General features: G+C 40.1%; 1 protein-coding gene across 1 annotated transcript; it reads left to right on the top strand.

Moving 5' to 3' along the window:
• Window positions 1-929: 929 nt before the first annotated feature.
• lepr (leptin receptor) lies at window positions 930-54,180 on the top strand. Its single transcript, XM_062998169.1, has 19 exons — window positions 930-949; window positions 7,280-7,332; window positions 8,131-8,331; window positions 11,897-12,020; window positions 14,029-14,204; window positions 15,143-15,288; window positions 18,840-18,981; window positions 33,660-33,929; window positions 34,109-34,217; window positions 34,312-34,517; window positions 36,318-36,469; window positions 41,828-41,981; window positions 43,930-44,012; window positions 45,486-45,696; window positions 46,885-47,088; window positions 47,338-47,415; window positions 48,646-48,736; window positions 52,445-52,520; window positions 53,166-54,180. The coding sequence occupies exons 1-19, from the start codon at window positions 930-932 to the stop codon at window positions 53,934-53,936; spliced, it is 3,267 nt and encodes a 1,088-aa protein (XP_062854239.1). The 3' UTR covers window positions 53,937-54,180.
• Window positions 54,181-72,089: the final 17,909 nt, after the last annotated feature.

Below are 72,089 nucleotides of genomic sequence, written 5' to 3' on the forward strand. Positions count from 1 at the left end.
ACAGGACGCTGCCCACCAATCAGCCATGTTATGGCTGTGTATATATACAGTTGTGACCTTATACAATCCAAGCGATTGAGGGTTAAGGGCCTTGCTTAAGGGCCCAACAGTGGCAACCTGGCAGTAGTGGGGCTTTCCAGTACCGTAATCATTGAGCTACCACTGCCCTATGCATTCATTCATTCATTTATATATATTACCTTCTTCATCCAGGCCACAGTTACAATGGGACCTCAAGGGGTGGCACAGTGGCTCGGTGGGTAGCATCGGTGCCTCAAAGCAAGAAGGTCCTGAGTTTGATTCCCTGGTGGAGCGGTCCAGGTGCTTTCTGTGTGGAGTTTGCATGTTCTCCTCCCACAGCGCAAAGATGTGTAAGTGAGGTGAATTGACATTGCACTTGAACTGATGAATCATGGGTAACCTGTACCTACCTGTCCTGTCATGAATGGAACCAAAGTAAAGAAGCTTCATCCTTTTAGAGCCGTTAGTGCCAAAAGTGTTCGTCACAAATCACAAAAACACACGCTCATTAAAAGTCGGACCAGTGAACAACACGCTGTTCCTGCCCTTCACCTGATCGAGTGAGCTTGGTTAATATTCAGAACTCTTGAGCGCGGGGTATTAGTGCTGTTCTCAGTTCGATAGGGGCGTCACACTTGTTTTGATGTGTGATGGACATGAATATTGAGCACCGGCGTGTTGTTGTTTTCTGATAGATATCTGTTCCGTATCATGCCAGATGGAGTTACGACAGGTTTGAGTGTTTTATGAGGCTTCGAGACTCTGTGAATACGACCAGAGGGTTTTTTTTTATGATTATTATTTAAGGCACATTTCTCGTAATAAACAGTGTGTTCCTTGTTCAGGAATTTCAGCCTCTGGTCGTTTTGTTCCGCTTTATGTTTGGATTGCAAAAGTAAGCGGCGAATATGACGTTACGCTTCGACAGGTTACACCTTGCAGATCTGCGTGTAGTATGAAATGCACGGAAACGACTTTGCCAAAAAAAATGGGTGTTGCCTGCCAAGTCTGCCTCGGGGCTCTCAGGCGAACAGTGTCGTGCTCTGTGGATCTAAAACGTTAGACAAAATACCGGAAACACCTCGTGTAGAAACACTGAGGTTTTGAAATCATTCATTTACCATCGTTAACAGCTCTTACAAAGGTTCAATGCATTTAGCTTGACCACTTCTTTTCACCTGCACATAGCAGGTTCATACGGAGATCCGTATCGTGCACAGAGTCACGCACCGATCTCCATTATTTTCCGTCTCTGTGCAATACTCTGTGATCAGCCAGCAGAGGTCGTAATTGCAGCACTGGGATGAGCCGATCATTTCCCGTATAGGCGACCGAGATTCGCTCTGGTGTGCTAGTGTGTTTTTCCGCTGTGCCCGAGCGCCCAAGAGCTTGCTGTGTAACATTTTAAGCAACACGAAGCAACTAACAGAGTTAAAATCAGGTCGGATAAACACTTTGTTGTGTTTATTGTTTCAGATGGAACAGCTTCAAAAGTCACGGCATTATCAAACTTTACAGAGTTGCCAAATGTCCAGAAAATCACCACAAAAGTAAACGATCGCATTTTGACATGTTGACAACTATGATATAGGTGAAGTTGGTGTAAAGAGGGGCGGCACGGTGGCTCGGTGGGTAGCACTGTCGCCTCACAGCAAGAAGGTCCTGGGCTTTCTGTGCGGAGTTTGCATGTTCTCCCCGTGTCTGCGTGGGTTGCCTCCCACAGTCCAAAAACATGCAGTCAGGTTAGTTGGAGACACTGAATTGCCCTATAGGTGAATGGGTGTGTGTGTGTGTGTCCGGCCTGCGATGGACTGGCGCCCCGTTCAGGGTGTTACTGTGTGCCTTGCGCCCATTGAAAAGCGATAAGCGATTTAGAAAGTGAGTGAGTGAGGAGTGAGTGGTGTAAGGAGCACAACAGCTGGACCTCTGAGCAATGAAGTAAACTAACATAGATTGATTGATCTATGTGTGAAAGGAGCTGAATGGGTTTAGGGTTCAAATGATCACAGACCTGCAAAGTAGATTTCCACTGTTCTCCATTCTCATTCATCCTGAGGGATGTTCACTCGTTCCTTCACAAACCGTTCAGGACTTGCACGACTGCCTCCAGAACCGTTTTAATCATCCTCGGAATGCTAACGGTGGCGTAATATATAAATCTTGTGAAGGTTGCCTGTTATTTACACCAAATCCCCCCGTTGTATAAGCCAGTGGTTGGTGAATGGCTTCCGGTTAATCAGACACTTCAGGAACACACTGTCCAAGAATTATGAAATTATGAAATAAAAACGTCCTGATTGGTCAAAAGTATGACGCAGAGATGTTCACAAGTCACAAAATATGAGTCTGAGTCGAGTCACGAGTCAATATAATCTACACAAAACATATATTGGAAATGTAGCTCAGAAATAAAGAAATAATCTGTAAGTTCAGATAAAAACAACAACAGTTTAGCGAGTGTATTTAGCCGTTTTACTTCGTGTCTTTACTTTCCTCCTCATTGTGTAAATGAATGTAATTTCTGTAACAAGAAGGTTCCAGTTAAAAGCTTCAACTGATACGTTTTGTTTTCATTACAGAACAAAAGCGCTCGATAAATCACGGCACAGCGGCCAAAATCCCAAACACAGCAAAAACCATCATAACCGCTGCTTACCTTAGCTTCTGTTCTTCCAGATGCTATTACATTTATAAGCGTGCGTCCCATTAGGAACAGAATCCGTTATTTTGTAAATGTGCTTATAATTAAAAACCTCCAAACTTTTCCCGGTGGTGAAGTAAAACAGGAAGTGGTTAGAAAGCCGATCGAGCGTTTCATTACCACGTCATCTGTGTGACGCAAACTGAATAAATGCAAATAACAGCATTTCTTACTAACAATTACAATCAGAAGCTCTGATTGGTTCAGAAAGCGTCTTACAACCATCAGCACCGATTCTGTAGGAGCGTTCCATTCACCCCAGTTGTTCCTGTGAAGTGCACTATGTAGGGTATTCCACCATTTTAAGTGAGATTTCGATCCAAAGGTAACGAAAATGTTGAAATAAAGTGAACTTCAGACTGTGTAGGGAGTAAGGAGCGACGCGTCATCACTACACCGGAAGCTGCTGGCCTAGCCGTTAGGAGGCGCCCGACAGTGCACTCTTAGTGTAGGTACCAAGCCCGGGTAACAGGAGGACTGTGTGAGGAAGGGCATCCGTTGTAAAAACTGTGCCAACTTAGTTATGTCGACCAAAAGGCTGAAAGAAAACTATCTGACAAGTGATGCTGCTGCGTGGGAGACAGGATGCACTTATGCAATAGAACCAATCAGATGTAGCACTTAGGTTACTGCGTGTCTAGTAGAACTGGCAGATACGCCCTGGGTAAACAGTTTTCTGCTCATGATGTGTTGGCACGTATAACTTGGCTCTCTCTCTTTACTCAGTATTTACACTGAAGTACCAACACCCTCAACAATCAGCCTGTTATGATGTTCTAAGATATAATTTTTATTATTATGCGTGTGGATAATAAAGCGGATAAAAAGCTCTATGTAACGACTAATAAATGTCATTTGGCTTGACGAACTTATTATTTATGTTATTTATTCTCCCAATTTATCGTAGTTAATCTGTCTTTCGCTGCTGGGGGATCGAGGAAGGTGTATTGCTGCTCACGCCTCCTGCGACCCGCGTGCAGCCCTTAACGGAACCCTTTTCACCTTCTGCACAGGCGCCTCTATCCACCAATCAGGGTCCATACACAGCGTTTGAAGACCCCACCCACTATAGTCCGGTCATCCCGCCCTCGCAGAAACGTGTCTGCTGCAGGCACGGCCAATTATGCCCGCTAGATGATCGAACAGAGGAGTTCAGGATCTCAGTGCTGGTGTGCTAGCGGAATATCCCGCTGTGCCCACTGTGGCTTGATGAACTTATAACAGTTCAAAGTTTCTGCTGAAGTAAATCACGCCAGCCCACCAGTGCTGTTCGAATCTCAGCACTGCTACCAGCCGGCCGGGCGCTCGCACAGACACGATTCTGAAAAAGAAACAGGGATTCCTCATAACCACTGCAGTTACAACCTCTGCTGGCTGATCGATGGTGCTACACAGAGACCGGGGATCAGTGCGTGACTCTCTGTGCACGATGCGGATCTCCATATGAACTCGTCTCGTGCAGGTCATAGAAGTCTGCATCAGTAGAGGAAGCAAAATGCAACTGTGTGAATGGACTAAATTGGTGTGTGTGTGGGGGGGGTTGCCCTACAGGTGAATGTGTGTGTATGATTGTGCGTCTGCCCTGCGATGGACTGGCGCCCCGTCCAGGGTGTTCCAGTGTGCCTTGCGCCCATTGAAAAGCTGGGATAGGCTCCAGCACCCCCCACAACCCTGATTGGATAAGCGGTTAAGAAAGTGAGTGAGTATGTGAGTAAATTGGGAGGAAAATAAAAGGCAAATGCATAAAGAAGGACGATGCTGTTCGGAATAGGGCATCTACACCAAGATAATCATCAAATTATAAGAAAATATACATGCATGCATTAACTTCATTTATTTCTGCCACCGGCGGGGGTTTGTTTACATCCCTGTTAGCCACAGAGTGGACTCAGCTATTAATCCTAACTCTGAAACAGTGGAATAAACACATCGTTCAGTATTTGTACCCCTCACAAAACGCTGCTGCTTATCTCAGTCTGAAAAGGAGCTGCTATATTTTATTTCTGTGTGTGAGGAATTAGAGAGCATAAAGAGAGAAAAAGAAAAGAGAAAGATTTTATTTATGCGCTTCAAGACTTCGATTAAAAACGATATGCCAAAAGCGTATGGTTTTGTAACGGGGCAGGTCGTGCCTCAGCCAAAATTGAAAATGAACCTGGTATGCAGGATGCTTAACCAAGGTAAAATAATACTGTTGCTGGAAAGCAACAAACAGAAAGGGCTGAGGGAAAAAAGCTGGCCAAAATAACAGAAACGAACGTCTGCAGCCTGCATATACCCGCATATACCGTAACATAGCTCATTTTAACAGCTGTGGCTTCAAAACGCAGCAGATCATATAATATTGTTCGATGCTAAAACCGCTATGGAACGCCGTGCAGATTAAGTAGTTAGCCATGTAGTGTCAGCATAACAGTGTTAACAGATGAGAGAGGTTTCCTCAATATGGTGAAAAAAATAAACAAAAACAGATGGAGGATGAAGAGAGGAGGACCAAATACAGACTAAAACACTTTATACTGCACGATCTGTCGAGCCACCACTGTTACAAACGACGACATTACGAACGCAGTAACGATCCGTGTACACAAGGACATGATTCCTCTATAGACACTTGAGAGAGAAGCTTTCAGAGCGATAACTCTGGATTCCAGGTTTGTCTTACGGGGTAAAAATACTTCGGGTCAGTCGATAAACCAACGTTATAAGTGACCTGGAAGTGGAGAGATTTAAAGTCGTCCAGTTTTAAACGTGGTTTTATTTGTTAAAGGGAGAGCCGAGGGTGATTGTATAATACTGTTTCACACGGCCTGATTCCATCATACGTATATTGTGTCATTTTGTGGGGCCGAGCAGCTTATAGTATCAAAACCTTCATTATATACATGCAATGCATGAGAAGGTCCGCCACTCCACCAACTGGCTCACTCAGCACCCAGTATGGATCCAGACGTTGGGCCCGCGCCGAAAAAGTGCAATGCCGGCTAATTTCCCAAGAGTAGATAAAGAGTGTCGGCATCTGTGCCAGTGGCAACCCGGACCTGATCAAGCCTGGCATTACAGTTTCAGAGAAAAAGATCAGGTGCCAATAGAGGACCCAGCAAAACATAGTGAAATACACATAATTTCACCTGAAATTAAGTAACACTTAACGAGGTTCAGGTGACAGCTAGTTAAGAGAAATCAAAAATAACGTAAATGGCATGGCAGACAGGCATGATACTGTAACCCGTGCCCTCCTGCTGATCTCCATGTACAGATTTAGTTTTTTTAAAGCGGAAAAATCAAACGTCTTCCACTTTTCTACAGTCACAAATGCTAGAGCAGGAGTTCCTTGGCACACAAGCTGTATAAATAAACATAAATGTCACTTAGCCTGTCACGATTCTGAAATGTAACTGGACTGTTGATAGAGGTTGATGGTTTCAGCCCTACCATCACCACACTGCCACTGAGATGCATGGGTTTGTGTTCTGTAAGTCTGTATTTTGTATTTAGTAAATGTTCCTTGAGTTTGGACGTGATATTTGATTCTCATACACTCGTATGCCTGGATAGAACCACAACACATGAACTCCAGCCCTGACCGACACGCTCTCTGACATTACTGGCCAGTTTTACATTCTGGACTTCAGGTCATGTTATATTAGCCGGCTAAATTTAGCCACAGGAATAACAAGCTCATGCAGCCCGTGTAAGATATCATGGACTGTCCTTATTTATGTTGGAACTAACAATGCTGCCTTAATATTTGGCCAAATTAAGGATCCTACTGATACGAATGTTCTTTTTTTCTTTTGATTGCTCCTGTATTGGTGAAACCAGCCTTGTTGTGACCCTGACCAGGATAAAGCGGATGATGAAAATGAATAAACAAATAAATATAATATTTTTATACAGCTTACAAATACACCGATCAGCCATAACATTAAAACCACCTCCTGGTTTCTACACTCACTGTCCATTTTATCAGCTCCACTTACCATATAGAAGCACTTTGTAGTTCTACAATTACTGACTGTAGTCCATCTGTTTCTCTACATGCTTTGTTAGCCCCCTTTCACCCTGTTCCCTGTTTGACCTACAGTTATGACAGTATACAGTCTAAGCAATTGAGGATTAAGGGCCTTGCTCAGGGGCCCAGCAGTGCCAACCTGGCAGCAGTAGGGTTTGAACCGGCAACTTTCTGATTACTGAACCGATACCTTAACCACTAGGCTACAGCTGCTCCTGTCCAACAAGCTCACAATCAGGTGTCCAGATACTTTTGACCACGTAGTGTAGTTCAGTGTGGGTGTGAGCACTGCTTCGCTCGAGCGGTTCGGATTAATGAACCATTTGAACCCTGCAGCATCCGAGTGAGTAAAGCTGTGACAGTCGAGTCACACTGATGAGCCTCAGCATCACAACCCCCCCCCCCCAAACGATATTAAAGATTTAGTCATTGATGGAGTCACACTGGATGTATTTCAGCACCAGGACCCCCCCTGGCATGATAATAAAGACTCATTGAGTCATTGTTCAAGTCATTTAACAGAAGCTTTTTCTTCTCTCTAGGATTCTTTACATGATGCTGCTGCTCATCCTGAGTCTCTTTGTTGCTCTGCACGGTAAGTGTGTGAAACATTTTAAAACCTTATTTTCTCCTTTATTAGCTCTATTTATGTTTATTTTAACTGGTCATGTTTAATTAGTTGTGTTTAGCGATTTACGTTCAAGTGCCTAACGTTTGATGGTTAATCTGCACTATGAGGCATCCTAGCAATCCTACGGCAATTCAGTTAGCAATCGCTTAGTCAAAACGTCCAAGATGTCGAAGTCTAAAGCAGCTGAAAACACGACTCGGGTAACTGAGCTTGGAAAACTAACAACCAATTCTGTGTGGGGTCAAAACTCGGACGAGAATTTTGTTATTTGAGGCAGAACATGAAGCCTCGCACCGTCGCTGGATGTTCCAGGTTCACATTCAACTATTCAACTATGTAGGGTTTGATGTTGTGATGACTCCAGCTGTACAGGTTTGCACCTCAGTGTTACGAAAGTGTGCACCGAAAAGAAGGATGCTACTGCGCTCTGATGGTGCTCAGGTGGTGCAGCGGTAATACACGCTAGCACACCAAAGCTCGCGACATGACCAGGCGCCTATACGGACGGTGATTCGCCCGTCTGAGGGTGGGAGAGCTGTAGGGATTCCCACCTGCACAGAGACGGGGGATAGTGGAGATCGGTGCTTGACTCTCCGTGCACGATGCGGATCTCCATCTGCAGCAGCAGAGGAAGCAAAATGTGACAGGGGAATTGGATACGACTAGATTAGGAGAAAATTGGAGCATTAACTTGCAAATACTGTAGCTTAATAGAAATAAAAACAGTGTGACAGAACTCACCTTTGAACGCTTCTCCCTCAGGTGCCTCTGCTCTGGTCTGGTCTGGTGTGTATCAGGACGCCCAGTGGAAGGCTCAGATGTGCTGTGATCTGGGTTCAGATGGTCTTGGGCATCCGGATGAGCCCAGCGAACCCAGAAATAGCTCCAGCGTTCAGTGTCGTGTCCAAAACTTCACAAACAGCCTGGAAACTAGCAGCGACCAGCAGTCAGAGCTGCTGTCTGGTAATGATGATTTTATATTTAAAGAATCGTATAAGTAATAAGTGCTCATTATTTAATTGTTATTTAATTTCTGCCTGGCTGATTCGACGTTAGTGTTGTGCAATTGATTTGCAACCCTGAAGATACCAGTCTGTGTGAAAACAACCGTGTGAAGCATGCTCAGAATCAATATCGGGTAAATCCTTGTTTCTACACTCACTGTCCATTTTATCAGCTCTATTTACCATATAGAAGCACTTTGTAGTTCTACAATTACTGACTGTAGTCCATCTGTTTCTCTACATGCTTTGTTACCCCCTTTCATGCTGTTCTTCAATGATCAGGACCCCCACAGAGCAGGTATTATTTAGGTGTATCATTCTGGTGTTGTGCTGGTATGAGTGGATCAGACACAGCGATGCTGCTGGAGTTTTTAAACACCTCACTGTTACTGCTGGACTGAGAATCGTCCACCAACCAAATATATCCAGCCGACAGCGCCCCGTGGGCAGCGTCCTGTGACCACTGATGAAGATCTAGAAGATGACCGACTCAAACAGCAGCAATAGATGAGCGATCGTCTCTGACTTTACATCTACAAGGTGGACCGACTAGGTAGGAGTGTCTAATAGAGTGGACAGTGAGTGGACACGGTATTCAAAAACTCCAGCAGCGCTGCTGTGTCTGATCCACTCGTACCAGCACAACACACACTAACACACCACCACCATGTCAGTGTCACTGCAGTGCTGAGAATCATCCACCACCTAAATAATACCTGCTCTGTGGTGGTCCTGTGGGGGTCCTGACCATTGAAGAACAGCATGAAAGGGGGTAACAAAGCATGTAGAGAAACAGATGGACTACAGTCAGTAATTGTAGAACTACAAAGTGCTTCTATATGGTAAGTGGAGCTAATAAAATGTAAGTGGGGGCATGTAGGTGCTGATGATATCTGTGGCGGTGTCTGCATCTCATCATTGGTATTATGCTGCACCTGGGAGAGCCCTTTAAATAGCGGTGGGTTGGGTTTTTGGTTGGTAGCTCATTGTTTTGGTATCGTATAGCTCCCAAACTAAACAGCGCGATTAGCTATAGAAACATTAGACACGACTGGTTGTGTCGTTTGAGCGTATTACGTAGTACTTTCTGCCTGGTCTGTTATGCATCAGTCGATAAAACGTTTAGCTGTATGATGGGATATATCAGGCCAGGCCGGGCTGGTGGGCGGTGAAAGCTGAGAGTGACGATTTAATTATTCAATCAATAAACCACGAGCTGTTACGCATGCTGATCACGTCACATCAATTCTTTACTTCATTCTGAGCTATAAAACAACGACTTTACAAGCACACAAATAATTAGCATAGAAATTACGAAGATTAGAGTTTTTTTAGCCATTTGCATTCATAGGGTGACGTAAAATGCAGTGTTTTACACAGATTAGTCTTTAAATTATCATGTTTTGAGCCTCTTTAACAGCTGACAAAATATCCTGAGTCTTATTCCATCTGCTTGATACTTAATGAACTAGTGTTATTGTTTGCCCTGCTCCCTCCTACCTACCTGATCAGCTCCTCAGTAGAGAGGATTCTAAGAAGACCTGAACTCATAAGGCAGATTATTTAGATGCTCTGCTTTACTTCACCGCAGTTTTAGCTCACTAAGCTAACACAGTTAGCACGCCAGCTAACGTCTCCCTCTATGTACCGAAAACGCTTAAACCACCCCTGACGCCCCAATTTACAAATAATAAACGACACTCGTATAATTACACCTTTATACAGATTAAACATCAACGATAATTTATTTACATTTATAAAGAACTCTGTTGGTTGCTCCGCATTGATTCGTCCACCACGTTTGTAGTTTTTTGTGAGAGAAGTCGTGCCGCACTGAATGCTGGGATTGCCCTCAGCGCTGAGGAGGCGTCGGACGCTCCCTCGTTATTCAGTCAGATCATCACTCAGAATCAAGGCGCCTCAGTAGAAGCTTTTTAAGGGATCTAAGAGTCTAGACACGCCCTCTTCTCGGGAGTGTAGGATGATGTAAAATGCGTCTTTGTAGATCTAAAGTTTGCTGCCACTTGTGGACCCTTGAGCAAGATCCTTAACCCCAAACCGCTTGGATTGTATTCGGTCAAAACGGTGATCAAATCCACAGTTTTGGATAAAAGTGTCTACTAAGTGTCGTAATTATAAACCTATAATATATATATAATAAGGATATAACAAGACAAGTCCTGAATATATTGAAATTGCAATTTGTCAGTCCATAAAACATCATCTGAACCTCAGCACTGAGGTCGCTGCCCCGATAAATCTTATTTTGGTCTGATTTAACGGCTCTCGCTGTGGTTTGGTGTATATATAAATATACACACTGATCAGCTCCACTTACCATATAGAAGCACTTTGTAGTTCTACAATTACTGACTGTAGCCCATCTGTTTCTTTCATGCTGTTCTTCAATGGTCAGGACCCCCACCGGACCACCACAGAGCAGGTATTATTTAGGTGGTGGATGATTCTCAGCACTGCAGTGACACTGACATGGTGGTGGTGTGTTAGTGTGTGTTGTGCTGGTATGAGTGGATCAGACACAGCAGCGCTGCTGGAGTTTTTAAATACCGTGTCCACTCACTGTCCACTCTATTAGACACTCCTACCTAGTCGGTCCACATTGTAGATGTAAAGTCAGAGACGATCGCTCATCTATTGCTGCTGTTTGAGTCGCTCATCTTCTAGACCTTCATCAGTGGTCACAGGACGCTGCCCACGGGGCGCTGTTGGCTGGATGTTTTTGGTTGGTGGACGATTCTCAGTCCAGCAGTGACGGTGAGGTGTTTAAAAACTCCAGCAGCGCTGCTGTGTCTGATCCACTCATACCAGCACAACACACACTAACACACCACCACCATGTCAGTGTCACTGCAGTGCTGAGAATCATCCACCACCTAAATAATACCTGCTCTGTGGGGGTCCTGACCATTGAAGAACAGCATGAAAGGGGCTAACAAAGCATGTAGAGAAACAGATGGACTACAGTCAGTAATTGTAGAACTACAAAGTGCTTCTATATGGTAAGTGGAGCTGATAAAATGGACAGTGAGTGTAGAAACAAGGAGGTGGTTTTAAAGTTATGGCTGATCAGTGTAAATTTATATATATATAACTTTTATTTGTTAAAGAATATCATCTTTATCTGAATCATAGTTTAGTGTTTCTGCTTGAATTTGATGTTTTTTATTTTTATGTCTACTATGTGTTCTTTGATCTGAGTGTGAACGCTTTGTGCATTTGAAAAAGTTAAAATTAAATTAAACCCTAAATCTGATGTTTGGAATTCAGCTGCGTATCTCATGAACCTTTGATGTGGTCGGGATCTGAGCAGAGTATTAAACACATAATCGTCCTGATCCGAGGTTTATTTATTCAAATATTTTCAAATATGTGCACAAACCCGACAGAGACCCTGTCTGTCTTTCACCAGGCCTAATTAAAACCGGTTTGTGCCTCCGGCCGCCCTAATGAATGACCGTGCTTATTAAAATGGATAACTAAATGCCGGCTGAATCTCTTTCCAGAAAACTGCTTGGACATCCGGTGCCGACTGGAAGACAAACAAGCGAATGTAATTTGTTATCTGAAGCACCACAGAGCAACAAACCTGCCCACCGGTGGACTGACCGTTAGCCTGTGGCCAGTGGGGTGAGTCTGATGTTCCTCTAAATGTGCTTTTACTGGCTGTTTAATGGCCAGACTGACGTCATCATGGGTTTGTGCTTAAAAGAAAAATCTCATTCGAGGGTTTATGTATGAATATTGTTTATAATGACAATTACTGACATGTTTTTACTCTTATTTTAAACTTTATCTTTTTTTATTTTAAATAAATCCCACCTTTGTCAACATATTTGTATTATTTTAATCACATCTCCAACATTATTACTGTTATTATTATTATTATTATTATTATTATTGCTGACATTTTTATTACTGATATTATTATTATTATTATTGCTGATATTATTATTATTATTATATTATTATTGCTGACATTATTATTATTATTGATATTATTATTATTATTATTATTAATATTATTGCTGATATTATTATTATTATAACTGATATTATTATTATTATTATTATTATTATTGCTGATATTATTATTATTATAACTGATATTAATATTTTTATTATTATTATTATTATTGGTGATATTATTATTATTATTACTGATATTATTATTATTATTATTATTATTATTATTATTGCTGATATTATTATTATATTATTATGATCATTATTATTATGATTACTAATATTATTAATATTATTATTATTGCTGATATTATTATTATTATTATTATTATTATTACTGCTGATATTATTATTATATTATTATTATTATTATTATTATTGCTGATATTATTATTATTATTATTATTGCTGATAATATATTATTATTATTATTATTATTATTATTACTGCTGATATTATATAATTTTTATTATTATTACTGCTGATATTATTATTATATTATTATTATTATTTCTATTACTGATATTATTATTATTTTTATTATTATTATTACTGATATGATTATCACTGATATTGTTATTATTACTAAAATAATTATTACTGATATTATTATTTTTATTATTATGATTACTGATATTATTAATATATTATTATTATTATTATTATTATTATTGCTGATATTATTATTATTATTATTATTGTTGATATATTATTATTATTATTATTATTATTACTGCTGATATTATTATTATATAATTTTTTATATTATTATTGCTGATATTATTATTATATTATTATTATTATTATTATTATTATTACTGATATTATTATTATTACTGCTGATATTATTATTATATAATTTTTATTATTATTACTGCTGATATTATTATTATTATATTATTATTATTATTATTATTATTATTACTGCTGATATTATTATTATATAATTTTTATTATTATTACTGCTGATATTATTATTATATTATCATTATTATTTCTATTACTGATATTATTATTATTATTATTATTATTATTACTGATATGATTATCGCTGATATTGTTATTATTACTAAAATTATTATTACTGATATTATTATTTTTATTATTATGATTACTGATATTATTAATATTATTATTATTGCTGATATTATTATTAATATTATTATTACTGCTGATATTATTATTATATTATTATTATTATTATTATTGCTAATATTATTATTATTATTATTATTGCTGATATATTATTATTATTATTATTATTATTATTATTATTACTGCTGATATTATTATTATATAATTTTTATTAATATTACTGCTGATATTATTATATTATTATTATTATTATTACTGATATTATTATTATTATTATTATTACTGATATGATTATCGCTGATATTGTTATTATTACTAATATTATTATTTTTATTATAACTGATATTATTATTATTATTATTATTATTATAATTGATATTATTATTATTATTATTATTATTGCTGATATGATTATCACTGATATTGTTATTATTACTGATATTATTATTATTATTATTATTACTGATATTATTATTTTTATTATAATTGATATTATTATTATTATAACCGATATTATTATTATAACTGATAATAGTATTGCTGATATTAATATTTGGTGATATTAATCTGTTTGTAGAAGGGAGCAGGATGAACTGAACAGCTCCTCTGTGGTACAGTGTACTGGGGACGATGACATCAGTTGTTCTGTCGCTCTTCGTCCCAGCGATGCTTCTGTCTCACTGTTCGTTGGTGGATTGTTGAACGGCGTCCGTCTGCAGTCACAGGAGATGCACATCAGCGTCGATCAGTTACGTAAGTGTTTCACTGAATTTTGGGGCTGCATTTTGAATTCTGTTTATTAGCAGCTGCTGGAATTCTATGCTTTTGGCTTCTTGTGTTTACTATGTAAACATTCCTGCTCATTGTCTCCCAATTTAGTCACATCCAATTACCGGATTCGTATTTCAGCCTCTAGTGCTGCGAACCTCCGATCCTGATCTTAGGAGAGCCACGACCATCGCACACCCCTCCCAGTTCCCCAATCCCTGTTTTATAGTGTAGGTTCATGGATCAACTGCACCAGTTATGAGTAGTCCCTTCCGGCATTCCCAAACCCACAGACGAGCCAATTACCGTCCATATAGGAACCTGAGTTTGAGATGTCAGCTCTGGTGTGCTGGCATGTTTGACCACTGTGCCACAAGAGCAGCCATGTGTAGGTATTTCTGCCAGACCCACTGCAAAACCCTTGGAACAATGTTTGTGGGCCGGGTTTAAATGTCCTACGTCAGTGCCTGACCTGACAGATACTCTATATGGGCACAAATTCCCACAGACAGTGAATGATTTTGAAATGGAATGTTTAACAAGCTTATGGAAAGGTGTTCTTTGATAAATGGTTGATAAATAAGTAAACATACATTATGCTTCATACTTTCTGATATTATTTTCTGTCACAATTTGTCTCTATTTTCTTATAAAGCAAACATTAAATGAACATATGTATATACAGTATATCAATTATTGGAAAACTTTTTAATCATGGCTATTAAGCTCCCTGAAATTACACAGGAATTATTTATAAATGCTTCGGGTTTCCTCAAATCCACACCCTACCACCCCTTCACACCACTGTTCCACCCCGATCCCGACTGTGATCTGGCTGAATTACAGGCCATTGATTAACATTTTCAGACCACTTGCTGTACCAGTAAAGCTCTGTGATATTTTGTAATTGAACTCTTTCACAGGGTTGCCAGCTCCTCTGTTTAATCTGCAGTATAACGTCACCACTGAGGGTGAAGTGATGATTACATGGAACGACTCACAAACCTGCAGACAGCCGTCGTGCTACCAGATCCGCTACTCATCCAACACCTCGCTCGAACACTGGGAGGTCAGTAACACCCCCGCGATGGTCATTTTATTTTTCTGTGCTGAGGGTACAACATTTACACCGGTCCTACATTTTCTTTAAAAGAATACGGCACTCCCAAAACTCCCAAAGTCAAACCAAGAGGTCAACCCCGTCAACCATATTCATACACTAAGCTGTACAGTTTAAACTCTATTTACACTTTCTATAGGTTCAATAGATGGATTTAAAAACTGTTTATCACAAATTTCAGGAGGGCCATTCCGCCGAATCTGTACCATTTCCATCCTCAGGACGTTATATGTATAAATGTAGATGAAAATTAACTTTAAAATGCATTTTTTTATTAAGCAAAGTGTCATGCACATTCATCTAATTGCAAACAAAAAATCTGTCAGAAATCCTTTTTTCCTGCATCGTTTGGTGACTCCACATCCCATCTATGTTTTTAATATTTATTTTCTATAATAAATGTAGAATAGTAGAATGTAGAATGTAGAATCCATGTTTCAGTCACGTCTCCAGGTTTTCACTCAGTCCTGTTACCCTGAGTAACACATTCATCCTTCTGATAATAAAAAATGTGGAAATATTCTCATCAGTCGGGTCACATTTTGAACAGAAATGTTCATCATCTGTATCTACTGAAGATCACGGGAAGAGCATTAGTAGGTTCTCCCTTTTCCCTCCTGTATGTTTGATAATATTGTAACTCCGACTGAGAAGATTCGTCTCCACGTTCATTCCTGTTACCTCCATTTATTCTCAATTGTTAATTGATTATTTTTATGATGACATTTTGTGATAAATTGCTAGACAGTGCTCAGTGTTCTGGTGCATTTAGCATGTTCTCCATGCTGCTATATTTCATGTTTTTACAAATTCAGTCCTGTTACTCATATACAGCTCATCTTCCACTCAGAAACCTTGTAAAAATAGATAATAATAAACAAAGGTTCCTGAGATTCGACCAAAACACATTCTGAGTAGTTAAGTGTGTGTGTGTTCAGTGTTGAACAAATATACAAAATGAAGTTTAATTTCATCCAGTTACTACACGCTAATGCCGCCTGTTTAGTGGAATGATCCAGGAGGTTTGAACATTCAGTAAATAAAAACACTCCTACATTATCCAAACCCACACACAACTGTACTAAATCCTCATGGTAATCCCCAAACTAATTACCTTATCTTATTAGCTTATCAACTAATTACTGTCTATAGAACAGAGGTAGGCAGTATACTGTATAAGTATAAAGTATACTGTACGAAATGTCAGAATACAGAAGACAAAGAAAACTCTTGAACTTGAACTGTTGAAAGTCAGAAAGTCATGCTGTTGCGTCAAACACACACAAATAAAATTATCGGCATTAAAAAAAACAAAACAGAACAACACCAAAAAATTCATGCAATAAGACAATGAACGTCATTTAAAAAGGTTTGCTGATCCGAAACGAGATTAAAAGTCGATAAACAAACAAAGGTCGTATACATAATCGCCGCCACAGATACAGGAACGCTCGGTATGCAAAACAGGCCGCTATACATCGTGAATGCAAACATCAAACACCAGAAAATATTTACATATATACCGTACATAACACACAGTGAGCTACAACCATCAGTACTGGGTTGACTTTGCATTGTCTGTGAAAACCTTGATTGAATGTTGTTCACCCGCTGATCCCTGGGATGAATCAGGATCCGCAGGCAGCGTGACGTTGATAAGCTGATCTGAAAGCAGTCGTGTGGTAGCCGGTATCACAAAGCCACAAAATTATCTCATGTGTAGAAAGAAAAATAAATATCAGTAAAGTTAACGTACACAGTCAGTCAAGAAATGAAAATGAGCGTGGCATTAGCGTGTAGTAACTGGTCCAGTAACTGGATCAAATTAAAGTTCATTTTTTATCTTTAAATCCAGTAACACACACTTAACTACTCAGAAGGTGTTTTGGTCGAGTCTCAGGCACCTTTGTTTCATTTCTACAAGGTTTCTAAGTGGAAGATGAGTGTATATAAGTAACAGGACTGAAATTAGTAAATACATGAAATATAGCAGCATGGTGAACATGCTAAAGCACCAAAACACTGAGCACAGTCTAGTGATTTTAAAATAAATAAATAACAACTAAGAAAACACGGAGGTAACAGGAATGAACGTGGAGACGAATCTTCTCAGTCAGAGTTACAATATTATCAAACATACAGGAGGAAAAAGGGAGAACCTTCTAATGTTCCTACCATGACCTTAGTAGACACAGATAATGAACATTTCTGTTCAAAATGTGACCTGACTGATGAGAATATTTCCACATTTTTTATTATCAGAAGGATGAAAATGTTACTCAGGGTAACAGGAAAATGTCTTATACAGCGGTACCTTGAAACTCTGGGAGTGGCGTCGAGTTCAAAAGGTATTTTGAGGTATTTTTTCCCATAAGGATGTTTGTGAAACCTGTTAATGCGTTCATGGATCCCGTGGAGCTGCTTATATTTTAGTCTAATGTAAAATAATTGTTATAATAATTAGTTGTTTTTGACACTTAAACACTGAAAATAACACAAATATAATATAAACACACTGAAATACAATTACAAACAGTTACACATCAATAAAAATAAAAGCTGCACTTTAGTTTTACTTCTTTATTGTTTTTTGACGCTTCTTAATGGTGGAGATGCTTGATCTTGGAATACCATATTCCCTTCAGCACCGGCGCATTCACATGAGAAGTGACAAAACCGCTTTTGCGCCGCTGTGCGGTTATTAAGGTGCACATTACTTAGCGTGACTTATTGTAGTAAAACAGTGAGGAATGTGATTAGTGGAGGAACTTATGAGCAGTAATAATGAAGAGAAGTTTAGTGCTCCTGTCTCCTTCTTTTACTACATTAAACCACGTTAAGCTTTATTTTCAACCAGAAGCGTTTTAGACTCTGGGAGAAGCTGATTCTGATTCTCACCATTTCTCAGAAGCTGGAGCTGTAACACAAGTTTAAAAGTGAAACGGAGGAAAATCCAGATAAACACTGTTGCCTGTTGGTGCATTAAAAAAATAGTGAGCAGCTCCTTAGTTTATGGTTCTAACACACCTTGAGTACTTAAATCTTAAGCAAATAAAGGCTTGTTATTGAGTTTCAATGGTTAATCATGTTGTAACTCAACTTTAGGTCCTACAGACTAGCAGTATGTTTTAAGATCAACAATGTTCTGATTTGTTTAACTGATGAAGAGTTAAAGTTTATTTAAAGGGTTAAATATTTATAAGTAAATATAAAATAATTATATATTAGTAAAATAACCTTAAAATTGTGAAAGGCGCTATCTAAACAAAACCTTAAAAAAACAACATATTATATTATATTATATAGTTAGAACACACTCGAGAACTTTGTAGGTCCCTAATAACATGCTAAATAGAATTTAGTATAGAACACAAATTAAAAAAGTGTTTTTTAAGCTTCACCTTATATAACATTTAAATTGTATGTTTACGAACTTTATCATTTTATTAAATCCTTTGGTTTTTATTGATTGGTTCGTTTTTTGGTGAATGTTCCTCTAGGTGTTTGAGGTCCAGGATCCGTGGGTGTCTCTCAGGGATCTCGGTTCTGGAGTCAGATATACAGTTCAGGTTCGCTGCCGGAGTCTCCATCACCCGGATCACTGGACTGACTGTAGTCACCCCCTATATCTCGCACTCGATGGTAAGAAAGCTGTAACCGAGCAGCATCACACTCCCCTCCTCAAAAAAATGTTTTATTTTGCTCACTTCCTGTTTGGTACCTTACTGGTTTGAAGTATTGGGATCATTCACCAACACTTTCTCTAGAGTTTATTACAATTTTGTATTTATTGTGTCCACGATTGGCTCCAAACCCACTGCGGACCTGATGAAGGATTAATAAATGTAAACATGTAAAAAAGTGCTGGGACCAGTGACCATACACTGATCAGCCATAACATTAAAACCACCTCCTTGTTTCTACACTCACTGTCCATTTTATCAGCTCCACTTACCATATAGTCCATCTGTTCCTCTACATACTTTTTTAGCCTGCTTTCACCCTGTTCTTTAATGGTCAGGACCCCCACAGGACCACCACAGAGCAGGTATTATTTAGGTCAGCCTTTCTCAACCGGGGTGCCGTCTGGCTTCGTCAGGGGTGCCGTCGAAAATATTCTGATAATGATTGGGCTCCGTGTCTGCCTCTCATCCATCCCTGCCAGAATAGGGCGACTGTGTGCATCATCCCAGGCTCAGGTTTTCCATTAAAAGTAAGTCACGTTTACCCCTCCCTCCCTAAATGACACCTTATGGTGTGTGTGCGCGTGTGTGTTAGCAGTCCGAGGGATGCAGAGTAAGTAAGTTTTTTAATACATTTTAGACTGGGGTGACTTGAGATTTTGCATACTTTTAAAGGGTGCCGTGACTGAAAAAAGGTTGAGAAACACTGATTTAGGTGGTGGATGATGCTCAGCACTGCAGTGACAGTGAGGTGTTTAAAAACTCCAGCAGCGCTGCTGTGTCTGATCCACTCATACCAGCACAACACACACTAACACACCACCACCATGTCAGTGTCACTGCAGTGCTGAGAATCATCCACCACCTAAATAATACCTGCTCTGTGGGGGTCCTGTGGGGGTCCTGACCATTGAAGAACAGGGTGAAAGTGTTATGAGGAGGGGAGGAAGGACCCAAGGATGCGGAGGTTTCACAAAAACAGGTTTATTAAACAAATGATAAAACACAAAATGCAATAAAAACAAGGAATAAGGAAAACAAATAGACTTCGGGGAATCCCGAAGGCAGCCGCTGACGTCATGGGCTAAAAAGGAAACAGAAAAACACAAATAACAAAAACGGGAATGGCGAGGCGCGAACCCTGGTCGCTTACCTCCTGGCTGGAAGCTTAAGCGCCCTGCCACAGCAAGGCTGAGAGCAATAACCGCTCCCAGCACAAAAGAGGCGAAGCGCGGGTTCGCGAGGTGGAGTTCCTCGAGACTGAAGGACGGAGAGGGAGGGAAACACGGGTTTTTAGAAGCCCGGGTGGCACGGTCGCCAGCAAGAATTGCTGGAAGGGGACTGCGTCATTTAAAGAGCGCAAGTTATTAGGAACGCGGCACTGTCACCAGCTGGCATGGCTGGGAGGGGGCCGCGTCCCTCTACAAGCACGAGGGAGAAAACGCAGCGGCGCTGTCACCAGCCGGAATGGCTGGGAAGGGGCCGCATTATAAAAGGAGCGCTCGGAGAAAAGGCAGCGGCGCTGTCACCAGCAGCCATTGCTGGGAAGGGGCCGCGCCATTCCGAAAACGCCAAAATGAAAAAGACAGCGCACGGACTCGAACCGGGGTTTCACCGGCCATAGCGCGGCTCCATACTAGTGAGCCAGACGCGCCGCGATAAACCTGGAACACCGGAGGCGCTTTTAAAGGGGCTGCGGTGGCTGGGTAGCAGCAGTAGCGTTAGCCGGTAGCTAACCGGCGAACGCGGAAAATACCGAGACCAAAACAACCGCAGCTCAAGGGCTGCACGCAGTCGCACCAAGATTTATTTAACCAAAAAAATCTAAACCTGCTTTACCTCGGCCTTACGACCTACCCACCCAACCGCTATACAGCACCTGGGGAACCGGCTAAGCCCTAGCCAAAGAAAAGAGGCTGGTGCGGTGCAGCCAAAAAGGAAATAAATGAACATAAAAGGGCACCGCAGTGCCAAATGAACTGAAAAAAAAAAAAGGCAAACAACCCGGAAAAAACAGAAGGTGCGACGCCTGCAGCTTAGCGCCATCCCCTTAAATAAGGGGGGCGCAGCTGTAGCGCGTTCGCCCTAACGAGCTGGCCAGGTATTTAAAGCCAGACTCGTTTCAGCTCTGTAAGGCCTGTGGCGTCAGGGAAAGGTGGTAAATTCCACTGACACCACAGAGCCTAACAGAAAGGGGGTAACAAAGCATGTAGAGAAACAGATGGACTACAGTCAGTAATTGTAGAACTACAAAGTGCTTCTATATGGTAAGTGGAGCTGATAAAATGGACAGTGAGTGTAGAAACAAGGAGGTGGTCTTAATGTTAAGGTTGATCGGTGACCGTATCTAACACTAGTATTGTTTGATCGCTGTCTCGTCTTACTAGAAGTGCTCAAGAATACCCAGAAGCACCGAGTCATCTGACTGCAGTGACCAAGAGAAATAAATAATTATTTCCATTTAATTTAATTCCAGGATGCTCCATTCATGACTGTTCCTTGAAATTTTACATTTATAAGAACACGGTGGTACAAAGTAATCTGTCTGTGTGATCGGCCTCCAGCTTCATGTTTCCCTGCATTATTTCTTACTTGCTTTTAATTCTAATTTAATCCTTAATTTAATTTTGACTCACTTGATTTTCACCTTTAAGAGAATCCTTGGCATGGGGCGAGGGGGGGGGGGCGTTCATGATTAATAAACATTTGCTGACTGGTAACTGTCATACAAGAGTAATGGCTCTGGATAAGAGCAGCTGCTATATGTTGTACATTATGTAATATAATATAATTCAATTTGGGCGGCGTGGTGGCACGGTGGGTAGCACTGTAGCCTCACAGCAACAGGATCCTAGGTTCGATCCCCAGGTGGGGCGGTCTGGGTCCTTTCCGGGTCCTTGGAGTTTGCGTGTTCTTTTTGTGTCTGTGTGGGTTTCCTCCGGGTGCTGCGGTTTCCTCCCACAGTCCAAAGACATGCAGTCAGGTTAACTGGAGCTACTATAGTCCCCTTAGGTATAAGTGTGTGTGTGTGTGTTTGTGCCCTGTGATGGACTGGCGACCTGTCTGGGGTGTTTCCAACCTTTCACATAGTAAATTGGACCCACCGCCACCCTGACTTTGGATAGAGCAGTGGTAAAACAGACAATGAATTAATAATTTAAAATAATATAAAACAATACAGTATAATGTAATATGATATAATATAATACAGTATAATATAATCTAATCTAAAATAATACAGTATAATATAATATAATATAATATAATAAATGTAATTTAATATAATATAAAATAATACAGTATAATATAATATAAAATAATATAAAATATTACAGTATAAAATAATATAATATAAAATAATACATTATAATATAATATAATATAAAATATTACAGTATAAAATAATATAATATAAAATAATACAGTATAATATAATATAATATAAAATATTACAGTATAAAATAATATAATATAAAATAATACAGTATAATATAATATAATATAATATAATATAATATAATACAGTATAATATAATATAATATAAAATAATACAGTATAACATTATTTAATATAAAATATTACAGTATAAAATAATACAGTATAATGTAATATAGTATAAAATTATGCAGTATAATATAATATAATATAAAATAATACAGTATAATATAATATAGTATAAAATAATACAGTATAATATAATTTAATATAAAATATTACAGTATAAAATAATATAATATAAAATAATACAGTATAATATAATATAATATAAAATAATACAGTATAATATAATATAATATAAAATAATACAGTATAATATAATATAATATAATATAATATAATATAATACAGTATAATATAATATAGTATAAAATAATACAGTATAATATAATATAATATAAAATAATACAGTATAATATAATATAGTATAAAATAATACAGTATAATATAATATAGTATAAAATAATGCAGTATAATATAATATAATATAAAATAATACAGTATAATATAATATAGTATAAAATAATACAGTATAATATAGTAGAATTTAAAATATTACAGTATAAAATAATATAATATAAAATAATACAGTATAAATTTATATAAAATAATATAATATAATATATATATATAATATTAATAACTGTAATAAATTATATATGATTTACTTTTAGTTTATTATAACTGTTTCTTTTTTAAATATTAAAAGTAATATAATCGATCAATGACAATCTGGGATTGTGGAACCTGACAGTTGTGTCATGATTTTTTTAAAATCAACTACGAGCGTTCACATCTATGATTTGCTTAAAATCATTTTACATTAAAGTAGTTATTTTTATTACAGTGTTTGTTGTTTACAGAGCAGAATGTCGATGTAGATGCTTTTATAATAATAGAACTCTGTGGAATCTGAAGGTCAGACTGGTAGAACCAAAAATGCACTTAATATTAAAAGTAATTGAGATCGTACAGATTAGAATTTTAAGTAGATGTGGTCGTACTTAAGAAAAAATTAGAACTTGTAGAGAGGATTTTTTAGATTAAAGGCAGCCAAGAGAACACACACACACACACACACATTTCACTCCAGTTCTGTCATCCACTTAGTGTCTTAATGTAGAAATTAATTTAAACTAAAACGTAATATGAAAATTTGAGATAAAAATGCATTTATAAATAAACACGAATTTATTCTCATTAAGATTACAAAACATGGCCTTTTATATTATATGAATTATACAATTATAAAACCAAACTAATCAAATTGGTTTTATTTGATCACAACTCCATTATTAATTTATCTTGTATGATAAAATACACACCACTAACTCAACGTCCTCTAAACTCATAATCTTTGAAACTCGATGGCCTTCGTTGAGAAATTTGTACCCTCAAACTCAACATTTCCCTTTAACTCAGCGTCTTCAGTTTCTTTAAAAAAAATATTTATTTAATTTAAAATTAACAATAACCTGTCGCTTTGTTTAGTGCTCGGTGTGAATCTGAGCTGTGGAATAAGCGTCAGATCCAGGGTTACAGCTCCACATGTATCTGTGTTTATCTGGATTCTCCTCCCTGTTTCACTTTTAAACTTGTGTTACAGCTCCAGCTTCTGAGAAATGGTGAGAATCAGAATCAGCTTCTCCCAGAGTCTAAAACGCTTCTGGTTGAAAATAAAGCTTAACGTGGTTTAATGTAGTAAAAGAAGGAGACAGGAGCACTAAACTTCTCTTCATTATTACTGCTCATAAGTTCCTCCACTAATCACATTCCTCACTCGCTGTTTTACTACAATAAGTCACGCTAAGTTTTGTGCACCGCCGTCACACTTCATAGGAAATAACGGCACAGTGAGAAAAGCAAAAGCGGTTTTGTCACTTCTCATGTGAATGCGCCGGTGCTGAAGGGAATACGGTATTCCAAGATCGAGCATCTCCAGCATTAAGAAGCATCAGGAAACAATAAAGAAGTAAAACTAAAGTGCAGCTTTTATTGTATTTTTATTGATGTGTAACTGTTTTTAATTGTATTTCAGTGTGTTTATATTATATTTGTGTTATTTTCAGTGTTTAAGTGTCAAAAACAACCTCATTATTTTACATGAGACTAAAATATCTGCAGCTCCACGGGACCATGGACGCATTAACAGGTTTCACAAACATCCTTATGGGAAAAAATACCTTAAAACTCAACGTCACTCCCAGAACCGACTGACGTCGAGTTTCAAGGTACCGCTGTATATACAGTGTATCACAAAAGTGAGTACACCCCTCACATTTCTGCAGATATTTAAGTATATCTTTTCATGGGACAACACTGACAAAATGACACTTTGACACAATGAAAAGTAGTCTGTGTGCAGCTTATATAACAGTGTAAATTTATTCTTCCCTCAAAATAACTCAATATACAGCCATTAATGTCTAAACCACCGGCAACAAAAGTGAGTACACCCCTAAGAGACTACACCCCTAAATGTCCAAATTGAGCACTGCTTGTCATTTTCCCTCCAAAATGTCATGTGATTTGTTAGTGTTACTAGGTCTCAGGTGTGCATAGGGAGCAGGTGTGTTCAATTTAGTAGTACAGCTCTCACACTCTCTCATACTGGTCACTGAAAGTTCCAACATGGCACCTCATGGCAAAGAACTCTCTGAGGATCTTAAAAGACGAATTGTTGCGCTACATGAAGATGGCCAAGGCTACAAGAAGATTGCCAACACCCTGAAACTGAGCTGCAGCACAGTGGCCAAGATCATCCAGCGTTTTAAAAGAGCAGGGTCCACTCAGAACAGACCTCGCGTTGGTCGTCCAAAGAAGCTGAGTGCACGTGCTCAGCGTCACATCCAACTGCTGTCTTTGAAAGATAGGCGCAGGAGTGCTGTCAGCATTGCTGCAGAGATTGAAAAGGTGGGGGGTCAGCCTGTCAGTGCTCAGACCATACGCCGCACACTACATCAAATTGGTCTGCATGGCTGTCACCCCAGAAGGAAGCCTCTTCTGAAGTCTCTACACAAGAAAGCCCGCAAACAGTTTGCTGAAGACATGTCAACAAAGGACATGGATTACTGGAACCATGTCCTATGGTCTGATGAGACCAAGATTAATTAGTTTGGTTCAGATGGTCTCAAGCATGTGTGGTGGCAATCAGGTGAGAAGTACAAAGATAAGTGTGTCATGCCTACAGTCAAGCATGGTGGTGGGAATGCCATGGTCTGGGGCTGCATGAGTGCAGCAGGTGTTGGGGAGTTACATTTCATTGAGGGACACATGAACTCCAATATGTACTGTGAAATACTGAAGCAGAGCATGATCCCCTCCCTCCGGAAACTGGGTCGCAGGGCAGTGTTCCAGCATGATAATGACCCCAAACACACCTCTAAGACGACCACTGCTTTATTGAAGAGGCTGAGGGTAAAGGTGATGGACTGGCCAAGCATGTCTCCAGACCTAAACCCAATAGAACATCTTTGGGGCATCCTCAAGCGGAAGGTGGAGGAGCGCAAAGTCTCGAATATCCGCCAGCTCCGTGATGTCGTCATGGAGGAGTGAAAAAGCATTCCAGTGGCAACCTGTGAAGCTCTGGTAAACTCCATGCCCAGGAGAGTTAAGGCAGTTCTGGGAAATAATGGTGGCCACACAAAATATTGACACTTCAGGAACTTTCACTAAGGGGTGTACTCACTTTTGTTGCCGGTGGTTTAGACATTAATGGCTGTATATTGAGTTATTTTGAGGGAGGAATAAATTAACACTGTTATATAAGCTGCACACAGACTACTTTTCATTGTGTCAAAGTGTCATTTTGTCAGTGTTGTCCCATGAAAAGATATACTTAAATATCTGCAGAAATGTGAGGGGTGTACTCACTTTTGTGATACACTGTATATGTATAACTTGTGTGTCTTTCAGGTCTGAAATATATCACACATGGTATTATAACGAGCCTACATATCATATTATCTGAATTATATCACTTTTAATATAGAACTTTGTAGTTTCTATGTTGTGTGTGTTTCAGATCTAAAATATATCACACGTTACTTTAACTGGCCTAAATATATCACTTTCTAAACCGCTTATCCAATTAGGGTTGTGGGGGGTGCTGGAGCCTATCCCAGCTTTTCAATGGGCGCAAGACACACCGTAACACCCTGGATGGGGCACCAGTCCATCGCAGGACAGACAGACACACACACACACACACACACACACACACACTTATTTACCTATAGGGCAATTTAGTGTCTCCAATCAACCTGACTGCATGTTTTTGGACTGTGGAAGGAAACCGGAGCTTCCGGAGGAAACCCACGCAGACACATTTACACGGGGAGAACATGCGAACTCCGCACAGAAAGGACCCAGACCGCCCCACCTGAGGATCAAACCCAGGACCTTCTTGCTGTGAGGAGACAGTGCTACCCACCGAGCCACCGTGCCGCCCTACATATATCATATTATACAAATGATAAACCTTTGACTATTATATATTATAAATCTTTTTAAATTGGTGTTGTATGATCACAACTCCATCATTAATTTATCTTGTATGATAAAAATATAAAATTCAGTGAACAAGATGTACTTCTTTATATTTTACACATTGAGTTTATGGTTACTCAGCCATGTGCAGTGCTGCGGTGATGTAAATAGTGAAACCCTGAAATTTAATGAGACTTTTGTACTCCGGTTACCTAACAGTCCATCAATGCCGTTGTCTGGATGGACAACTCGTTGCTTTGTTCAGCTTTTATCAACTTTTCTGATGGTCCATTCAGATCGGTTTAGAAACTAATGGACATTTTCTTTGTGCGGGGTTGCTGCGTTATCTGTAGAGTAGCTGGAAATTATTCACAAGTTCTTTATTTATTTATTTATTTATTTATTTATTATTTCGATTCGATTGTGCTCTTTTTCAGTTTGTTGGTTTGTTATTGTTTTGCAGTAAAAGCTTTAACTAATATTTTGTATTTGCGCTCAACATGACGTCACAAAAGTGGCTTAATGTTCCACAGCCGTGTGTGTGATGTGCGTATGTAAATCAGAGTTTCTAATATTTCTGTTACTCTTCTTTGTATATGCAAAAACGACGAAATTCCGAGTATTCGTAGAAGAATAATGTGCTTTAATGATTTAATGAAGTAAACCTCCACACAAAGGGGCAAAAACTCTGACTTACGTCATGCCAATTCACCCACCAGAACGCTTTTTCATTGTCGTTGGGCTAGCGTGTCCATATTCATATGGGAAAGCATATCACAATACATTTCATGTACCTAAAACAATATGGTCACTGGTAGCTCAGTGTTAAGGAACTGATTCAACCCCCACCCACATGTTGCCTAAGCTGGACCCATGAGCAAGACCCTAAACCCTAAACTTCTTCCACTGTATTCATCACAAATGTAAAATACTTGGCATAAAAGCGACCACTTAATGGCTCGGATGTAAATAAAGTAAAATAATTGACTTGCTGTAGTAAAAATACACATAATGAATGTACAAAATACGTACCCTGTACCTCCCAGTGACGGAGCTATGTTTTAGAACTTCTGTTACATTATTATTAAGGTTCTGTCATGAGCAAAGACGAAATTGGCTTCTGTAGCAGGACATTTCGTGTAAACCACATAAAATAGGAAGAATTACAGCTTTGGAGTGGCAGTGTCCAAATTCTGACCAAAAGAGATGCCGTAAGATGCAAGATGTTACGCCAACTGTTCTTGCAGTTTCACTATATTTGTTAGAATGCCTTTATTTGTCATATATGTACACGTGTACAGTACAACAGAATTCTTTCTTCCATATAGCTCAGCTTGTTTGGAATCTGGGGTCAGAGCGCCCCTGGAGCCGACAGCGTTAAGGGCCTTGCTCAGGGTGTCAACAGTGGCTTTATGGCAGAGCTGGGATTCGAACTCTCAACCTTTTTGTTGATAGCCCACTGCTCTACCCACTAGGCTCCCACTGTCCCATATTTTTGCCACAGACTATGAACCTCCTCTGTTCTGTGGCTCTGAGGTTTGGTGACAGTCGGTGTGATGCTTTCTGAGTTAGAGCGGTATATATATATATACAGTGTATCACAAAAGTGAGTACACCCCTCACATTTCTGCAAATATTTCATTATATATTTTCATGGGACAACACTATAGACATGAAACTTGGATATAACTTAGAGTAGTCAGTGTACAACTTGTATAGCAGTGTAGATTTACTGTCTTCTGAAAATAACTCAACACACAGCCATTAATGTCTAAATAGCTGCAACATAAGTGAGTACACCCCACAGTGAACATGTCCAAATTGTGCCCAAAGTGTCAATATTTTGTGTGACCACCATTATTATCCAGCACTGCCTTAACCCTCCTGGGCATGGAATTCACCAGAGCTGCACAGGTTGCTACTGGAATCCTCTTCCACTCCTCCATGATGACATCACGGAGCTGGTGGATGTTAGACACCTTGAACTCCTCCACCTTCCACTCGAGGATGCGCCACAGGTGCTCAATTGGGTTTAGTCCATCACCTTTACCTTCAGCTTCCTCAGCAAGGCAGTTGTCATCTTGGAGGTTGTGTTTGGGGTCGTTATCCTGTTGGAAAACTGCCATGAGGCCCAGTTTTCGAAGGGAGGGGATCATGCTCTGTTTCAGAATGTCACAGTACATGTTGGAATTCATGTTTCCCTCAATGAACTGCAGCTCCCCAGTGCCAGCAACACTCATGCAGCCCAAGACCATGATGCTACCACCACCATGCTTGACTGTAGGCAAGATACAGTTGTCTTGGTACTTCTCACCAGGGCGCCGCCACACATGCTGGACACCATCTGAGCCAAACAAGTTTATCTTGGTCTCTTCAGACCACAGGGCATTCCAGTAATCCATGTTCTTGGACTGCTTGTCTTCAGCAAACTGTTTGCTGGCTTTCTTGTGCGTCAGCTTCCTTCTGGGATGACGACCATGCAGACCGAGTTGATGCAGTGTGCGGCGTATGGTCTGAGCACTGACAGGCTGACCTCCCACATCTTCAACCTCTGCAGCAATGCTGGCAGCACTCATGTGTCTATTTTTTAAAGCCAACCTCTGGATATGACGCCGAACACGTGGACTCGACTTCTTTGGTCGACCCTGGCGAAGCCTGTTCCGATTGGAACCTGTCCTGGAAAACCGCTGTATGACCTTGGCCACCATGCTGTAGCTCAGTTTCAGGGTGTTAGCAATCTTCTTATAGCCCAGGCCATCTTTGTGGAGAGCAACAATTCTATTTCTCACATCCTCAGAGAGTTCTTTGCCATGAGGTGCCATGTTGAATATCCAGTGGCCAGTATGAGAGAATTGTACCCAAAACACCAAATTTACCAGCCCTGCTCCCCATTTACACCTGGGACCTTGACACATGACACCAGAGAGGAACAACGACACATTTGGGCACAATTTGGACATGTTCACTGTGGGGTGTACTCACTTATGTTGCCAGCTATTTAGACATTAATGGCTGTGTGTTGAGTTATTTTCAGAAGACAGTAAATCTACACTGCTATACAAGCTGTACACTGACTACTCTAAGTTATATCCAAGTTTCATGTCTATAGTGTTGTCCCATGAAAAGATATAATGAAATATTTGCAGAAATGTGAGGGGTGTACTCACTTTTGTGATACACTGTATATATATATATTAGGATTCCTTTGATATCACATTTGTGTAGGTGGAGTAAAAATCCAAAAATGTGAGTGATTTCGCATTATGCAGATTAGCTAAAGATTTAAGTGGGCAGACGTACATGGTTCTTGAGGAAATCAGTGGGAAACGAATTTTGTTTTACGTCATACTGGGTAGGATTATGTGGATGAGTGTGTATATTTTGTCATGCATTGTTTTTGTAAAGCACTTGAGTTTTATCTGTGAAAAGTGCTATATAAATACATTTTACTTACTTACTTAGGAGATACAGACCCTGAAGGCTGACGCTACTCTATAGCGCCAGCATCAGGCTAAGTAGCTGGATGGAGGGACGACTACCTTATAAACTGATCTCTCGTCTGTACGACTTAGGGTTTGGTCTGTGCGCTTCGTTTTGATCAGAGAGAAACAATAATAATATTAATATTAAATTACAGAAGGTGTTTAGTTGTTGCTATTAGTGGTGCAACCAGTTACTCTTTTTTTGTGGAAATAGAAGATGGATAATTGAAATAACTTAAATTATTATTGTTTTTTAATAAATACAGCCAAAAAGAAAATACAGCCAATCACACATGCGAGTTATTCTGTGAACGTTCCCTCTGATTTTTTATTATTTTTTATTTTTTTTAAGTGAGTACTCGTACCTCGGCGAGGAGACGCTGGATTACAACGCTTTTCTCAAATGCTCGTTAGGCTTAGTCACCATGGCAACCTTAATGGAAAGCTTAGTACATCTATAGATTATAGCGGATCATATGGTTCCAGGAAGATCGAGGAGCAAAACAAGAAAACTGCTCGCAAAATAGCCTCTAAATAGCGTACCTGATATGGTCAGCAGCGGTTTGTCCTTCGCTCTGATGCGTTTAGTTCGATGCTCTTGATTCCTGTTTGTGTAATTGATTTTATATATGATTCCTTTAATGGTTATCGTTATGTTGTTTGACCCTGAAGTAGCTTTAGAGAAATTATCTTTCCGAGACAGAATAAGCACATTTATATCTCATTATTAATAAGTGACACTATTCTAAACCTAATTCATTTTTATTGTTAGATGTCGTTCAACCCGTACGACTAAATACAACTAAATACCACAAGTATTCATCTCCTAAACATCTAGAACCTGAGCTGAGTTTATTGGCCATTCCGTCCCCAGGATATTAGAAGTATAAATGTAGATGAAAATTGTGTCCAGTACATTGATACAATTGTTAATTTATGTCAGACATAACATTAAAACCACCTTCTTGTTTCTACACTCACTGTCCATTTTATCAGCTCCGCTTACCATATAGAAGCACTTTGTAGTTCGACAATTACTGACTGTAGTCCATCATGCTTTTTTTAACCTGCTTTCATGCTGTTCTTCAATGGTCAGGACCCCCACAGGACCACCACAGTGCAGGTATTATTTAGGTGGTGGATGATTCTCAGCACTGCAGTGACACTGACATGGTGGTGGTGTGTTAGTGTGTGTTGTGCTGGTATGAGTGGATCAGACACAGCAGCGCTGCTGGAGTTTTTAAATACCGTGTCCACTCAGTGTCCACTCTATTAGACACTCCTACCTAGTCGGTCCACCGTGTAGATGTAAAGTCAGAGATGATCGCTCATCTATTGCTGCTGTTTGAGTCGGTCATCGTCTAGACCTTCATCAGTGGTCACAGGACGCTGCCCACAGGGCGCTGTTGGCTGGATGTTTTTGGTTGGTGGACTATTGAGGTATTTAATTTATGAGTGGATGTCTGATCCACTCATACCAGCACAACACACACTAACACACCAGCACCATGTCAGTGTCACTGCAGTGCTGAGAATGATCCACCACCTAAATAATACATGCTCTGTGGGGGTCCTGTGGGGTCCTGACCACTGAAGAACAGGGTAAAAGGAGGTAACAAAGTATGTAGAGAAACAGATGGACTACAGTCAGTAATTGTAGAACCACAAAGTGCTTCTGTATGTTTGATAATATTGTAACTGACTGAGAAGATTCGTCTCCACGTTCATTCCTGTTACCTTTATTAAAAGAACACTTTGTGATAAATCACTAGATTGTGCCCGGTGTTCTTGTGCTTTTAGCATGTTCTCCATGCCGCTATATTTCATGTGTAGACTAATTCTAGGTTAAACACTCAGGCCTGTTACTCATATACAGCTCATCTTCCACTTAGAAACCTTGTAGAAATGAAACAAAGGGCCTGAGATTCGACCAGAACACATTCACAACACATAATTTCCTTTCCATGTCTGTCGTTCAGTGAGTTCAAAGTTATGAAACATCATATCTCTGTCATTCCTCTTAATATAAACTCATTAATATTAATTCAGTCGTTATGTCTGTTTAAAAAATGACTCCATTAGGAATAAACACGCTATAACGACTCCATTAGCTTTATCGGCTAATGTTGCTCTGATTGATGAGCAGAAGAAAAGCCAGCGTTTACACCCACACAAATCAAACAGCAGCTCTCGAGGTCTTCAGTAGTGTTTGTTCAGTTCAAATGTTCTTAAAACTGACCTATAGGTCACTTATGGACTCCTTTACCTGGAGCAAATCGCTGAATGAGGTGCAGAGCCATATAAAGGAACCAGCACTATCAGTCATCTGCACTTTCAGGTGCCTCTGCTGGTCATTAGTGGCATGGCATGTGGGCATGGTACTGTAATGCGCACCCGTTACATCTCTTACTAGTAAACACAGTATTAATGTGTAATGTGAGAATCACAGAGTATCAATACTGACATTATAAAGGTCAAAGTGTGGTCAAAGGTCACTGACCCCATTTTAGGGTCTCTTTAAGGATCATTTTCTTATTGGTCATGGTCACTGTGGGTCCAGTTTCCTCGCAAATCACTAGGTGCGGTGCAAAAACACACCCCAAACAGGACAGGACGCTTATCCATTGCAAGGCCTTGGCCATCATCCGTCCTTCCCTTAGACATAGCCAATCATGTCAGTACTTAGGTGCCCGACTATCCATTAGCTTCATTCAATCATTCATTGCCTGTTTTACTACCACTTTGTCCTGGTCAGGGTTGCTGTGGGTGTGATCCATTGGGCAAAAGTCAGGAAACAACCTGGACAGGTTGCCAGTCCATCACAGGGCCACCTTGATTAAATCTTTGAATCTTAAATTCCAAATTAAATTAATAGTAATATATTGTATAATATAATAAATAAAGTGTCTGCCTGTCTATCTATTTTTCTTTCTGTCTATCGATCTGTCTGTCTGTCTATTTATTTGCTTATCTACCTATCAGTCTGTCTGTATGTCTTTCTATCTGTCTGTCTGTCTATTTAAATTTCTGTCTATCCATCTGTCTGTCTATTTATCTATGTCTATCTATCTGTCTGCCTGTCTAACTGTCTGTCTGTCTATCTGTCTGCCTGTCTAACTGTCTGTCTCTCTGTCTATCTAATAACCATTATTTATAATTCATTAACAGTGAGCTACATTCCGGCTGAGCTCTTCACCAGGCCCGGTGAGGACGTGACCGTGTACTGTGTGCTTCACAACCGCAGCTGGACGGCCAGCAGGGCCGTGTGGATGCTGAACGGTCAGCTGATTCCTGACAGCCACTACAGAGCGATCAATGAGCGGGTCAGCGCGGTCACTGTGAGGTCTAAAGAGCCTGGGTTCGATACTCTGATGTGCTGTTACCCGTGGGGGGAGAGATACAAGTGCAGCATCGCTTATGCCAAGGTCTATATAGAAGGTGAGTCCCAGTCCACGCTCTTTCTCCAAGGCCTTTAAAGCGTAACATGCTGCTGATCTGAGATTTAAACCTATGAGCTTTGGATCTCAGTGCTAGAGAGGAAGTGTGTTTTACCGCTGCTCCACACGAGTGCCCCAACATCCCTGGTCTCATTATTAATCAAGTGTTGATGTTTTCAGGACTATTTGAGGCCGATATAAGCTGTCAGACTGACCAGCATTTTAAAGCTGACTCCATGACCTGCAAATGGAATAAGAGCGCATGGGCGTTGGTTCGATTCCTCTACAGGTATGCGGATTCATTCCCTCTCTCGTGATATTTAAGCTAACTGATCGCATGGTGCTGAGAACGTGAACGTGATCGCCCTCGCCGTGTCTCTTAGACGTTATACAGGACTGTGTGAGGAGATGCAGCGTGAGGAGGAACCGAGCTCTGAAGTCGAGGAGTGCCCAGAAGGAGCCGGAGACTACCGGCAGTGCACCCTGCGGCGCCTGAGCCTCTTCTCCTGCTACAAGCTCTGGCTCGTGGTGGAGGGCGGGCACGGCAAAGTGAGGTCACTTCCTGTCTTTCTGTCGCCTGTCAACTATGGTGAGCGGTGTGAATCTTGAGCCTTTAACGTACAGACGGTCGACAAATTAAAGCCATCAGTACAGCTTCAGTGCTCGGAATATATTTGAGAGGTTCTAGAGCAGTGGGGGTGCGGCCCACTAGGGGGCACCAGTGGGTCAAGGGGGGAGGGTCTTGTTGCATTGGATTTAAAAGAGTTCAAAACAATTACAAGTGATGGGACGGGAAAATAAAAAGGCTTTTAGCATACAGGATAGGGTGACCATATTTTGGCTTTTAAAAAAGAGGACACTTGGCAGGATGGCAGCATGGGCCAGACGGACCTCTTCACTGGGGGGCAGTGTGTATAAAATAGGTTTAAATATTTGACAAATGCCCCAATAACCATGTAACTATGTTATTGAACAGACAACTGCTAAACAAATACCTTTATGGTCAGATACTTATTCCTTTTAATTCAGCGTTTGGCACTAAACAATAATATCAACAAATCAGTAGAGCTGTTTCACCAGAATGTGGCGCTATCACGGCGATAACCTCGACGATAACCTCTATGTTAGTACACACATTTGGAAACGTTCACGCTGTTTCAGAATCAGGGAAAGACTAGGCAGATGTGCCGCGGTCCATCCATCTGTAGCCGTTGCGATGCTTCTTGGTGTGAAATGCAAAAACTCCCTCTGCAGCAGTAACATCTTCTGTGTTACCTAGTTTTTACCTGACGATCTCTCTCCTTTAGCTGCACTTTTGTGTTTTGTTGTGTTTTGTTGAACTGGCACCTTTATTGGCATTCTGCTTTCCAACGATCCCGACCGAAAACGCAAAGAATAGCGCACGCAGACTACAAAAGCCGAATCCCAGACATTTTTGGTGATTTAGAAATCCTGACTGGATGCATGTCCGGGATAAAGAGGACGTATAACGGAAAGCTGACCAGCCCCTTCGCAGATGAAGACCTTCGAACCCGAGTTAACACAGCCAGGCTCGCGTTTAACACCCTGTGACCCGTCTGGAACTCTAAGGCACTGCGCAGCAAGATCCACATCTTCAACACCGACGTGAAGGCAGTCGTCCTGTACGGTCCGAGACGTGGCGAGTGACAAACACCATCACCAACAAGCTTCAGACCTTCAGTAACAGATGCCTGCGCCACATCCTCAACATCAAGTGTCCTAAAAAGATCTCCAACCCCGACCTGTGGGCAAGAACCAGCCAGAACTCCATCAGCTAGGACGTGAAGAAACGGAAGTGGGGTTGGATTGGCCGTATCCTACGCAAACCGGCCGGTAACGTCATAAGACAAGCCCTGGACTGGAACCTACAGGGGAAACGCAGAGTGGGGAGGCCAAAACAGACGTGGAGGAGATCAGTCCAGGGCGAGGCAAGGGACGCCGGCATGTCATGGACCGAGCTGAGGAGGGACGCACAGAACAGAGTCCGCTGGAGGGGTGTGGTTGCGGCCCTTTGCTCCACAAGGAGCACACACAGGCAAAATGAAAAAGATAGCCTACTAGTGTCTACAAGAATTAACTAATATTTGATTCGCCCAGCTCAGAAGTGCAAAAGCCAGTGGACCTCCTCAATGTAGGGGTCAAGCATCTAGTCCCGTACTGTTCTCCTGGTTTACTTGAGCAGTCCTTAGACACAAATGGCAGGAGCTTCAGTCATGCCACAGAGCACTGTAAGGTATTCATTGCTTAACTGTATCAAACAGGGAGGTTTTTTTCCTTTAATCTGTCACCGTCTGTACTAAATAATCTAATAAATGCAAACCAAAAGCATAAATATTTAAACATCAATTCTTTTTCATGTTTCCCTCAGTAAAACCGTCTCCACTGTCAGTCCTGGACGCAGTATCGTTCCCCAACAAAACCTTGATGGTGAGCTGGAGGCGCCCTTACCTGCCCGCGTACGATCTGCAGTACGAGCTGCGCCACGTTCCCGTCCGTGGTTCGGCCGACTCGCAGTGGAAGGTAAGAGAAGTTTTCGGCTTTGTGTCGAGGGTCGAACGCGCTCTGCTCAAGTTCGAAAGAACGAAAGATCTGAGTTAAAAATCTTCATTAATTTGAATTGTTGAGAGGAATGGCGCAGTGGGTAGCGCTGTAGCCTCACAGCAAGAAGGGTCTGGGTTTGATTCCCTGGCTCTGCGGCCAGGGTCCGTTCTTTGTGGAGTTTGTATGTTCTCCCTGTGTTTGCATGGGTTTCTTCCGGGTGCTCCAGTTTCCTCACAAAGTACAAAGACATGCAGTCAGGCTAACTGGAGATACTAAAACTGCCTCTTGGTGTGTATGTGTGTTTACCCTGTGATGGACTGGCGACCTATCCGGGGCGTTCCCTGGTATCTCACCCAATGAATTGAATCCACCGCAATCCTGACCAGCATAAAGCGAATGAATGGAAATGGTGTCCTGAGGGATCTCCTCCCTGACCTAGATCGGAGCGCCATGAGCTCCTGGACAGTCTGTGGAGCTACTTGTTGGATTCAGATGCACTGATACACTGATCTATGACATCCCAAAGGTTCCTGATTGGATTCAGGTCTGAGGGCCGGTCAATGACGTCAATGGCTTAATCATCCAGGAACGGCCTACTCACACTGTCCACATGGGTCGGGCATCGTCCAGAAGGAACCCAGGGCCACTGCACCAACATAAGGTCTGACCATGGCTATAAAGATTGCAGTTTGGTACTAGGGCTGGGCGATATATCGAGATTTTATAAAATATCGATATACTTTCATACGCGATATAAGATAAGACAATATCGCATATATCGATATAGATGTTGCGTTCCAGTTAGATCCGACAGTTCGTCTTTCTCTTCTCTCAGTTTGTCTCTGCACATGTTCACCTGCCCCGCCCCTCTCCCTCACTGAACACAACTCGCCCCTCCCCACCGCTTCACCAGTAAGTCCTGCAGGCAGCGATAGCATGGAGACGGATAAAGACACGACAGAAGCTATCGAAGAGGACCTCCTTACTAAAAAGAAAAATAATGACTCTTTTTGGAATTATTTGGAGACGGTTCGAATTCAAAGTATCAGATGAGCAGCAGAATAATGTATTCTGTAGAGAACGCCGAAAACAAGTCCAGACAAAAGGTTCCAGCTCCGTGTACCTTTGGTCATTTGTTTTCACTCCAAAGTTAAAAAACAAGAAAACGAGTCGTTATTCGTTTCAAAAACCAACACAAGCGCATGCACACGCTGACATGCACGTATTTACTTCGCATTAAGTGTTGAGAAAGTAATAATAACGTAACGGTGCGTCTCCTGTTGTTCTGACTCTTGTGTTTGTATATGTGATGTGCAGATATTTGCTCTATCTGTAAAAAACAAACATTATGGGGAGTGATTTCTGTACTGGATGTTGTACGTGGTTGTATATTGGATGATCGCCCGACGTCCGACACGTCATTTATTTATTTATCTTCTATTATAGTATTTTTTGTTGTCGGTTAATAAACAACCAAACATTATTAAATTGCATGAACTAACTCTGCAGTAAACAAGGAGCAAACAGCAATTAAACAACAAATAAAGCTGTTAAATAATAATAAAGTGCATGAAGAAGAACGCTGATTGAAATGCATTGTGTTGTAATAGTTACACAGTAACATGAACGATTAGTTCTGCCTGTATTACAGAACTGAGTTCTATACGTTAAAAAAAAATATTAATGTAAATGTTAATGTTGTGGCGACATATACATGAAATAATGTATAAAGTCCAAACATGTGGGGAAGGGGGGGGGGGGTTAACGAGGGGTTTACTTTAACGGGGTTTTACTTTTAATGTCACACAAGCTCAGCCGGAAACCGTCATTCCGACATCTTCCCTACACACTCGCTCCCTGCGCCCTATAGTACACTTAACATTCTTAAAGGGCCAGACAATATATTTGTAATTCACATTACACGACAGGAGATGCCTTAGATGCCTTTTTTTTTCTTAGAATAGCTCTTTTGTGTTTTTTTTTAAGGAAAAATTATTCTTGTGTGAAGCTTCCCCAGCATTCCCCCAATATTAATAAAAGTGCCTGTAAAAAAATTGGAACATGTAGCTTTGTCTCAGAAGTGTCTTTTTGTTATTACCTTATGGGATAAAAAAATATCGAGATATATATCGTATATCGCCGTTCAGCAAAAAATATCGAGATATTATTTTTGATCCATATCGCCCAGCCCTATTTGGTACCTACCAGCAGGCAGGGTGCTGTTGGCTATCACATGGAGGTTGGTGCCACCCCTCCCCAGACCATCACTGACCCGATGATGTTGCAGGCATTACAACATTCACCAGAATTTCAGAGACTTATCCTTTGATCTTTTCACCATGTTATGCATGGTAGATGGTGAAAGTGTTGAGCCACGACTTATCTTTGCTTTCAAAGTCACATCCCTTGGTGGATCCTCCTTTTATACCCAATCATGATTCCTTCACCAATTTACCTGCTCATTATGGAACGTTCCAAAACCTTTCATACTTATTTTACTCCCGGCCCAACTTTTTTTTGAGTGTCTTGCAGGCATCGAGTTTAAAATTTGTCCATGTTTACGAAATGGAATCAGGTTGGCCTTGGCCATCCAAAAGTGTCGAATTGCAAATTATATAAAAATATAAAATTAGTATAAAATTACGTAATTATAGAATGTACAGTTGTACACATCTGGGCTCCTCTGACTGAAAAGAGGTGAAAAGAAGTCAACAAAAAAGCAGGCGGCTCAATAATTAGCATTAGAGCCTGTCTGATAATGACAGTGCCAGAGGGTAATATGTTCTCACTTCAAAATGGGTACCAACACTCAAAACGGATCTAAAAATGAAGCTAATTTATCCCGACGAAGCAGCGAAAAGCTATAAAAAGCACCGTCATCTGACAATTTCCCCTCTTCTGAATGTTCCCCTCTTCTGAATGAGTAAAGCAGTGAAGGAGGAACTGTGAGAATCACAACAAGATCTAAAAGATCAAGAAAACTCTAAGATAAAAATGTTTGTATGCTGGTCAGAAGTCAGAGAACGAAATGGAACTGCAAATGGAACATGACACTCAGTGCGTGTAATCAAGGATGATTAATTACCCGAGGATAGAAAAATGAAAACTTGCCCTTTAATCTGAGACTGATCTGATGAGTCCAGCATTTAAATATTAGTCACCAGAGATGGACACACAGCGACTTCAGACTCGACTCGGACTCGTTTCAAATGACTCGGACTCGACTCGTGACTCTCAAAAAATGACTCGTGGACAACAAAAGTCAGCAACATTAGTTATGTGTGACAATTATAAATATATATATATATATATATATATATATATATATATATATGATCCGACATCATTCTGATCGTGTCATTTCTGCTCTCTAATAATAATAATAATAATAATAATAATAATAATAATAATAATAATAATAATAATAACGCTCCGTACGTCTTAACCCACAACGCACGCAATGTGTAAATGTTCCAGCCATCTTCCGGCGGAGTGATGAAGCGTCGCTCCCTACTTAAAATGGTGGAATACCCTACGTAGTGCACTTCACAGTAACAGATAATGTGAATGGAACGCTCCTACAGAAAACAAAACGTATCAGTTGAAGCTTTTAACTGGAACCTTCTTGTTACAGAAATTACATTCATTTACACAATGAGGAGGAAAGTAAAGACACGAAGTAAAACGGCTAAATACACTCGCTAATCTGTTGTTGTTTTTATCTGAATTTACAGATTATTTCTTTATTTCTACGCTACATTTATAATATATGATTTGTGTAGATTAGATTGACTCGGACTCGTATTTTGTGACTTGTGAACATCTCTGGTAGTCACTAGCATGAAGTCTGGCATAATGTAAGGTTTGGTGACAATGGGTGACTTGTGCATCTAAAATGCTAAGAGGTACATACATGTTTTCATCAGCTTGTTTTAGCCGAACGTTAGCCTTCAACGTACGGGCTGAGGCGGCACAACGTCTCCCTCTGTGTACCAAAAACTCTTAAACTCTCCCTGACGCCCCAATTTACAAATAAACGACATCAAACATTTTACTATTTTGTTGCATGTTTGTCTTTGAGTGCTATATAATAAAAATAATTATTAATCTTAGTATTATTATTATTAATATTATTATTACTATTATTGTCATCATTATTATATTATATTAATAATAATTATTATATTATTTAAATTATGATGATCATTATTATTCTTTTATTTACTTTTACTGTATTTATTATTATTATTTATTTTATAATCATCATCATTATTATTTTATTTTTAAAAGTAAGTTCTATTATTTATAAGTATTATTATATTTATTATTATTATTGTTGTTATAATGATTAATATTGTTACTATGTTGATAATTATGATATTATTGTTATTATTAGTATTATTTATATTGTTGTGATAATTGTGATTATTATTTGTATTATTATTATTATTATTACATTTATTATTTTTATAATTAAAATAATAATTATTATTATTATATTTATTATTACTTTATTATTAATAATATTATTATTATTATTATATTACTATATTATTATTATTATCATAATAATAATAATTATTATTATTACTATATTTATTATTATTATTACTATATTTATTATTATTATTATTATTATTATATTACTATATTGTTATTATTATTATTATTATCATAATAATAATAATAATAATTATTATTATTATTATTACTATATTTATTATTATTATTACTATATTTATTATTATTATTATTATTATTACTATATTTATTGTTATTATTATTATAAATGCTGCAAGGGTTTCTCCTTGTTTTTATTATTATTACCACAGTGGTAATCGTACGCTTGTCCTAAAATCTTTGGACCGTGTTGCAGCCGTCCAATTTTTCATTAATATTAAAGATATTTAGTTAAATAAGTGCAGCACACTAGCCCACAATTTGCGGGTTCGAATCTCAGCTCTGCTTTCAACCGGTCGGACGCTTACACAGACAATGACTGGCCTGTCCGAGGGAGGGAGTTCTGAGAGGGATTCCTCATAACTGCTGCAGTTACAACCTGCACAGAGACGGTGGATAATGGAGATCAGTGCGCAGTACGGATCTCCATGTGAACCCAAATTGTGCAGGTGAAAAGAAGTGGTTGGCTACTGCACACTTGTCGGAGGGGGCGTGTGTTAGTCACAGCTCTTTTAGGTCAGAATACAAGTAGATTGGGAGGAAATAGAATTGTACTGTTTTAATTGAATTAATTTTTCCTACGGTCCCAAATGTTTTCGAATTGAGGTTGTAATTCTGAATTTATAGTTTATAGATCTATGTTGATCTTCTATACAGGTGTTTGGTCCTATATTGGAACCACAGGCGAGCGTTCCGGTGGATGGCCCGTGTTCCCAGTACAAGGTCGCGGTTCGGTTCAGACGGTTGAATGGTTCGGGTTACTGGAGTGACTGGAGCGATGCTCGTACCTCCTCAGTTTACAGCAGTAAAGGTGAAGCTCTCATATATATAAACAGATGTGCTTTAACGTGACCTGGAATATACACCGATCAGCCATAACATATGGCGAATATAAATGAAACGCCAGACTCATCCTATTATGTGCACATTTACACATGCGTGAATGGGATTTTTTTTAATGCATTTTTTATTTTTTTATCTTTGTTTCTACTTGGTGTATCGCTGTCTAAACAAAACCAATTCAGCCTTTAACCAAAGCAGCACTTTCAACATAATTTAATGGTTTATGTGTAACATTTTAAACCAGTCAAGGGGTTTGATCATGCTGGGGTGATAGTAGGGTTGCCAACCGTCCCGTAAAATACGGAATCGTTCGTTATTTGGAAACTAAACATGGTGTTACGTATTGAACTGATACGGGACGAGCTTTGTTCCATATTTTTATCAATGGGAGAGAAATGCAGCAGAGACAGAGACAGGGTGATATTTATGAAACGGAAGGAAACTGCTGCTGTCGTGGGAATTAGAAAGCATTTGGTTATTATTTTAAGTATTGTTCACTTTTAATCTTAGTAACGCCGTGTGTGCGCAGGTTATATCAGCATAACAACCTGTTTATTGCACCACTGTTTGAGTAGCGCAGTGGGCAGAGCGCGTCGCACATGTTTTTCCGCCCTAGGTTCAAATCCGACTTAGGACCAAACTAAAGTAACGCAGGCAGGGCCGGCTCTGTATGGATTATGTAAAAATTTTGTTGCACTTTTGTTACATGATTACATGATGTTCTTTATGGATGTTGTTTTGCCTAAAACATGGTTCTGGTTTATTATTATAAAGAATAAAAATAATAAATGTTAAACAGCCGAATCAATGTTCCTATGACGGTGTGGTATATTTTTTATAGGTGCAACCCTAACCGCCTGGCGTGCGCCATCTAGTGGAATCAATTAAAACACTAGTTTCAATTTCCTGCAGGTAGTGCAGAAAAAAGATTCAATTAATGCGGTTTTAGGACCGTTTTGTAAATACTCAATGGGCCGTATGTGGCCCGCGGGCCGTAGTTTGCCCACCACTGATATAGAAGCACTTTGTAGTTCTACAATTACTGACTGTAGTCCATCTGTTTCTCTACATGCTTTGTTACCCCCCTTTCATGATGTTCTTCAATGGTCAGGACCCCCACAGGACCACCACAGAGCAGGTATTATTTAGGTGGTGGATGATTCTCAGCACTGCAGTGACATTGACATGGTGGTGGTGTGTTAGTGTGTGTTGTGCTGGTATGAGTGGATCAGACACAGCAGCGCTGATGGAGTTTTTAAACACCTCGCTGTCACTGCTGGACTGAGAATCGTCCACCAACCAAAAATATCCAGCCAACAGCGCCCCGTGGGCAGCGTCCTGTGACCACTGATGAAGGTCTAGAAGATGACCGACTCAAACAGCAGCAATAGATGAGCGATCGTCTCTGACTTTACATCTACAAGGTGGACCGACTAGGTAGGAGTGTCTAATAGAGTGGACAGTGAGTAGACACAGTATTTACAAACTCCAGCAGCGCTGCTGTGTCTGATCCACTCATACCAGCACAACACACACTAACACACCAGCACCATGTCAGTGTCACTGCAGTGCTGAGAATCATCCACCACCTAAATAATACCTGCTCTGTGGGGGTCCTGTGGGGGTCCTGACCATTGAAGAACAGAGTAAAAGGGGGGTAACAAAGCATGCAGAAAAACAGATGGACTACAGTCAGTAATTGTAGAACTACAAAGTGCTTCAATATGGTAAGTGGAGCTGATAAAATGGACAGTGAGTGTAGAAACAAGGAGGTGGTTTTAATGTTATGGCTGATCGATGTATGTGTTTATTATTAAAGACTGGTTAGTTTCTCTGGTACATGTACAGAAGTTCTGGTTGATACGTCACACCATCAGTACTTCATGAATAACAGAAACCGTTTTGTTTGATTTCAGCTCCAGAGTCGGGACCTGATTTCTGGAGAGTTATTCAAGAGGATCCTGCAAGAAATCAGGCTAATGTTACTCTGCTCTTTAAGGTAATACAGATTTATTTTATTACGCTCACGTCTTTCCCCGTGATAAAATCATAGCAGTAACGCACGATCTCGAGTGGCTTATTGCTTTTATAAAACGGCGGTCAACATAAAATATAATAAAATACAACAATGTTCAATTTATAAATGTTTTTATTTACAAAAACACTTACAATAAGCATTCTTCCGCGAAATCATGTAGTCCGTTAACAGTGTTGCTAGGCAACATGAGGGCGAACATAACATTCACTTTTTCTTTTCAGTGGCGTATTAATATGGAATGATGTGAGGTGGTCATAGGTGTGCGTTTATCGGGGATTTTACAACGGCTTCGAAAGCGGCTCAGCCAATCAGATTTTAGGACCGGAACTATCCGTTTTATAAATTATATATTAGCACCCATCTTTACTCCTGACTCCCGTTGTATCCTGTACGTCTTTGAATAACATTTAAAAAGTCCTTTTTAAGATGTGGAATCAGCTAAAAATCTAAATTTGTATATTTTTTACAGGATCAACCGTTTAACTATTTTGCTGCATGTCTGTCTTTATTGTTTTGTGTTTTAAAAATTGTAAACTTCTTTGAGTGCTATGTAATAAAATAATTATTATTCTTAGTATTATTATTATTACTATTAATTATTATTATTATTATTACCATTATCATCATCATTATAATATTATATTATTAAAAATTATCATATTATTGTTTAAATTATGATTATTATTATTTTTTTGTTTGTTATAAGTATTATTATTCTTTTATTTACTTTTACTATATTTATTATTATTATTGTTTATTACATAATCATCAATATTATTTTATTTTTTGAAGAAGTATTATTATATTTATTATTGTTGTTATAATTATTAATATTGCTACTATGATGATAATTATGATGATTATTGTTATTATTAGTCGTAGTATTTTTTGTATTATTATTATTTATATTGTTATTGTGATAATGATTATTATTATTATTATTGTTATTATTAGTAGTAGTAGTTTAATGTTTTATTATTATTATTATAATATTTTGGTATTATTGTTATTAATGTTGTTATTGTGATATGATGATTATTGTTTTCACTACTATTATTTTTATTATTTTTTTTAAAATTATTATTATTATATTATTTATTCTTATTGTTGTTATTATTATTTTTTATGTTCATTATTTTTTAATATATTTCTTATTATTTTTGTTATTATTATTGTTATTTTATTATTATTATTTATTCTTATTGCTGTTATTATTCTTGTTATTTTTTATGTTTATTATTACTATTATATTTCTTATTTTTATTGTTATTTATTATTATTATTATTTATTAATATTATTATTATAAATATTATTGTCATCATTATTATTATTATTATTATTATTATTTTCATTATTATTAATATTTTTAATATTATTATTATTATTATTATTATTATAAACATTTCAGGTTTTTTCCTGATGCTTTTCCTCAGATCCCAGCAGTGGATCCAGACAGCTGTGTGCAGGGACTCTTGGTCGTGCACCAGACCTCCGGCGGCTCGGTGTGGTCGGACGACGCGGCCCTTGGCTCATCGTACACGTTCCAGTGGGGAGAGGAAGTCCATACGGTCACCGTCATGTCTCATAATTCTGTAGGCTTCTCAGCCAGGAACAGGAACATGACTCTGGAGCACCAACCTAAACGTAATTTAACGAGCTTTTACCTTCCTCATCACGGATGTAACTCATTAGCGGAGTAGTGCACTCTGGAGCGAAACGTCGTCTGTAATGCACGTTAAAATATTCTGTTGTGACAGAGTTGATTATCTGTAACGTTGTGTTTTGTTCGAGCTACTCGTCGTGTACCGTGCTAGTACTTTAGCTCACCCATTATGGGTTTTTTTGGCTAATTGCTTTGATGGAAGCGTTTTGTTGTTTTGATGGAGTCTGCACTGCTACGCCAGTGTCTCTGTAATGAGCAGGACAGAGGGTTTTGTTGAAGTTATTATATGTTGTTGTAAATGTGCACGCCGGGCATCACCATGTAAGGGCTCCTAATAATTCAGTTTCTGTTGTCATGGTAACAGTTCAGGTCATGCGTATATGTTTACGGTAGTAAAGTCGAGGTGGTTCTGCGATTTGTGCCAAAATACGCTGTTATAATCAAAAGTTTCTTCATCTGTTTTACCAGCGCATTATGCTGGTCAGGGTCGCGGTGGGTCTTATTCAGTGGGCACACCCCGGACAGGTTGCCTATCCATTGCAGGGCAATTTTTAGTAGCTTCAGTTAGCTTGACTTGTGGGTGGAAACCGGAGCACCCAGAGGAAACCCACACAGACACGAGGAGAACATGCAAACTTCACACAGAAACTAGGACAAATAAATAGCGCTTCTTTGATAAATGGTATTAATTTATAAGTATTATAATGATAATAAAGATCTGTGATAATAAAGAGCAGTTGTAGCCTAGCGGTTAAGGTACTGGACTAGTAAGCAGAAGGTTGCTGGTTCAAACCCCACCACGCCCTTGAGCAAGGTCCTTAACCCTCAGTTGCTTAGACTGGATAAAGGCGTCTGCTAAATGCCGAAAATGCAAATGTAAATCTACGGATACGGATCTCCGTATGAACCTGCCTCGTGCAGGTGAAGGAAAGCGGTCAGCTACTGCAGCAGTAGAGGTTGAAATATGGGGAATTGGGTATGACTAGATTGGGAGGAAAATTGGGGAAAAAATGCATACAAATAATAATAACAGTAAGTAGAAAGAAAACATGCAAGTGTGTTTGAGTGATTGGATACGACTAAATCGGGAGGGAAATTAAGGGGAAGATTAAAAAATAATCTTTATTCTGGTGTTTTAAGTTTATTGGATTGCTGGTTTCTATCTATAGGACAGTGTGTGCGCTGGTTCCGTGCAGCAGCCAATGCTTCATGCGTGTCTCTTTCCTGGACCCTGACGTGTGAACAGTCTTCGCTCCAGTCCTTCGTTGTTGAGTGGCTGGAGCTCAGCAGGGACGCTGGCCAGGGAACATCTTCAGCCAGGAGAACAGAGTGGCTCAGAGTGCCCTCCACCGCCAGGGATCTTCACCTGTATGGTACGTTTTAAACCTTCAAATGTGACTTCCATGTGACTGATCTCTCATAACTGCTGCAGGGAGATAATGGAGATCAGTGCGTGTTTTTCCGTGTGCGATACGGATCTCCATATGAACCCGTCTGGTGCAGGTGAAAAGAAGCGGTCGGTACTGCACACGTTTCGGAGGGGGCGTGTGTTAGTTTATAATATTTAGCACTAAATCTTTAGCAAGTCATGATCTGATTGATATGTGATGTTTCTCACACAGGGCATTTTTATGGCACAGAGGAGTTTAAACTGTACCCAGTGTTTGTGGATGGTGAGGGCGAGCCTGTGAGATGCACAAGTAAGCTATAACAGATTATTTACACTCACTACTAGTTCATGGTGTGACCTGATGAAAGCGTATTTCTAATTTTGATAAATATGTAGTATGATCTTAAAAGACCTGCTTAAACCAGCGGCAAAATGCAGAAAAACAAAACAGAAATATGGGAACTAGGAATGTTGATGGTTAACAGCTAACCGACAAATAATTAGTTTGTTCTTTTGTGAGCAAATGTACAAATTTAAATATTTAAAAATTAAAAATGATATGAAATATAATAAAATTAAAAATAATATAAAAAAATTATATTTGAATAATATAATATTAAAATATAAAATATATTAAGTCATATTAAAATAATTAAAAAAATAAAAAATATATATTTTAAATAATATTTAAAAAATGTAAGTATTTACTTTTTTTTTTCCAACAAATAACAGCTAATATTTTATTACCAGTGAAGCAAAGGGATTCACACATATAAGCAGCATGTAGAAACAGCCGGTAGTATGCTAAAATATGAATCAGTCATGCACTAAGGGTTCTTGGGTGTCACTGCGGTAAAACACACTGCTGCACACACACTAGCGCACCAGAGAGCTGACACCTTGGGAACTTGAATCTCAGCTCTGCTGCCAGCAGGCCGGACACTTCTACGTACAGCGATTGGCTAGTAAGAGGGAGCTGCTGTAATTACGACCTCTGCTGGCTATTTGATAATGAAGATTGGTGTGTGACTCTCTGTGCGCGATTCAGATCTCTATATGAACTTGCCTCGTGAAGGTGAAAAGAAGTGTTTTTTACTGCACACGGGTCCGAGTCAGGAGTGGAGGACTGCAGAAGTAAAGGTGGAAATGGGTCCAACTAGATTAGGAGAAAAATTGGGGGGGGAAATGCATAAAAATATTGACAATAATAATAATAATAACAACAGTAAGTAAAAATATAATAATGTGAAACATTGGGGGGAAATGCATAAAAGTATTGACAATTATAATAATAATAATAATAATAATAACAGTAAGTAGAAAGAAAATAATTTTTAAAAATTGGCAGAAAAATGCATAAAAAAATTTACAGTAATAATAATAATAATAATAACAGTGAGTAAATATAAAACAATGTTACAAATTTGGGGGGAAATGCATAAAATATTGACATAATAATAATAATAGTAATAACAATAATAATAAAAACAGTGGAAGTAAATCATTTAAGTTTTCTGTGGCGTTTTGTGTTTTGCATTAGTGCGGAATGATCTTGCAGCCTACATGCTCCTCATGATTATCGCCTTCCTCTCCGTTGTGCTGTTTGTCACGCTGATCATCTCACAGAACCAGTAAGTCTCCCGCCTGCAACATAACTCACATTTCACTAAACTGGACAAAATGAACAGAACGTCTTTGTGACTCGTGTTATCTGTTTCACTACTGGGTTCAAGCAACACTTTCATTACTGGGTTCTGTGGTTTAAATGCTAATGAAGCCGGGAAGCAGTGATTTATAAATTGTTCTTAATGTATACTTTGTGAAATCAACTGATCAACTGTTTTATCCTGGTCTGGGTCGTGGTGGAAACACTGGGTGTGAGGTAGGAAAACCCTGGACAGGGCGGCAGTCCATTGCAGGTCATCGAACAATCCCACTCTCTTACCCTCCTCAGTCCCACCAGACATAGCCAGTCATGTTTGTGTTGCCGCCCGACAAGCCGATAACACCGCTGAGGTTCGAAGCCAGATTTCAGAGGTGGTGGGGGAGTTATCTGTGCCAAAGGCAAAAATTGGACCATCCACACTGTTATCAGTGAAAGGTGCAAAAGCCAACTTCTGTCGTGATATAGGGGCGCATTCATATTAATATTATGGATATTAAAAAGACACATGGTGCCATCAAGGTAATCATAGTTACTTCAGCAAGATGATACCAGGCCTCATTCTGCACGTGCTACAAAACACAGAGTGTGTGTGCCTGACTGGCCTGCCTGCAGTCCGGATCTGTCTCCCACTGAAAATGTATGGCGCATCATGAAGAAGAGAATCAGACGACAGCGATTAGTGCAATTAGTGTCCTCAGTTCCTAAAGCATTAAAAAGTCTTATTAATAAAAAGCTGATGGAGCACAGGGGGCAACACGCCCTCGTTCTGACTTTTTTGAAGTGTGTTAAAATCTAATAATAAAATACAATAATCAGTGATCAGTGAAAACACTGGAATTGTTTGATTTGAACTTTTAAATGAAGGTTTAAGAGTATTACTCAATTTACCAGAAACAGCCGAGGCAATGAACAGTATGTACAGAGAACAAGAGAGAGAGAGACGCTGCTGTATTTAAATGCACCTCATGGATGAGCAGAGCTTCATTCAAGGTCACACTAGCTTTTAGATTTCTGATTACAGGCTTCGTTAGTCTGGCAGGTCGGCTTTATTTTATAGGGCAGCATTTTAGATCATTTTATGCATCACGTACCTGTTCAGAAGACCTTTATGCAGATGAAATGACACAGAGCAGCAATATGCACAAACACAAAATTAACCAAATAAAGTCTAGGGACAGTATGGAAAATGCAGATAATAAAAAAACACAGAGCTTCTTACATTTACTTTGACTTTTATTTGATTGCAGACAGGCTTGTAACACATTCCAAAAAAAGTTGGGACAGTAAAGCATTTACAACTTTGTTACACGTAAAAGAGGTTTTGGCACCGAGGAGACCAAGTGATTTAGTGTTTCAGCTTTTATTTTGTCTCGTTCTTCCTGCAAACACGTCTTAAGATGTGCAGCAGTACGGGGTCACAATTCTCCACACGTTCTCTATTGGGGACAGGTCAGGACTGCAGGCAGGCCGGTCCTGTACCCTTACCCTCTCCTTCCACCGCCATGCCTTTGTAATGTGTGCAGCAGGTGGGTTTGCATCGTCTTGTTGAAAAATGCTGGACGTCTCTGGACTTGGTCTTGAAGGCAGCACATGTTGCTCTAAGATCTCAATGTACTTTTCTGTATTAATGCTGCATCACAGAGTGTAAATGACCTTTACCAAGGGCACTGACACGCCCCCATACCATGACAGACCCTGGTACTGACACGCCCCCATACCATGACACACCCTGGTACTGACACACCCCCATACCATGACAGACCCTGGTACTGACACACCCCCATACCATGACAGACCCTGGTACTGACACGCCCCCATACCATGACAGACCCTGGTACTGACACACCCCCATACCATGACAGACCCTGGTACTGACACGCCCCCATACCATGACACACCCTGGTACTGACACACCCCCATACCATGACACACCCTGGTACTGACACACCCCCATACCATGATACACCCTGGTACTGACACGCCCCCATACCATGACACACCCTGGTACTGACACACCCCCATACCATGACACACCCTGGTACTGACACACCCCCATACCATGACACACCCTGGTACTGACACACCCCCATACCATGACACACCCTGGTACTGACACACCCCCATACCATGACACACCCTGGTACTGACACACCCCCATACCATGACAGACCCTGAAATGCAGGAATGGATGTTTATTAATAAATGAAATAAAGTTGAGCAGATAAAAGATTAAATATCTCAGCTTCATCCTGTCTGACATCAATGTAAGAAACTCTGTGTTTTTATTTTATTTGCATTTTCCATACTGTCCCAACTTTTCCTGATTTGGGGTTGTATTATATTTATTTGATCAAATAAGCCTGCATGTCTGGTTCTACTTATGCAAATTTTAATGTTAATTATTTACGTGGTGGCATCATAGCACCAGCTCTCTTACATGATTAATAACTCGATTTTTAGATGCTTGTTAATCCTTCAGATTGTGAAGCTGTTCCTCTTGTCCAGGTATCAATTACTGAAAGAAAGACCATGACATTAGGTATTTATGCACTCCTTTGACAAATTTGTGTCTGTAAGGCCCTACTACTAAAGAACATACTCTTATTTTTATACAGAGCGTTGGTGCTTAATTCTGAGGCCTTGAGTATTAGTTAAGATTTTGCAGACACTTAAAGAGTACACTAAGACCAGATTAAAAGAGAAAACTGGATAAAACTGATTTGGGAAAACTGGGGTGTCTGCATAACATTTTTGTATCATAAATATGAAAATGACTTGAACTGTGACCTCTGTCTCCAAAATACACAGCATACACACCGATCAGCCATAACATTAAAACCACCTCCTTGTTTCTACACTCACTGTCCATTTTATCAGCTCCACTTACCATATAGAAGCACTTTGTAGTTCTACAATTACTGACTGTAGTCCATCTGTTTCTCTGCATGCTTTGTTACCCCCTTTCATGATGTTCTTTAATGGTCAGGACCCCCACAGGACCACCACAGAGCAGGTATTATTTAGGTGTTGGATGATTCTCAGCACTGCAGTGACACTGACATGGTGGTGGTGTGTTAGTGTGTGTTGTGCTGGTATGAGTGGATCAGACACAGCAGTGCTGCTGGAGTTTTTAAATACCGTGTCCACTCACTGTCCACTCACATCGCTCATCTATTGCTGCTGTTTGAGTCGCTCATCTTCTAGACCTTCATCAGTGGTCACGATGAAGCTGTTGGCTGGATATATTTTTGGTTGGTGGACTATTCTCAGTCCAGCAGTGACAGTGAGGTGTTTAAGAACTCCAGCAGCGCTGCTGTGTCTGATCCACTCATACCAGTGATCCACTCATTACAGTCAGTAATTGTAGAACTAAAAGTGCTTCTATATGGTAAGTGGAGCTGATAATATGGACAGTGAGTGTAGAAACAAGGAGGTGGTTTTAATGTTATGGTTGATCAGTGTATACACAAGTAGTATTACTTTAAAAAGTTAATATTAAAAACTCACTGACTGGTTAGGAAAAGGGAAGATAACAAAACACCCAGAGCCTCCATGACTTTCCACATGTCTGTTGTTTACATTTTTAATTGATTAATCCTGCTGTTGTTAGAAACGTCCTTTTTTATCAACTATATATACTGTATATAAATAAAACATTTGATTTGATTTTCAGATTAAAGAAGCTGATGTGGAAGGACGTACCAAATCCCAGCAACTGCTCTTGGGCCAAGGGGATGGATCTCAACAAGGTCAAACTTCCGGTCTAAGACTTATTAGTTGTTTTGTTGTTTATATTTATATTATTTATATTTTTGGCTCAGTCTTCTCTGCAAAATAGCTTTAATTTAGCTTTAGTTTATAATCATACCCAACTGCACTTACACTTCATATGGCTCTACACCAGCAAAGCATCCACATGCTTTCACTTTGGATTTATCATTTAGATTAAAACTTTACAGCAATTTCTTAGTCTGCATTTGACACAAACCTACATATTAAAAAACTATAGTAGAAGTCTAAATAAGTCAAAATTTTAGCAGCGTACAAATAAAAAATGTCACAGGTTTACAAAGGGCGCGAAACCCGGAATCTACATTGACACAGAGCTACAGTAGCCATTAGCTGGGCTCAAACCCAGTTCCCTAGGAGCATGTTGCTGTGCAGCACCCACTTAACCAACAGTGCAATTTAGCCACCTCATCCCAGTTACTGCAGATTTTTTGGCTCCTAAATAAGAAAGAATCCAGGTTGTTGGGAGTCGTGAAGCCACTGAAATGTGCAGGAGCCATGATGAAGAAAATACAAGCTATGATACTGGATGCTTCAGATCATCTCGTTTTTAAAAGCACTGTAATTTTAATTAATGTGTTTATTTTCTGACCTATTTTTTGCAGATGAACGGTACAGAGAGTCTGTTTGGTCATTCTGAGGGCCTCACGTCTTGCCCACTTCTGCCAGTCTCTGAAAATGTGTGTGAGGTGGAGATCGTGGATAAACTCTTCATTCTTGATGAAGATCGAGAAGACAAGGCCCTGCTGCATCGTTCCTTCGATAAGGAAGGCAGAAGCACCAACCTCACATCGAAAGAAGGATCGTTAGAACCTCTGTCTCTTGACATGTCCACTGTCGCCACAACCCCAGAAACATCAGGCCAGTCATCTGTAAATTACTCCACCGTGCTGGTCTTCGATCAGCCCGTGCTTCTCAGGAAGCAGCAGGAGAGTCTGAGCAGCTCCAGCGATGAGGGCAACTTCTCAGCAAATAACTCTGAAATCTCCGGCTCCTTTTCTGGAAATCTCTGGGAGCTGGAGAACCCGTCATGCTCAGACGGCGCAAATCCGAGGAACTCCTGCTCTTATAACTCCGGGGAGGAGTTTTCTGAAACATCAGAACACGAGGACGAAAACTCAGTGGTCAAAGAACTCTACTATATGGGAATGAATGATGAGGAAGACGAAGATGATGAGGATTTCATGGAGGAGGCACCAGATAATCAGAGTCATACGGATGAGTCCGATTCAGAATTCAGTCCTGAGTCTGAACGCAAGGATTTGAAAGCCAGCTGTACATCTCAGAGAACTGTTTCTTTCTATCTGCCCCAGTTTCGGACTGCAGCCGATAAGCCCGTCGTACAGAAAGTGAACGACAGCATCCTTCAGCTGTGATCTAAAAATACGCCCCTAACTTTTTGTTTTTAAACCTTTCTGCATACAAAGTGGATTTCTGATCCCAATTAACACATCGGTGCTTTATTTAAGCAATAGAACACGAGAGGGAGTGTGTTATCGCGAATAACATCACGGCTGTGATTTGGTCGCAGGCACGAACCGAAGGTGAGTGCTGTAGATCATCACAGCCGTGATGTTATTCACGAAAACACACGACCTCGAGTGTTCTATTGCTTTTATACAACAGTTTTTACAAAATAAAGAAAGAAAATAAATCAAAGAAGCCCTGAATTTCATATTAAATATGCTTTAATATTGACAATACCTTCTGCCAAAAAGTAGTTCCACAACGAATATAAAGTTTAACACTACAAAGCAGACATCCCAAGTTGCAAAAACTCATTTCAGGGAGGTAAGAACAAGAAGAAGAAGAAAGCAAGAACCTCCGAAGGGAAAAAAAGAAATAAAAAAACCTCTCGCACACACCAAAGGCTATGGATGAAAACAGAACTACTAGGAGCTGCTAACTGGCTTAACTAACTATTCGCGTTACAAACACATTAATGTTCCCTAAATAGTGCACTAGATTGTGTATCAGATCATGGATATATGTTCCCTACATAGTGCACTAGATAGTGAATTAGACAATTGGTTATGTTCCCTACACAGTGCGCTAGACTGTATATCAGATAACGGATTTAAAACGCGACCGGGAAAAAAAGGCTGTGTCGCCTGCGTGCGCGTTAGTGTGCATGAAGCTCGTCGTTAATGGCAACGCGTCAGCGGAGTAATACCATTGTGGTGTGAAAAGGCCGTGCTGTTATCACGAATATCAGCACGTTTAGAACGCTTCTCAACCAATCAGATTGTAAGGTTGGAACTACCTGTTGTATAAAAAGTAAGTAATCTTAACATGTTCCTCTGTAGGAGGAGAGTAGAATCCCCCAGATGCACAAAACTCATTACGGCAGGCATTGTTTGTGTTATTACACCTTTGTCTTGGAAAACTGGATTCAATCCTCATCTTTGGTCAGTGTGTGAAGGATTTATGTTCATGTTCCTTCTTTTTTTGTGTGGGTTTCCTTTGGATATTCCGGTTACCTTCGATCTTTACAAACATGCTGTAGGTAGACCAGGTAATACAAGTTGTCTCTGAGTGAAGTGAGCAAGGTGAGTGAGGTAACTGAATAAGGTTTTAAGGTTTTTTCAAAAACAATGTATAAACTCCTTGGAGTTAGGGACATGCATCTTAATAAGAGGCTTCAGACTAGCCCAGAGGTGAGAGAAAGATTCACAATAGACTGTAGATGAGGACACACAGTTTCTGGCATTTATTGGGCTAAATTGATTTAACATGTCAATAACCTCCATGCAAGTAGACCGAGCCAAGTTGATAGCTCTAATATCAGTGATCTTATCCCTAAAATACATCGTAAACTGTTCAGAGCCATTATTGGAGATCTTGGTGTCTTGCATAACACCATCAATAAGAAAGTCAATAGTGGCAAATAAGAGCCTAGGATTATGTTTATTAGTCCCAGTGGAAAAACTCAAATCGGTAGCTCTCGCATTTTTATCGATATACATTGCCAACTGTCAAATACTGCTTAATGAGTGGTCTGGAGACGAGGATGCAGAACACGTAATGTTTATTAGGGTACAACAGGAATCAAAAGAATACGGTCGGCGGAAGTAGGGCAAAAAATAACAAAGAAATGGATGACGAGAGAAAAGAGGAAATACTGGAGAGAAAAAAACAATGTTACTAAGAACTAACAGAAAAACCTAGATAGGACAGTAAGAGACAGAGAGGTGGTGAACTGAACGAGGCGGCCAACGGATGGGACCGAGAGCAAGTAGAGTGAGAGAGAAGTACAGGGAGAGCGAGGGATAGGAAAAAAGTAAGAGAGTTAGTAGGGGGAGATAGAGAGAGCGTTAGTTCACCGACAGAGAAGATGTTAGTAGGAAAGAGAGAAATGTTAATGAAAACGAAAAAAGAAAACAGGACGAACTACACAAGCACAGGTAGGGACGCGCCGGAGGAGCGGGCTAGGGTGAGACCTAACTCAGCCCCAGCCGGCCAAACACAAAACACCTGTGAGTACAAACAATGCTCCAAACAAACAGCGATAGAGGAAGAGGAAAAGGAGTGAGAAACCTATGGATCTAAACAAACAAAACACTGGAGCAACAATACAGAGACCAGGACAGTTCACACACACACCTAAACACAGGTTAACTTAATGCTAAGGAGAACAGGGAAAGGAGAAGGGGCGCGCGTGTAGGAGAACGCTGGGAAACACACAGACTAACGTAAAACTGAACACACTACGCACACACGCACACACTCACCCGACGTAGATAAACACGGAAGTAAATAGCAGGAGAAAAGGTAACTGGAAAAGGTATCGCTCGGTATGACGGCAAATCAAATACTTCGCACTCGAACAGTGAAAACGGAAACCTTAAATAGAGAAAGAAAGAACCCGGAACTAATGAACCGCACCCTGTGAATGGCAAGCGCGCAGATTAGAAGGCGGGGCTAAGAGAGCGCGTCACCGAGGGAGAGTCAGCGTCGGGATTTCTTACACCAACAGATCTTCTAATTACATAAGCAAGTGTTTTTAAGAACATTTATACAAAAAAGTCTTTATTAAAATGCTAATGTCAAGCAGCAGCATGTGTTTACCCAACTGAACTAGCAAGAGGTTGTGACGTTATGCACAAAATCTCCCAATTTCACATCATGTAGCTTATTTAAATATAGTACACTAGCTAATCTACATAGTATAGGTTTAATTCTGACTATTTATAAGTTATTTAACTTATTTATGGACTCGCTCACAAAGATAGCCAGCACATGTTTATAGACCTAGTGCTCCACCTAGCGTGTAGAAACCATCACTGTTGTACCTCAGCTAGTACAACTGGAAACCGAACTGAAAGCACCAGTGTGTTCACAGCGATTTAAATCTGTATATTTTTTAATTGTTGTTAAATGTTATTCACTTTTTATTGATTGTTATTGGTCGATTATTGAGTATTTTGTTGAGCTCTAGCTCTAACACTGCCATGCTATACTGCCATGCTAATGCTAAGTGTGACCCTGATGAGGATAATAACATAGGTACACGGTTTTAGTTGGATAAATAAGTGAAAGTAAAGATTTTACAACAATATACTAAATGTACGTTTGCTGACTTTAACTTTAAACCTAACTGTATTGATACTGATACTGAATTGACGTTTTAAATAAGTACCAATACAGTTAGTTAATATTAGGTTTAACAACACTGGAGTGTACTGTATATTATTCCTCACTTGGAAACCCATTAAACAGCTCATTTGCATTATAAATTAGCTGTAAATTGACTTTTTAAAACAGTATTTAAATTCATTTAATTAATATTAGATTAAAAAAAAAAACTGGAGTGTATTATTCCTCACTTGGAAACCCATGGAACAGGATCAGTTGAAGTCAAGAAGAACTTTCAGTGATAACAGTGAACTGTCTTATTCAAAACAAGCTTTTATTGTGAACATCTCGTCTTTCTTTCATCTTGACACTTGTGAATGACAAACTGATGGATTAATCCACAGCCTGTTATGACTGTAACTTGTTTTTCATCTGTGTGAAATGAGATGTGCCTTGGTGCTTGCAAGCTAAAGTAGGAAAACCTCTCAGGCACCACAGACGCAGGACATTTACAGTGTTTAACAGATGTTACACCAGATTTGTACAAATGATCTGTGTGGCTTCAGCAACACCAATTCATGACTGCTGCAGGTTGCATGTGTAGATTTATATTCATAAATTATACACCAATCAGCCATAACAAACCACCTCCTTGTTTCTACACTCACTGTCCATTTTATCAGCTCCACTTACCATATAGAAGCACTTTGTAGTTCTACAATTACTGACTGTAGTCCATCTGTTTCTCTACATGCTTTGTTAGCCCCCTTTCATGCTGTTCTTCAATGGTCAGGACCACCACAGAGCAGGTATTATTTAGGTGGTGGATCATTCTCATCACTGCAGTGACACTGACATGGTGGTGGTGTGTTAGTGTGTGTTGTGCTGGTATGAGTGGATCAGACACAGCAGCGCTGCTGGAGTTTTTAAATATCGTGTCCACTCACTGTCCACTCTATTAGACACTCCTACCTAGTTGGTCCACCTTGTAGATGTAAAGTCGGAGATGATCGCTCATCTATTGCTGCTGTTTGAGTCGCTCATCTTCTAGAACTTAATCAGTGGTCACAGGACCCTGCCCATGGGGTGCTGTTGGCTGGATATATGTTCGGTTGGTGGACTATTCTCAGTCCAGCAGTGACAGTGAGGTGTTTAAAAACTCTATTAGCGCTGCTGTGTCTGATCCATTCATACCAGCACAACACACACTAACACACCACCACCATGTCCTGATTATTGAAGAACAGCATGAAAGGCGGCTAACAAAGCATGCAGAGATACAGATGTACTACAGTCAGTAATTGTAGAACTACACAGTGCTTCTATATGGTAAGTGGAGCTGATAAAATGGACAGTGAGTGTAGAAACAAGGAGGTGGTCATAATGTTATGCCTTATGCCCGGTGTATGTAGATTTTATGCTGTGTAATGGTACAGCAGCATAGAATAGAAGATATGAGTAAGTAATCTAATCATCTGCACCAAGAGCTAAGGTCCTAGTCAAACCAGAGTTTTAGACATTGGAAGGTTGTTAATAATCTTTCTCATCTTTAGCAATCTAAATATGTATGCTTGTGTCAAATGTGGCCCTGAAATTCACGCACACGATTCTTGGTCACCTTCTGACTTTTTTTTCAGCAGGTGATTAAAGATGTTTAAACCTACATTACACAGATTCCCCAAAACTTGAGTACAGTGCTGTAAAAAAACTAACTGCCTTTTTTTCAGTAGCCTCTGTTATTGCTTATTTTTGATTCTGAATGCTTTAGGATTATTAACTTTGGTGACGGCATATTTTGCAAAACACAGTTTTATTAATTTAGGAACAGAGGTGCACTACTTTGGGTCTAGATGCCATTGTTTTACCATAAGTGGTGCAAAAATGTACACACTTGAAAAGCAGTCCTCTTTAGGAGTTCATAAAAACAAAAGTAAACATGCACACCAGCAAAAATAAAATAAATATGTTTGATACAAAGAGTTTTGGTAATAATGGTTATTTATACAGGCAGAACCATTAAGTTGGCTTGCAAGGGCTTATACATTTCTTACTGTGTATGTGATTACACGTTGCTCAGTAGCTAAAACACATTGCCATTTCACAGCATTGGCAAACATTACAATTACTTTGTTTACAAGGTTTTATTAGTTTTTTTCTTTGGTTTCTGCAGTAAGTTTAATCTGTTAACATGGACACAAAAAAGTAGATGTGAATCTGGTGTGATTTGTGCTTTTAAGTGAAATCAGTGCTGTTTAAAATTATTTATGGGTCATGATGAAACTAACTCAGTAACAGTGTGAAAAATACACATACCTGTATACACTTAAATATGAATGTCTGTTTTGTTGTTGTTTCTGTTCTTTGTCAAATTTGATTGCATTTAATGTGAAACGTTTTGTATTGAGAAGCATTTCCAAGCGTTTCTAAATGTTCCTGACGTGATTTAATGTGTTATATTGTAAGTATAAAAAAAAGAAGTTTGTACAGTGTAGATATATTTGATGTCTATTTTTTCTCATCTAAATAAACTATTTATTGCAAGACAGTTGCTGGTTGTTTTTCACTAAAATAGATCCATTTCATTTGGTCAGCTAGTAGCATATTTTCCACAGTAAAGCTTGAACTTTTTATCTAACATTTTGTAGTTTTATGTTTCTTGTGCTGTTCTGTCTATGAAAAAGCAAAGGTTAGAAAACACAGGTTTTCTAACAAATATAACATAAAGATAGTAACGTGAGTTACATACATTTGTGACTGATGTTAATCTCTGCTTAGTACAAAGCTAAAAGACATGGGACATGTGTTTAAATGTAAAATAAATATCTGTACGCGTTTGAAACTTCCGGCAGGTTCCACTAGGGGTCAGTGCCAGACAGAAATACAGCACTCAAGGTAAAGGCATGAAACTAATGCAGCAGTAAATTAATAATCAATAATAATTAAATATTGATCAGCTGATAAATTTGGTCCTTGCTACAACAAACTGTAGGTTTGAAAATGAGTAACCTGGTAATGAATAAAATTTTTGTAACTAAATGCAATTTTAGTGAAACAAGTAACAGCTTAAAGTTTATAAGCCTTGTTTTTAAAAAAGTTGGGACGTTTTGTAAAATGCAATAAAAAGAAGAATCTGTGATGTGTTAATTTACTTGAATATTAATTTACCTGATGAAAGTAGAAAGAAAATATTTTCAATGTTTTCACTCATAAACTTGATTGTAATTTGTAAACATAACCACATTTAGAATCTGATGTGTGCAACATTTACATTTTCAGCATTTAGTAGATGCTTTTATCCAAAGCAACTTACAGTACTGTGACAGTATATTATTTAAGCAATTGAGGGTTAAGGGCCTTGCTCAAGGGCCCAACAGTGGCAACCTGACAGTGGTGGGGCTTGAACCAGCGACCTTTTGATTACTAGTTCAATATCTTAAACCAACAGATTGAGGTGTTTAATAACATTATGTGAAGAGCAGAAAGCCACATTATTCTTGTTTTAAACCTTTATTCAGAGGCGTGGTTGTGTTACTCAGTATTACAGTTTTGGTGAGGATTAAGAGATGTTGTAGAACATAAGTGAGAAACAAAATAATATTTAAGTTTTTGTAGCTATCCATTATATAAAGGAAATTACTAGATACACTTTAAAGTATTTTTTAATCTTTGCACACATTTAAACACTCACTCACTCACTCTCTTAACCGCTTATCCAATGAGGGTCGCTGGGGGGTGCTGGAGCCAATCCCAGCTTTCAATGGGCGCAAGGCACACAGTAACACCCTGGACAGAGCCCCAGTCCATCACACATACACACACACACACACACACACACACACCCATTCACCGATAGGGCAATTCAGTGTCTCCAATTAACCTGGCTGCATGTTTTTGGACTGTGGGAGGAAACCTATGCAAACTCCACACAGAAAGGACCCAGACCGCCCCGCCTGGAGATCGAACCCAGGACCTTCTTGCTGTGAGGTGACAGTGCTACATGTGACATTTGACATGTGTCACTGGCTGACCGCTTCTTTTCACCTGCACAAGGTGGGTTGATATGGTGATCCGTTTTGCACATGGAGGGTCACGCACCAATCTCCGTTATCCCTCGTCACACTGTGCAGGCACCAGACCTAGATCCGGAACAAAAGTGCAAGAGTAAAACACCTTAATATCAATTAAAAGAACAAATGCAGAAAGCAAATGTTTTGACCAGTAAAATTTGACTGGCTGCTATGTGGAACAGAAACAAGGCAAAACAACCCAATACATCAAAGAGAAGGAATAGATGAAAGGGTCAGAGGGGCGCGCTTTTGATGTATAAAATGAAAACACTGTTAGTAATGTCAGTAATGATTGCAGAAGCATTTGGCATTAAAGTCTTTGATTTGAGTCAGTGTTCGGTTTTATTGTGCTTCGTCCAATAAATGTCCTTCGTCTTGTTTCCATCGTAATTAAACTCATCTCAGGACTTGGTGTTGTGCAGGTATTTAATCATGTATTAAATTGGTTTTACCACCGTTCTATCCTGGTCAGGGTCGCAGTGGGTATGATTTATATGGCGAAAGGTAGGAAACCAGTCCAGTCCACAGGTCTCACACACACGCACACACACACACACACACTCACGCTAGTGCAATTTCAGTAGCTTTAATTGACCTGACTGTATGTCTCTGCGGGTGGTACAGTGGCTTAGTGGGTAGCACTGTCGCCTCACAGCAAGAAGGTCCTGGGTTCGATCCCCAGGCGGGGCCTGGGGTCCGGGTCCGGGTCCTTTCTGTGCAGAGTTTGCATGTTCTCCCTTTGTCTGTGTGGGTTTTCTCCCACAGTCCAAAGACGTGCAGCCAGGTTAACTGGAGACACTGAATTGCCCTATAAGGGAATGTGTGTGTGTGTGTGTGTGTGTGTGTGTGTGTGTGTGTGTGTGTCTGCCCTGCGATGGACTGGCGTCCCGTCCAGGGTGTTACAACCACAACCCTAATTGGACAAGAAAATGAATGAATGAATGAATGTCTTTGCATTGTGTTTGGAAACCCATGCGGGCACAGGGAGAACATGCAAACTCCATACAAAAACCGGGGATTTGAACCGTTTTAGTATTAATTTTAAGTACTTAATGTAGAAGTGGGTCTTCAGTCATTTTTGGAAGCAGGATGAGCCGTAGTCCTTTAGACAGCCAGAAGAATTTATTTTATTACCTGAGTGGAACTACAAAACAGAGCTGTGATGCTTGTCTTCCCTGAATTGCCTCCTTTCTTTTCTGATTGCCTGTCATTGCACATTTGTCACCCGTATAAAGTAATTATCCCCCGATTACTTAGTTTTAACCTACTGCCTAAAAAAATGAATCTGGAATAGCAGTATAGCTATTGAAAACATCCTGGCTTCATTTCAGCCAGCCCTATTGGATATTAATTTTATTTATCTTAGGCAACAGGATGAGGAAGAGGGCAGGGAAGATCATGGCTGACTCTTCACACCCTGGTCACTTGTTTTTCCAGTGTTTTTTATCTCAGAGGAGACCGAGAGTGACAGCCTAAAGGACTCGGACCAACCGTCACCTCCACAGCTTCTTTGACTACCAGGCCCATCACCATACTTAACAAGGACTATTCCCAAATCCCTTTGCTTTAACATAATAAACCTATATCTTATCATACACACTGCACATCACACGTGCCTCCCATTTTGTCCCACATTTTCCCTTATATAGTTGATGCACATATGCACCTTATTTACTACCTATCTGATTTTTACTTGAAGTCTGTCAGTGCACTGTACAAACTCATTTCACACTTTGTCTGATACTGTACTGTTTTTCGTCGCTGCTGTATTGTCTATAGTATTGTTTATAGTATTGTTTGTGGTATTGTTTATTCTATGTGTATATAGCAGTGACAGCAGTGACAGTGAGGTGTTTAAAAACTTTAAAAACTCCAGCAGTGCTGGTAAATGTTGACACCTGAACCAAGAGAAATTCCTTGTACATCTGGTTCTGGTTCTGATTTATCTTAATCATTTATTAACTTTAACATTTCTTAAACTTTAGGACTCTACAAAACCACTGTGGGAGCCATTATCTACAAAAAAACAAGCCTGCTAAAATATCTTATTGAATACAGAGACAACTCAATGAAGAAGGCACAAAAGCTTCTAGAAGAAAACCTTGTATTGTGTTAATACTTGGCATCTTTGGTTGGATTAAGTTCCTTCAGACTCTGGTGTGTACTGAATAAACAGAACATGACTTTTTCTGGAGCTGTTTTGACGTCTTTATCCCTCTTGCTGTGTTTCCAGCAGGTAAACACGACCCTGATAAATGCGTTAAGCCCAGCGTGGTGAAATTGTTTTGATGACTTTCTTGCAAACTATGCATCATACATGCTTTCATGGTTGGTCTGGAGACTCTGAGCCGAGGGAGCTCAACTACAAGTGTAAACAAAGCCTGAGATTTATTGAAGAGTGGCTCCGGTATGTGTGTCTGGTGCAGCAGCGTATCTATAATTTTTAAACACCGCTCACACTTACACTGATCAGCCATAACATTAAAACCACCTCCTGGTTTCTACACTCACTGTCTATTTTATCAGCTCCACTTACCATATAGAAGCACTTTGTAGTTCTACAATTACTGACTGTAGTACATCTGTTTCTTCAATGGTCAGGACCCCCACAGGACCCCCACAGAGCAGGTATTATTTAGATGGTGGATTATTCTCAGCACTGCAGTGACACTGACATGGTGGTGGTGTGTTAGTGTGTGTTGTGCTGGTATGAGTGGATCAGACACAGCAGCGCTGCTGGAGTTTTTAAATACCGTGTCCACTCACTGTCCACTCTATTAGACACTTCTACCTAGTCGGTCCACCTTGTAGATGTAAAGTCAGAGACGATCGCTCATCTATTGCTGCTGTTTGAGTCGGTCATCTTCTAGATCTTCATCAGTGGTCACAGGACGCTGCCCACGGGGCGCTGTTGGCTGGATATTTTTAGTTGGTGGACGATTCTCAGTCCAGCAGTGACAGTGAGGTGTTTAAAAACTCCAGCAGCGCTGCTGTGTCTGATCCACTCATACCAGCACAACACACACTAACACACCACCACCATGTCAGTGTCACTGCAGTGCTGAGAATCATCCACCACCTAAATAATACCTGCTCTGTGGTGGTCCTGTGAGGGTCCTGACCATTGAAGAACAGCATGAAAGGGGGGTAACAAAGCATGCAGAGAAACAGATGGACTACAGTCAGTAATTGTATATAAACAAAGTGCTTCTATATGGTAAGTTGAGCTGATAAAATGGACATTGAGTGTAGAAACAAGGAGGTGGTTTTAACCCTTGTTTGACACATATAGTACACACTGGGGTAAAGGGAATAACACTGTGTCCAGGGCAAGAGATGGGTTACAGTCAGTTAATGTATGCCCACAAATGTACAGAAGTGTGATTATATTTAGCAAACACCTAAATCTGAAGCGACTTGCCACGACATTTAAGACATGATGCAACTGAAAGGCCATGAGACCCTGTTGTTGTTCAAGGGTTCATCAGTGGCGGTTTGGAAGTGGACAGAGAAGTGGACAGGGTTTTAGTATTGTATACACACACACACACACACACACACGCACACACACACGCACACACACACTACTTAGGGAGCAGCGGTGCCGAGGTCTAATCCATCTTAATAGAAGCATTTGTTTACCAAGCTGTTAATTACATGGACTCTGCTCACTGCTCTTGTCATTAATTAAATGAAGCGCCGGGCCGCAATCCGACACCTCCAGCTCCGATATAGATATCCCATAGTGCATTTCAACTTTACACCCCATGAACTGTAATTACAGATACGTTCAGACAGTGTACCGCGTGAAACTATTAATTTGCATCGTGCCATGCCCGGTCTCGTGTATACAATTACTAGGCGAGAATCACTGAATGGTTTGATGATTATAAAAGAGATGCAGGTCATCAAATCGAGTCCTCAATCAAATGGAACAGGATATTTTAGAGCAAAGTATTAAACGTCACTCATCCACCATCATTAAAACTCCTAAATAAGATAGATAAGCAAAATATTGTTTATCTAGTACAGTTTCAGAGACTTGTGGAAGCAAAACCAATGCACATTAAAATATTTTCGTGGCTTATGATGGTCCGACACTTTAAATTTGATTGATCATACAAAACAGATCTGCTGTGGTGTTATCTATAAAATTAAAATACATCCAAAAAATATTCAATAAAATGCAACAGATATTGAATTAGGGCGGCACGGTGGCTCAGTAAGTAGCACTGTCGCCTCACAGCAAGAAGGTCCTGGGACCGATCCCCAGGCGGGGCGGTCCGGGTCCTTTCTGTGCGGAGTTTGCATGTTCTCCCCGTGTCTGCGTGAGTTTCCTCCGGGTGCTCAGATTTACTCCCACAGTCCAAAAACATGCAACCAGGCTAATTGGAGACACTGAATTGTCCTATAGGTACCCGGCTGCTAGGATGCATAAACCAGTGCATTGTAGTGCCGGTCCCAAGCCCGGATAAATAGGGAGGGTCGTGTCAGGAAGGGCATCCGGCGTAAAAACTGTGCCAAATCCTCGGGAGCAGCCGAGGAAATAGAGATAGAGCTTAACATTTACTTGTTTATCTGTGCATGTCTATCAGTCTACAGCATTAAGAATCTCTAAATCTCTTATGCAATATGTTTACCACGATGCTCTGCTCTTCAGTAATGCCCTGCAGATGGTTAATGATCTTTTGTTGGCGTGCGCTGTTAAAATCGTGCTTGATATGCTGATGCCGTCTTCTGCATATTTAGCTTCTTAATGTTTTGTCCTCATCGGGTCGGTCAGGACAAGAAAAGAGTTCAATCCTGCGAATGTGAGGAAACATTCTGCACTTATTCGCAGAAATCATGCGAGATCTAAACGTGGACCCACACCTGATGAATCATTCCTGAGGGCTGTGTGAATGATAGCGCTCGGAATCCGGTGGGTGGAAATCAGCACGGCTTCTACGTTGGATGAAAAATATCACAATTCTGAACTGCTGCTCACCAACTCATCTGAAACCTTGAACCACACCATAATGATGCGTTTCATGCCAACCATCATGAGTCAGTAAGAAACCTGAGGTCAGATTGAGGTCAGTGTGTGTTTACGGTTAGCCTTTCCGAATCCGTTCCCACTCCAGCGCTTGTGAGTCAGTGTTGAGGTGCGCTTGTTCAGGTAGTGCTTTTTCATCCAACGCTGAAGCATTTAATAATTCACTGAAATATTCTCATTCTTTACATGTTGTGGTCCGTCCTACACCATAGTGTTAAAGGTACTTGGATACCTGACTGTGACATCGTCGGACGTCCCATTTCAAAAACAATTGCTATTACTCCTCGGTTCGAAACTAGGCTTTGCCACCGGTCGGCTGGGCGCCATCTAGCAGGCATAATCGGCAGTGCTTGCAGCAGACACGTCTCTGCTAGGGCGGGATGACCGGACTATATGGGTGGGATCTGTGCAGAGTGCATAGGTGAAAAAGGGTTCCACTAAGGGCTGAACACGGGTCGGGGGATGCGTGAGCAGCGATATACCGACCTCGACTGCAATCAGGGATCCACCAGCAGCGGAAGACAAACAGAAATAAAATAGAAAAAAGTGACCTGTTTAGCTAGAACAACAGCTGCTCTTCTGAGAAGCTTCTCACGAGACTGAAGTGTGTCTGTGTATTGGAATTTGTGCCCATTCTGTCAAAAGTTGAAAGCATTTGTATGGCACACTGATGTTGGTCTGGTTCATTCCAGAGCTGTTGAGTGGGGCTGAGGTCAGTTTCTTTAAATCGAGCTTTTCTTACATTTAGCAGATGCTTTTATCCAAAGTGACTTACACTACTGTGACAGTATATTGTCTTAGCAATTGAGGGTTAAGGGCCTTGCTAAGGGCCCAACAGCAGCAATGTGGCAGAGGTGTGACTTGAACCAGTGACCTTTTGATTACTAGTCCAGTACCCTAACCACTAGGCTACAACGTCCCTACAGTTTTTTAGAGGGAGTCTTTATAGGAACACAGTCATGCTGGAACAGGAAAGGACCTTCCCTAAACTGTTGCAGCAAAGCTGGTAGCATATCATTTGCTTTATTTCATTGACTTATTACACCTGTTAGCAATTGTTCTGGCTGAAACACATGAATTCAGTCCCAATACCTTTGTCCATATAATGTAGCTCCAAGGGCGCATTCACACATTATTTTGTCATGCAATGTTTTTGTAAAGCACTTTGTGATTATTATCTGTAAAAAGTGCTATATAAATAAATTTTACTTACTATTACTTACTTACATAAGAAGCGGTAAAACTGCTGTTGCGCCGGCTGTGTGGTTGTATCCTATGGAATGTGACGGTGGTGCTGCTTATCTTGCCGCTGCGTACCGAGCTCTTTCGGCGTGTTTGGCTTGTGTATTTTGTTGTGGTGCTCAAAGTTAACGTGAAAGAACTTTGACGCAGTTTGCTGTTCGCTGACCTTTTCAAAGCTTCTCCAATGAGACAAACTCAATGAGACTGTAACCTTGATACAAGGCGGTAAAAGCAGCTCAGGCTATACGAACAACGCTTAACGTGAACAAAACTTAGCGTGACTTATTGTAGTAAAACAGCGAGTGAGGAATGTGATTAGTGGAGGAACTTATGAACAGTAATAATGAAGAGAAGTTTAGTGCTCCTGTCTCCTTCTTTTACTACATTAAACCACGTTAAGCTTCATTTTGAACCAGAAGCGTTTTAGACTCTGGGAGAAGCTGATTCTGATTCTCACCATTTCTCAGAAGCTCGAGCTGTAACACAAGTTTAAAAGTGAAACAGGGAGGAAAATCCAGATAAACACAGATACATGTGGAGCTGTAACACTGGATCTGATGCTCTTACTCACCGAGGTAAAAGAGACCATATTTATTTGTCTCTCTATTGGCTTTTAGCTCTACTGGGATTTTAAAGTGTGTAATGACCTTGATTTTATCTTCACACATCTGAGATGTTTTGCAGTTCAGTCGTGAAGGGATTTTTAATGCCATAAAATGTCCTAGTGTTTCCAGCTACATTCATTTTGAACAGGTGGATACAATTTAATATATAAGATAAATAATGCACTTGCAACTGTGTGGCAACAGTTTGGGGAAGGCCTCTTTGCACAATGTAAAGCTCATAAAGACATGGTTGAACAAGTTTCTTCTGAAGGAATTCCAGTAGGCGTCCGTGTGGCGCAGCAGTAAAACACACTAGGACACCAGAGCTGAGGTTTCAAGATCATGAAAAGCTTTTAAGTTATATTAGAGTGTGGCGACACGGTGGCTCGGTGGGTAGCACTGTCGCCTCACAGCAAGAAGGTCCTGGGTTTGATTCCCAGTTGGGGAGTTTGCATGTTCTCCCCGTGTCCGTGTGGGTTTCCTCCGGGAGCTCCGGATTCCTCCCACAGTCCAAAGACTAAATTGTCCGTGACTGTGTTTGACATTAAACTTGAGATGATGGATCTTGTGTAAGCAATAACTACCTGTCCTGTCATGAATGTAACCAAAGTGTAAAACATGACGTTAAAATCAAGTTTAAGACACCCTGCTGCACCAGCACTGTGTGCCGTGCCACTGTGCCACCCTCATTACACAAGAAAAAAGCCATATTTATGCGAGAGCCGCGTTACTGGGTGACTTTTCTAATCACCGTGATTTATGCTCATCCAGACGGCTTCTAATTAAGTGTAACTTCTAAAAACACAGCCAGTTTAGTATAAATGAATATTTATAAATAGCTGGCTCATTAGGAGAGTCGTGTCTGAGACTAGATGGGTACTAACAGTGTGTGTGTGTGTGTGTGTGTGTGTGTGTGTGTGTGTGTGTGTGTGTGTCATTTTACAAGTACAACAGGATGTGGTGTGTAATTCCCTATTTAATTATTTTATTCATTACATAATTATGAGTCAGAAAAAAGTGTAGGTGTTTTACTATATACAAATATTACATAAACTATATAGTCTAAAGTATTTGGACGCCTGACCGTGAGATTGTTGGACATCCCATATCAAAAACAAACATTATTAAAATAGAGTGACGTCTCTGTGATCTTTTTAGTTAGAACTGAGGCTTCTAATTTAGCATTTGTATTGCTGGGCACTGACGTTGGTCAAAAAGCCTCAGTCAATGTTCCGGTTCATCCCAGAGCTGTTGAGTGGGGCTGGGGTCAGGGCTCTGTGCAGGACACTGGAGTTTCTGGGTTTTTAAACCAAGCTTTTCTTCATGTTTTCATAGAGCACAGTCTGGAACAGGATGTTGCCTTCCCTAAACTGTTGCTGCAAAGTTGGAAGCATATAATGTCTTTTATTTATTACAGCAAGAAGTGTGTGGCCACCTTTTGTTTACTACTACTAAGGACACCTAAATGTCATAAACCACAACAGCTTTAGGATAATTGTTTAGACTTATTGACCTACACTGTCAATAAAATAGTAGTGGCAGTCGTAGCCTAGCGGTTAAGGTACTTGACTAATAATCAGAAGGTTGCTGGTTCAAGCCCCACCTTTGCTAGGTTGCTGCTGTGGGGCCCTTGAGCAAGGCCCTTAACCCTCAATTGCTCAGATTGTATACTTACAGTCGCTTTGGATAAAGGTGTCTGCTAAATGCTGAAAAAGTAAAGTAAAGTAAAATAACATTAAAACCACCTCCTTGTTTCTACACTCACTGTCCATGTTATCAGCTCCACTTACCATATAGAAGCACTTTGTAGTTCTACAATTACTGACTGTAGTCCATCTGTTTCTCTGCATACTTTTTTATAACCTGCTTTCACCCTCTGTGCAGGACACTGTCCACTCTATTAGACACTCCTACCTAGTCGGTCCACCTTGTAGATGTGAAGTCAGAGACGATCGCTCATCTATTGCTGCTGTTTGAGTCGGTCATCTTCTAGAGCTTTATCAGTGGTCACAGGACGCTGCCCACGGGGCGCTGTTGGCTGGATATTTTTGGTTGGTGGACTATTCTCAGTCCAGCATCATGAAGAGAAGAATCAGACAACACAAGCATAGACTGTTGAGAATCTAAAGTCTCGTATTGAGCAGGAATGGAGAAAAAATTGGTGTCCTTAGTTCCCAAAGCATTAAAAAGTGTAATTAATAAAAAGATGATGTTATACAGAGGCAAACATGCTTCTGAAATCACTGATTCTTTTTTAAATGCATTTTATGAAGCGTCTGGAAATGCGGCTTGTATTGTGTGTGTGTGTGTGTGTGTGTGTGTGTGTCTGGGTGCGTGTAACACCTCCAGCGAGACGGGGGAACGCTCTCCCTGAGGACGGCCTCCCTCGTGACTTAACGTGATGTGTGAAACGTGCCCGCGTACTCCGATCTGAGACAGTTCTGGACCCGTGTGTATGGAAATAGAGGGGGGTTGCCAGGCAACACCACAAACCCCCTCTCTGTGTTTTCCAAGTTCACTTCATAAAATGAAAGGATGACAGTGTCGTGTGTCCGCGGTGGATGTGCGGCGGTGCACGCGTGAGTCCACACTGGAGGAAGCGGTGGTTCATGGTTCACTGCCGTTCTGATAATGTAATAGGAGTCAACAAATCATAATTACAAACACAGTCTGGTGGTCTGGAGGACGAGTCTGGGTTCGGCGAGTGACTGGAGACTGCACTGCTACCTGCCTGACTGCACTGTGTCAACTGTGAAGTGTGGTGAAGGAGGGATAATGCTACGGGGTCGTTTTTCAGGGGTTGGCCTTAGCCTCTTAGTTCTAGTTAAAGGAAATCTTAATGCTTCAGCTTACCAGGACATTTTGGACGATTGTATGCTTCTAACTTTGTGGTAACAGTTTGGGGAAGGCCCTCTTCTGTTCCCAGTGCATGAAGCGAGGTTGGTAAAGGCGTGGCTGGGTGAGTTTGGTGTGGAAGAACTCGACTGAGTCATGACCTCAACCCCATCAAGCACCTTTGGGATAAACTAGAACATAGATTGCGAGCCAGGTCTTCCCAGAAGAGCTGAAGCTGTTATAGCTGCAAAGGGGAACCAAGTCCATATTAATGCCTATGGATTTACAACAGGACGATATAAAGGCGCCTGTAGGTGTAACGTTTAGGTGTCCAGATGCTTTTGTCCACTAGTGTTGAAGAAATTTAGTATTTATAGTTTATAGTTCGACAATTACTGACTGTAGTCCATCTGTTTCTCTACATGCTTTATTACCCCATTTCATGCTGTTCTTCAATGGTCAGGACCACCACAGAGCAGGTATTATTTAGGTGGTGGATGATTCTCAGCACTGCAGTGACACTGACATGGTGGTGGTGTGTTAGTGTGTGTTGTGCTGGTATAAGTGGATCAGACACAGCAGCGCTGCTGGAGTTTTTAAATACCGTGTCCACTCACTGTCCACTCTATTAGACACTTCTACCTAGTCGGTCCACCTTGTAGATGTAAAGTCAGAGACGATCGCTCATCTATTGCTGCTGTTTGAGTCGGTCATCTTCTAGACCTTCATCAGTGGTCACAGGACACTGCCCACGGGGTGACAGTGACAGTGACAGTGAGGTGTTTAAAAACTCCAGCAGCGCTGCTGTGTCTGATCCACTCATACCAGCACAACACACACTAACACACCACCACCATGTCAGTGTCACTGCAGTGCTGAGAATCATCCACCACCTAAATAATACCTGCTCTGTGGTGGTCCTGTGGGGGTCCTGACCATTGAAGAACAGCATGAAAGGGGGCTAACAAAGCATGTAGAGAAACAGATGGACTACAGTCAGTAATTGTAGAACTACAAAGTGGAGCTGATAAAAGTGACAGTAAGTGGAGGAACAAGGAGGAGGTTGTAATGTTATGGCTATGGTTATAGGTATATTATAGCTGTAACCTCGTTATAAATACACTAGTATCTCTTTTTCAACTTTTATTATTTCCACTGGTTTAAGAGCCC

Source organism: Trichomycterus rosablanca, chromosome 6, assembly GCF_030014385.1.
Source record: "Trichomycterus rosablanca isolate fTriRos1 chromosome 6, fTriRos1.hap1, whole genome shotgun sequence".
NCBI lineage: Eukaryota > Metazoa > Chordata > Actinopteri > Siluriformes > Trichomycteridae > Trichomycterus > Trichomycterus rosablanca.

Coding starts and splice junctions, on each gene's coding strand:
- lepr (XM_062998169.1), top strand. CDS start 930: ATGACGTTACGCTTCGACAG. Junction 18,982..33,659: donor CCTATATCTCGCACTCGATG/GTAAGAAAGCTG, acceptor ATTCATTAACAG/TGAGCTACATTCCGGCTGAG. Junction 48,737..52,444: donor CTGATCATCTCACAGAACCA/GTAAGTCTCCCG, acceptor TTTGATTTTCAG/ATTAAAGAAGCTGATGTGGA.